This window comes from Amphibalanus amphitrite, unplaced genomic scaffold (assembly GCF_019059575.1).
Source record: "Amphibalanus amphitrite isolate SeventyFive unplaced genomic scaffold, NRLGWU_Aamphi_draft 000437F_arrow, whole genome shotgun sequence".
Classification (NCBI taxonomy): domain Eukaryota; kingdom Metazoa; phylum Arthropoda; class Thecostraca; order Balanomorpha; family Balanidae; genus Amphibalanus; species Amphibalanus amphitrite.
Genome location: NW_024881931.1, coordinates 86540 through 158628, shown reverse-complemented (window position 1 = coordinate 158628; position 72089 = coordinate 86540). Strand labels below are relative to the sequence as shown.

At 49.0% G+C, this 72089-nt stretch overlaps 1 protein-coding gene and 1 non-coding gene across 2 annotated transcripts; one reads left to right on the top strand and one right to left on the bottom strand.

The window, feature by feature from the left end:
- Positions 1–34645: 34645 nt before the first annotated feature.
- On the bottom strand, positions 34646–56174 carry LOC122391446 (discoidin domain-containing receptor tyrosine kinase B-like). Its single transcript, XM_043385360.1, has 11 exons — positions 55937–56174; positions 49232–49342; positions 47376–47870; positions 46217–46357; positions 39029–39156; positions 38457–38664; positions 37521–38054; positions 36824–37227; positions 36304–36599; positions 35699–35933; positions 34646–35518 (listed from the first exon to the last, which is right to left on the bottom strand). Exons 2-11 carry the CDS (start codon positions 49299–49301, stop codon positions 35210–35212), a joined length of 2820 nt encoding a protein of 939 aa, XP_043241295.1. The 5' UTR covers positions 49302–49342; positions 55937–56174; the 3' UTR covers positions 34646–35209.
- Positions 56175–62562: 6388 nt separating this feature from the next.
- On the top strand, positions 62563–62635 carry Trnak-uuu. Its single transcript has one exon. It is a non-coding gene; the product is annotated as a tRNA-Lys (tRNA).
- Positions 62636–72089: the final 9454 nt, after the last annotated feature.

Here is a 72089-nt window from a genome sequence, read left to right as displayed (position 1 = left end):
AGAACATCGCTTCTCCACGGAAGCTGCGTGCGAGGAAGACTAGCGGATCCAGATTTGCGTTTTTTTTTTGGGGGGGGGCAACTCATGCAGGAGCCAAACCTAGCGTGCCCCCAAATCCTATTTTCTCATCGGATTTAGGCCACTTATTTTTCGTCACAGCCCTGACACGATGAACATTTTTTAACTAAAAAAAAATATAGAAATGGTAACCCACCCGACCCATGCCTTTATATCACTTTGTAAACACTTCACATTGCTTTTATCGACCAGTTAACCCGCTCCGGGTCGGTGCTTGGCGCAACCTTTGAGGGCCGGGAGGTGGTAAAACACCCCCTGTTTAACTTGGCTGCTGGGTCACGCACTGATTGAACCATGTTTCATTATCGTTTGGGGGGGGGCAACCAGGCCACTTTAGGCCTTTGGGGGGGGGGGCATAGCCCTAAATGCCCCTTCCTGGATCCGCCAGTGTAAGAGACCATTGGAGCTGGAGGAAAGTCTGCTGGGTGGACATTCAGGACCGGGACCACGGTCTGGTTACGGGTACTTGGACCGGGCTTTGCCATGGCCTGAGAATGAATGAGGAACTTCACCACCAATGCATACATCGACAGTCGACACCATCACGAGAGTGCAATCAACACTGGCGGCCGCAGCCCCTCGAGGTGAAACTCAGCGCTCCTCCATGGGCGGCAGCGGCCGTCGTTCTCGTCCTCGGCAGGATCTGGACACGAGACGGCTCACAATTGTGGCTTGGGTACTATTATTATGGTTAGAGCAGACGAAAGTTATCACTGTGCTGCTGCCGCGGTTGGGCTCGAGGGGCTCGAGTGTCGACTACATAGGCGTCTGTGGCGCTAGCGTGTCTGGTCCGAGTTCCGACTGAGATTATGGGCTGGTGCCGGACGTGGTTTGTCCAGAGTTTAGCTGCGCTGAAGCGAAGATCGCATTACAGGCGTGACTTTAAAAAGTGTATCGACAACGTCTACACTAAATAAAGTCAATTAACTACCGACCTGAAACTACGCTTAAACTCTTCACCCACGAACTCTGCCTGAGACTTTCGTGAAAACCACCGTATTATTACTGCCACTAACACCAAGTAAAACCAATGGAGACTGCAACGCCCGAAAAGTGGGTGCAAGCTTTTGGAAATCGCGACTGCGCTTGTTGAAGACAATGGCTCATAATTTTTTAATTGCGATTTTCGAAACCACCAGACTCGATTGCAAATGTTTTGGACTATAGGCGTGTCAACTTTATTTTTCGAGACACCCTATTGGTCAGTACTATCTCAATACAGGGATGTCGGCAGTCTCTGGATAGTCTGGGTGGATATGTCGGCAGTTCAGATAAAGACCACGCCTGCAGTCTGCACCCTGACGGACCGGTATGCATGTGGGCGATGCCTGTCGCGGTGGGCGGGTCCGCGGAGCTCACAGCACGCCTCCGGTCGGCACTCATTAGTACAGGCTGATGAGCCGCGGAGCGCTGCGGGGGATTCTGCAGACGGACGGTGCAGGCCGTCACAAGTCGGACGGGGCAGCGGGAGAGGAGGTCCCGTCGGAGGGGTCAGCGGGAGAGGAGCTCCCGTCAGATGGGTCAGCGGGAGAGGAGGTCCCTTCGGAAAGGTCAGCGGGAGAGGAGGTTCCGTCGGAGGGGTCAGCGGGAGAGGAGCTCCTGTCAGATGGGTCAGCGGGAGAGGAGGTCCCTTCGGACGGGTCAGCGGGAGAGGAGGTCCCTTCGGAGAGGTCAGCGGGAGAGCAGGTCCCGTCGGAGGGGTCAGCGGGAGAGGAGGTCCCGTCGGAGGGGTCAGCGGGAGAGGAGGTCCCGTCGGACGGGAAACGAGCCGTCCGGCCAGTGCAGCGGTAGGCAGGCGTCAGGGAGGGGGAGGGATGTAAGGGAATCTACATGCCGAATCTACATACCGGGAGTGTAATACCAAACTTTGGAGTGTTAGCTTGCAGAAATTATTCTTGACAGCTAAAAATTGAAAAATAGCTGATAAATAGAATAAAACAGGATAAAACTGTAGGATCCTGGGGAAAACCTTGTCATTACCCATAGGAATTTATTACGTTGTCCAAACCAATTGTACAACAGCATAACATAAGTATGTTTTATGCCTTTCGGCAAATAGCAAAATGTTTCCCAAGCTGTGATACTTCCACAATTCAAACATCACCTTTTCATGGTATCAAGCCATCATTGCAATAGGAAAGCTCCCCCTAAACGTTGAGCACCATGCATCGCTATAATGGTCGCCCGTTTCTGCACGCCGACACCGCATTCTCGGTCTTTGTTATCCCTCCTAGTGGCGGCAAAAACTCCCATCTGTCGGCACATCCTCGAAAGTGTGTACACAGGCTCGTCAATGACATGGCCCGAAATTGATTCCAATCGGCACCGAGTGTTGTGCCACCAGAGTGCAAGTAACCGTTTTTCCCATTAGCAACTCATCTTCTTGCCATTGACAACAATGCCGCACTAACGAACGCTTGACCGGCCCCGGTGCATTTGCATATTTCCTTTCATGCATATGCGTGTAACATGCAGCTGGTGATCGCTGAAGAGGTGGCGCATTCTTCGATAATGAGAGTCGGAAATGCAATTGAAAGTTGCATCGTCCTTCAGTCGTCGGTGAGGCAGTTGCAGACATTTCTGAGTTTCGTCTCGGATGCAAATATTGCTGTATATGACAGATGCCGGACATATGGCCAGAACGAAAACCTGTGAATTGTTTCATCCAGTGCTGCATTGAGACTAAACATGACTTCCACATTGAACCGTGTGCTGACGCGCCGCAGTAAACTCTCCCACCCATTCAGCAGCCCACCCACACTCTCTGCCTCTCTGTGCACGCACAGGTCGGCACGAGTTTAATTAGTACCGAAATGACGCGAGGGGCGGCGCCGGGCGGCTATCCATTCAGTTCAGACGAGCCATCGGTCTTTTGACCGCTGCCACCGACACCCCTCATTAGTTGGCCCATTGCGCGCCGGGTACCGCCCAGAATTAGCAGCAGGGTCGGCACACCTGAAAAGACGGCTATGATTTACGCCTAGTGAAAACTGTGCGAAGAATGAAAAATGCTGGAAATGTGTAATTAATACTGCACTACATTGCCTGTGCTGCAATCTACAGTGCCCCTGCCATATATCGCCTGAAAATTATGATGCTGCATTCCTACCTTCTCAAGCTAGTTCATTTACATTTACCATGCCAGTAAAAAGGCTTTGAGGCTTGAGAAAGGCTGACAATAAGACGAACACCGTTCGGATAGGCGCGTTTGGATATGCACGCAGTCAGTAGCTGTAAGATAAAGTGTGTTCCAATATCTCATGGAAAGCGTAATGAACCAATACTCTGTTGGCAATCCCACTCGCAGCACCGTGCGCTCATCCAAAAATTCATTGAAACCCGAACCAGGAAATGACTGTGATCATTGTGCGCACTGGTGGCTGGGTCGTGGCCGTATAATTCTGTCACAGCTGCCATTGGGGCCGTTTTACGACGCCGGTCGGGCAGCAGCTGCCCGCGAGTACCGCCACCGCCGCCACCGCCGCCGTCGCCAACATCCGACTCTGACCTGTCCCGCTCGGTGGGACCCGTCCCTCCCCATACTGTGAGCTGCCCCGTCCGATTGTGACCTGTCCTGTCCAACTGTGACCAGTCCCTTCAGACTGTGACCTGTCCTATCGGACTGTGACTTGCTCGGTCCAGCTGTGACCTGTTCCGTCTTACTGCGACCTTGCCCTGTCCAACCGTGGCCTGCACCGTCCAGCTGTAAGCTGTCCCGTTCGGCAGCGATCAGTACAGTAGCGCCACCCATGTTGCCGCCCGACAACCCGCGGTGACCGCCGCCGTTTTATTGCCACCGTTTGTGGTGTGGTGACCGCCAACGATGCACCAACATGACGGGCTCCAAATGGGGCTCGGGCCACCCGGCTGCCCTCCGGATAATGAGTCCGATTAGGGACCCCCACGGCGAAGGCAGGCCGACCACCGCCGCCCCGTGGGCTGTGAGCGCAGGGGCGGAGGCCACCTGACATGCACACGCGCGTGACGTCCATCAATTCAGCAGCAACGAATATCAGCCTCACAGCAGCATATTTCGGGGTGTTTCGATTTGGCTGAAAATCGGGATACAGGGCCTCCTCGATGCGCTGATTCCAAAAATGTACCTCTTTGGGGTGGTATTTTGCACCGTTAACGAGTTAACGGCCAGTTAACATTTTAACGGGAAACAGCGGGGTATTTCGATTTGGCTGAAAATCGGTATACAGGGCCTCCTCGATGCGCTGATTCCGAAAATGTACCCCTTTGGGGTGGTATTTTGCACCGTTAACGAGTTACGGCCATTTAACATTTTAACGGGAAACGGCGGGGTCTTTCGATTTGGCTGAAAATCGGTATACAGGGCCTCCTCGATGCGCTGATTCCGAAAATGTACCTCTTTGGGGTGGTATTTTGCACCGTTAACGAGTTAACGACCAGTTAACATTTTAATGGGAAACAGCGGGGTCTTTCGATTTGGCTGAAAATCGGTGTACAGGGCCTTCTAGATGCGCTGATTCCGAAAATGTACCTCTTTTGGGTGGTATTTTGCACCTTTAACGAGTTAACGGTCAATAAACATTTTAACGGGAAACGGCGGGGTCTTTCGATTTGGCTGAAAATCAGTATACTGGGCCTCCTCGATGCGCTGATTACGAAAATGTACCTCTTTAGGGTGGTATTTTGCACCGTTAACGAGTTAACGACAAAATAACATTTGAACGGGAAACGGCGCGGTCTTTCGATTTCGCTGAAAATCGGTATACAGGGCCTCCTCGATGCGCTGATTTCGAAAATGTGCCTCTTTGGGGTGGTATTTTGCACCGTTAACGAGTTAACGAACCGTTAACATTTCAGCAGCATATATCGATTTCAGCAGCAAATTTTCGGGGTCTTTCGATTTGGCTGAAAATCGGTATACAGGGCCTCCTCGATGCGCTGATTCCGAAAATGTACCTCTTTGGGGTGGTACTTTGCACCATTAACGAGTTAACGAACCGTTAACATTTCAGCAGCATATATCGATTTCAGCAGCAAATTTTCGGGGTCTATCGATTTGGCTGAAAATCGGTATACAGTGCCTCCTCGATGCGCTGATGCCGAAAATTTACCTCCTTAGGGTGGTATTTTGCACCGTTAACGAGTTAAAGGCCAGTTAACATTTTAACGGGAAACAGCGGGGTCTTTCGATTTGGCTGAAAATCGGTGTCCACGGCCTTCTCGATGCGCTGATTCCGAAAATGTACCTTTTTAGGGTGGTATTTTGCACCGTTAACGAGTTAACGACCAATTAACATTTTAACGGGAAACGGCGGGGTCTTTCGAATTGGCTGAAAATCAGTATACAGGGCCTTCTCGATGCGCTGATTTCGAAAATGTGCCTCTTTGAGATGGTATTTTGCATCGTTAACGAGTTAACGATCCGTTAACATTTCAGCAGCATCGATTTCATTTCATCGATTTCAGCAGCAAATTTTCGGGGTCTTCCGATTTGGCTTAAAATCGGTGTACAGGGTCTCCTCGATGCTCTGATTCCGAAAATGTACCTCTTTGGGGTGGTATTTTGCACCGTTAACGAGTTAACGACCAATTAACATTTTAACGGGAAACAGTGGGGTCTTTCGATTTGGCTAAAAATTGGTAAAAAGGCCCCCTCGATGCGCTGATTCCGAAAATGTACCTCTTTGGAGTGGTATTTTGTATCGTTAACGAGTTAACGATCCGTTAACATTTCAGCAGCATATATCGATTTCAGCAGCAAATTTTCGGGGTCTTTCGATTTGGCTTAAAATCGGTGTACAGGGTCTCCTCGATGCGCTGATTCCGAAAATGTACCTCTTTGGGGTGGTATTTTGCACCGTTAACGAGTTAACGGCCAGTTAACATATTAACGGGAAACAGCGGGGTCTTTCGATTTGGCTGAAAATCGGTGTCCAGGGACTTCTCGATGCGCTGATTCCGAAAATGTACCTCTTTGGGGTGGTATTTTGCACCGTTAACGAGTTAACGACCAATTAACATTTTAACGGGAAACGGCGGGGTCTTTCGATTTGGCTGAAAATCAGTATACAGGGCCTTCTCGATTCGCTGATTTCGAAAATGTGCCTCTTTGGGGTGGTGATTTGCATCGTTAACGAGTTAACGATCCGTTAACATTTCAGCTATCGATTTCAGCAGCAACTTTTCGGGGTCTTTGGATTTGGCTTAAAATTGGTATACAGGGCCTCCTCGATGCGCTGATTCCGAAAATGTACCTTTTTGTGGTGGTATTTTGCACCGTTAACGAGCTAACGAACATTTAACATTTTAACGGGAAACGGCGGGTCTTTCGATTTGGCTGAAAATCAGTATACAGGGCCTCCTCGATGCGCTGATTCCGAAAATGTACCTCTTTGGGGTGGTATTTTGCATCGTTAACGAATTAACGACCAATTATCAGTAGACAGGGCCTTCTCGATGTGCTGATTTCGAAAATGTGCCTCTTTGAGGTGGTATTTTGCATCGTTAACTAGTAAACGATCCGTTAACATTTCAGCAGCATATATCGATTACAGCAGTAAATTTTCGGGGTCTTTCGATTTGGCTTAAAATCGGTGTACAGAGTCTCCTCGATGCGCTGATTCCGAAAGTGTACCTCTTTGGGGTGGTATTTTGCACCGTTAACGAGTTAACGACCACTAATTAACATTTTAACGGGAAACGGCGGGGTCTTTCGATTTGGCTAAAAATCGGTATACAGGGCCTCCTCGATGCGCTGATTCCGAAAATGTACCTCTTTGGGGTGGTATTTTGCATCGTTAACTAGTTAACGATCCGTTAACATTTCAGCAGCATATATCGATTACAGCAGCAAATTTTCGGGGTCTTTCGATTTGGCTTAAAATCGGTGTACAGGGTCTCCTCGATGCGCTGATTCCGAAAGTGTACCTCTTTGGGGTGGTATTTTGCACCGTTAACGAGTTAACGACCACTAATTAACATTTTAACGGGAAACGGCGGGGTCTTTCGATTTGGCTAAAAATCGGTATACATGGGGCCTCCTTGATGCGCTGATTGCAAAAATGTATCTCTTTGGGGTGGTATTTTGCACCGTTAACGAGTTAACGACCAATTAACATTTTAACGGGAAACAGCGGGGTCTTTCGATTTGGCTGAAAATCGGTATACAGGGCCTCCTCGATGCGCTGATTCCGAAAATGTGCCTCTTTGGGGTGGTATTTTGCACCGTTAACGAGTTAACGGCCAGTTAACATTTTAACGGGAAACAGCAAGGTCTTTCGATTTGGCTGAAAATCGGTGTCCAGGGCCTTCTCGATGCGCTGATTCCGAAAATGTACCTCTTTGTGGTGGTATTTTGCACCGTTAACGAGTTAACGGCCAGTTAACATTTTAACGGGAAACAGCAAGGTCTTTCGATTTGGCTGAAAATCGGTGTCTAGGGCCTTCTCGATGCGCTGATTCCGAAAATGTACCTCTTTGGGGTGGTATTTTGCACCGTTAACGAGTTAACGACCAATTAACATTTTACGGGAAACGGGCGGGTTAAATGTTATTTGGTCGTTAACTCGTTAACGGTGCAAAATACCACCCCAAAGAGGTAAATTTTCGGAATCAGCGCATCGAGGAGGCCCTGTATACCGATTTTCAGCCAAATCGAAAGACCCCGCCGTTTCCCGTTAAAATGTTAAATGGCCGTTAACTCGTTAAGGGTGCAAAATACCATCCCAAAGAGGTACATTTTCGGAATCAGCGCATCGCGGAGGCCCTGTATGTATACCGATTTTCAGCCAATTCGATAGACCCCGCCGTTTCCCGTCACAATATTAACTGGCCGTTAACTCGTTAACGGTGCAAAATACCACCCCAAAGAGGTACATTTTCGGAATCAGCGCATCGAGGAGGCACTGTATACCGATTTTCAGCCAAATCGAAAGACCCCGAAAATTTGCTGCTGAAATCGATATATGCTGCTGAAATGTTAACGGTTCGTTAACTCGTTAACGGTGCAAAATACCACCATAAAAAGGTGAATTTTCGGCATCAGCGCATCGAGGAGGCCCTGTATACCGATTTTCAGCCAAATTGATAGACCCCGCCGTTTCCCGTTAAAATGTTAACCCTCGCCGGCCGAGGGGGGGGGGGGGGCGGGTGCCGCCCCCCCCATAGGGTTTTTTCGCGATAGCTCCGAACACGCTGGCGATAGAGAGCTGAAACTTGGCATACCTGACCTTTGATCCAAGCCGCATCTTTTGACACCAACCGCATTTTTGGGTCAGGTCAGGTCACTGACCTATGACGTCATAAGTGAACCTCTGCACGGTCTTCAGATGTCGCAACTTCGCAACGCCCTCACTGCCAGAGGAGATGTCACAGGGAAATGAAACTTGCAGGATCTAGTATCCATTATGAGTCCCACAATTTGTATATCTCGGATTTTTCCTAAAGGTCATATGAGGTCAGGTCATTTTCGTGACCTCACCATTATAAGTCAATGGGGAAAAATGAAAACTGCTATTCTGGCGCCGGGAACGATCTCCAACTATTTCAAGCACACAGAATCGTGATTTTATGCACTCCTTGCAAGTTTAGATGCGTCACTTTTGCAATGTTGACCTTGCGTGACGTCATTTATGACGTCATCAAGGTCATATTAGTTTTTCGTCAATAACTCTTGATCAAATTGAGCTAGCGAGTCGGGAAAGCCACCAATGGACTCAGGAAGACCTGCCGAATCGAATGATATGCGACATGACCCCTTTCGACCAACTTCGTGACCTGGGGGTGCTGACCTGACCTTGACCTGAGGTCAACACCCCAAGTTGACCTGACCCGGACAAAAAGTATATCATTCGACGCACCTGAGCGAGACGAACACGATGCTGCCAAAATCGGCGCTCTGCGGCCGTTTTTTGCGAAGTTATTCACCAAAAACTGAACCGTACCTTGGGGCACTTGACCTGACCTCAGAGGTCACCGGTTGACCTAGGACCTTAAAATCGGGTACCAATCTCTGCGTCTCGTAACGGCGCACACGCTCGTTTTTTCCGCGACGCGCTAGCTCCACCAGGGGCGAAACGGCGAGGGGGGGGGTCGTACCCGCCCCCCCCCCTCGGCCGGCGCGTATGTAGAAAACCAATAGGTCCGGCGAGGGTTAAATGGCCGTTAACTCGTTAACGGTGCAAAATACCACCCCAAAGAGGTACATTTTCGGAATCAGCGCATCGAGGAGGCACTGTATACCGATTTTCAGCCAAATCGAAATACCCCAAAAATATGCTGCTGAAATCGATATTTGCTGCTGAAATGTTAACGGTTCCTTAAATCGTTAACGGTGCAAAATACCACCTCAAAAAGGCACATTTTCGAAATCAGCGCATCGAGGAGGCCCTGTATACCGATTTTCAGATAAATCGAAAGACCCCGCCGTTTCCCGTTTAAATGTTATTTGGTCGTTAACTTTTTTTTCCACAGTTTTATTTACATAGTTCACATAAAAACACCGGCAATAATAAGCATGAAACATTGTGCTCACCATCGGCGGCCCGCCTGGCCAGGCCGGGACGGTGCCGTCCACGGCCCTGGGGAGAGCTGGGGGATGCTTCCCCAGCCGGGGAGATCTGATGGCTACCTCCCCGGCGCTCCAGGCGGGCCGCCAGCCCCCGCCCGCACCGCCCGGCAAGCAACCCCGGGCGGGGCCCCCTAACCACCGACCGGGCGAGCGAAGCGTCGACCCGTCTAGGTCGGCGCTCCGGCTCCGCACGCCCGGCCGGCCGACCGGCCCCTCACAGGAGGGGCCAGTCCCGGGTTGGCCCGGATGGGTCATAGGGGCGGGGGCTTGTTTCGCGCACATCGTTTTCCACTAACCCTTTTTTCACTTTTTTATTGTCACTATATGTCACTCGGAAAATGTTCCCACTTTTTCTGGTACAGGTCCACTGTTCCGTTTATGTTTGCAATGTAATGTTCAGTTACGTTGTCTCTTTTAACCCTCGCCCGTAAACGGCGATCTGCCACCTTCGCCCATGCAGGGGGGGGGGGTTGGTGCGACCCCCCCCTTGGCGTTTGAAAACGGAGCGTCGTAGAGCTTAGCGGAAAAGACCAACGGATTGCTCTCGCCGAGATCTCGCGATTGGTGGTATATTTTTTGGTCCTAGGTCAACATTTGACCTACTTTTGACCGGTCAAAGGTCAAATTTTCGGAAAAATAGACTTTTTTCAACTTTCCGCGGCGATTGCGGCAAAACGGTGGGAGATATCGACTTGAAACCTTCACTATCGTGTTCCTTGATCAATTCTCTATCGTTTGGTATGTATTTCGTTTCCCTAGCTCTAAAAATGGCGCGTTGGGAGCGCCGGAAGTCGGCAAGGTCACAGTCGGCGGCAGAAATTCGAAAAATCAAAATTTAAATTTTTGAAATCTGATTGTATTTTTGGATTTGGAAGGTCCATTTGCTCCCTATAGAAGCTAATATTGCTGCATATTCCTATTGAGGTGACAAGAATTAGCAAAATAGTGGTTCGGGCGCTTTTCAAAAATAGTACCGGACGCTGTTCCTCTTGTGACGTCATAGCTCCGTGACCTGACCTGACCCGGTCAAGTTTCTTATACCATATGATAGCCAATACTTGCCCCAACATGCATGGGAAGTTTCATTACGATCCATCAACCGATGTCCGTACCACCGGCAGGAAACCTCGGGCATTGGCACTCAGTTTGTGAAAATCCGGCCGGAGGCTGTTCCCTTTGTGACGTCATAACTCCGTGACCTGACATGACCCGGTCAAATTTTTTTTATCAAAAGATGCGCAAGGCTTGCCCCATAAGGTACCCAAAATTTGGCGGCGCTGCGCGCCGCCGTTTTTGAACTATTTCCGAAAAACCTCAGGGGGGGGGTTGCACCAACCCCCCCCCTACATGGGCGAGGGTTAAGGCACTGAAGCAAATGTTGTAAGTGCAATCCCTTACCCCGTCTAATAATCTCCTTGGTACATATAATTACGTGATTGGTAAGGTTGTTATTTGCAGTCCCAAGAAGCACATTCAGTTCAGAAAGTTGATCTCCATTTGTAATGATATTGCTCTCGAGAAGCCATAATTTAATATCATCCCAAAAACTACGTACCATTGGACATTGCCAGTACTTATGTGCTAATGTATCTCGAGCATCATGGCAATTTACACATTCGTCGCTGTCTGCGATACCTATCCTATGAAGCAATGTATTTGTGGCATGGATGCGGGTAACAATTTTGTAATGCAATGCCCTATAAGAAGAAGATAAAGTTGCCTCAAAAATATTTCTATATACGTCATGCCAGCAAATATCTCCACCGTATCGCTCAGCCCATGAGTTTTCCCATTTATGTTTATGATCCTTTAGCTGGTCATTCACAATAACAGAATATAAGTATTTGGACCCTCTTTCACGCGACAAAATGAAAGCTACCGCTGGATGAATCACAGGCGCGGGAAGCTTAACCTTGTCCGCCTGCAACCACTGACTCGGCAAGCTGCGCTTCAGCCCAATATAGTCGAGTTGGATTCCTGTTAGACCAAATGTGTTCTTAAGTTGTTAATGTGTTCTTAATGTGTTCTTAAGGCCGTTAACTCGTTAACGGTGCAAAATACCACCCCAAAGGGGTACATTTTCGGAATCAGCGCATCGAGGAGGCACTGTATACCGATTTTCAGCCAAATCGAAAGACCCCGAAAATTTGCTGCTGAAATCGATATATGCTGCTGAAATGTTAACGGTTCGTTAACTCGTTAACGGTGCAAAATACCACCATAAAAAGGTGAATTTTCGGCATCAGCGCATCGAGGAGGCCCTGTATACCGATTTTCAGCCAAATTGATAGACCCCGCCGTTTCCCGTTAAAATGTTAAATGGCCGTTAACTCGTTAACGGTGCAAAATACCACCCCAAAGAGGTACATTTTCGGAATCAGCGCATCGAGGAGGCACTGTATACCGATTTTCAGCCAAATCGAAATACCCCAAAAATATGCTGCTGAAATCGATATTTGCTGCTGAAATGTTAACGGTTCCTTAAATCGTTAACGGTGCAAAATACCACCTCAAAAAGGCACATTTTCGAAATCAGCGCATCGAGGAGGCCCTGTATACCGATTTTCAGATAAATCGAAAGACCCCGCCGTTTCCCGTTTAAATGTTATTTGGTCGTTAACTTGTTAACGGTGCAAAATACCACCCTAAAGAGGTACATTTTCGGAATGAGCGCATCGAGGAGGCCCTGTATACCGATTTTCAGCCAAATCGAAAGACCCCGCCATTTCCCGTTAAAATGTTAAATGGCCGTTAACTCGTTAACGGTGCAAAATACCACCCCAAAGAGGTACATTTTCGGAATCAGCGCATCGAGGAGGCCCTGTGTACCGATTTTCAGCCAAATCGATAGACCCCGCCGTTTCCCGTTAAAATGTTAAATGGCCCTTAACTCGTTAACGGTGCAAAATACCACCCGAAAGAGGTGCATTTTCGGAATCAGCGCATCGAGGAGGCACTGTATACCGATTTTCAGCCAAATCGAAAGACCCCGAAAATTTGCTGCTGAAATCGATATATGCTGCTGAAATGTTAACGGTTCGTTAACTCGGTAACGGTGCAAAATACCACCCCAAAGAGGCACATTTTCGAAATCAGCGCATCGAGGAGGCCCTGTATACCGATTTTCAGCGAAATCGATAGACCCCGCCGTTTTCCGTTCAAATGTTATTTGGTCGTTAACTCGTTAACGGTGCAAAATACCACCCTAAAGAGGTACATTTTCGTTATCAGCGCATCGAGGAGGCCCAGTATACTGATTTTCAGCCAAATCGAAAGACCCCGCCGTTTCCCGTTAAAATTTTAACTGGCCGTTAACTCGTTAACGGTGCAAAATACCACCCCAAAGAGGTACATTTTCGGAATCAGCGCATTGAGGAGGCCCTGTATACCGATTTTCAGCCAAATCGAAAGACCCCGCCGTTTCCCGTTAAAATGTTAAATGGCCGTTAACTCGTTAACGGTGCAAAATACCACCCCAAAGAGGTACATTTTCGGAATCAGGGCATCGAGGAGGCCCTGTATACAGATTTTCAGCCAAATCGAAAGACCCCGCTGTTTCCCGTTAAAATGTTAACTGGCCGTTAACTCGTTAACGGTGCAAAATACCACCCCAAAGAGATACATTTTCGGAATCAGCGTATCGAGGAGGCCCTGTATACCGATTTTCAGACGAATCGAAAGACCCCGAAATATGCTGCTGTGAGGCTGATATTCGTTGCTGCTGATTTGATAGACGTACGCGCGTGCGGTGAGTGTTGCACGTGTGATAAGATCACGAACAAGCTCCTGCACGCCGCGCACTGTGCATTGTGCATGGTGAGCAGCATAGCTCGTTTGAGGAGTTAAACATGAAAACATCGTTGTTATATGGTGGTCCTTACACAGGTGATGTTAAGTTTAATTTGTGCTTGTATTTGATTCACTTGACAAACATTGCTTTATAAGGACGACATAATAATCTGTAATACTCCTTGTACGTCCAGGTCCATTCCAAACGATCATTGTGTACATCCAACCGCTACAAATTGACCCATGTGGATTATATCATGCCTCACATTTCCAATAAACAATAAGCTGCATTACCTTCTGATTCAATTCTACTTATCTGTTATTCATTCAGCAGCAAAGGATGAACCAGCTCTCCAGTGTATTCTGAGCTACCTCAGCAGGCGCAGTAAGCCGACCGGTCACCGCATGCATTTCCAAAGCGCGTGCACAAAAACCCCGCGCCGCCGATTTGTTAGCTCCGCCGGCACCGATGGGGTCATGTCTCGGCTAGCGTGCTCCCGTCGCGCTCCAGCCATTGTTTTCGCCGCCGGCCGATTAGCGCGGCGATAATGTATTCGAGGCGCGATAATGTCGCGATGCGTCGCGTCGGCGTATTTACAAATTGCAACCGAGCTCCGCCGTAGGGTATTTTATTTGCGCCGTAGTGTATTTCAGTTGGGGCATTTTCTACCATACAGCTGCCTGAGCTTGGGGTAATTACAATTTGTCGGCGACGTTAAAAAATGATGCACCTTTTTTTCGCAGTATAGGTTATCGCATGTGCGTATTTTTGCCTTTTTGGTTGCGCTTTTCCCTCGCCCGTATAGGGGGAGGCGTTGAGCGGACCCCATCGGTTTTTCGTGAGTAACTCGCGTAAAAACCGTCCGATCGCGACGAAACTTTCAATACCCCCGATTTTATCAATTTTACTCCTACCCTGAAAATTTCATGACCCTGACCCAAATGACCTTTGACCTGTGACCTGTTTCTCGAGACCATGTTTGGCCCGAATCGCGATTCGGCGATATGTCTGCTCGCATTAGCCGCGCGTTTGCAGTCTTTAAGTGGTTTCAAGCGTTGAAACATGTGATATGATGCTCGTCCCATGCATTAGGGTGGGTGTCACATGAAAGTCAGGTCAGCTCAATGACCTTTGATGACCCCGGTTCACTTTTTCGAGTTTAACATGTTTCTAGGCTAGTTTTTGTTTAGCTGATTTCGAATTTAGCAACCATTTGAACATTACAGGGGTGTAACGAAATTATCCGGACATCTTTCTTCCCGCTGTTATTAAAAAGCAACACATTCTGGTACTTTTTATTTTGACTGAGCATGTAGCCACCTTTCATAAAAACACAGTGGCGAATGTTTTGGAGCATTTCAGCCAATGGATTCTCCAGCAAACTGGCTTTGACGCGGACCAACGCCGTCTAAACCTGTGCCTGCGGTTGGGCGGTGCTTGTGGCGGGCGTCTCTTCAGTCACCTGCTGAACAAGAGCCCACAGGTTTTCAATTGAATTGGGATCGCGACTTTTTCCAAGTCATAAGCGTTAGCCCAGAATGATTGAAGGTTCTATCGGCATCACTTCCCGTTCTTTTAGGGACTTTTAAGTAGCGCGCCGCCCCGCATGAAGATAGCGTGGCTTGAATCAGGCATCAGTGCGCGTTCAGAAACCGAGCCCTCCTATACCGTCTGGTTGAGCGCCTCCGACTATTCATTAGCCAGTATGTTTCTCCGGGGTAATACTTGACGTTGATGGTGGTATTATGTGACACTATGTCCTATTGGAGGATCGCTAGGCAACTGAACATGCTCCAGTTCTGGATATTGTCCGGATGTTTGACGGCGGCGAAGGCCAGCAAGTTCGAGCGGCTGGCCGCCCATACATGGCCGATTTGACGGTTCAAAGGATAAAACAGCTCGAACGGCTACCCATCCAACCAGACCACCTCACCCTTATCATTCTTCATCCAGTGGACGCGATCCGGCGTGAGGCGAAAGGATGTGAACTGGTTGTTTTCCCGTCAGTTTCGTTGTCTTTTTCAGTTTGAAGGGCACTAGAACCAAGTTAAAGGGCGGGTAGCGGTAAACCATGATATGGGATCTCTTATTATCTGACTTGGTAAAAATTCGAGTCAATTTGCAGATTGATTGGTGCCGTTTCCTTGCCGCTATCCTGACAACTCTCCTCACCACTTGACAAAGGGCGGCTTTTGTGGTCGCGACCGGGCTGAGTCTGCCACCGAAGTCCCAGCTTATTACACCTCAGGCAGATGTGCAATTGGCTGCTGCTGATGTCTAGCTGCTGGCAGACCAGCTTCTGGCTCATGACGCCGTGGATGCCGCCATGCAATTTTACCACGAAAGGAGAGATTGTATCCCTTTCTCGCAACTGCCTTGGACGACAACTACCATGTGAACCCGTCTGTGAATCGACTCCTACTCAGAGCAACAGTCACATGACAAGGTCAGGTCACTGCTGAGTTGAAAACCGATAGCAGAGGCACGTATTCATCCAATATTCCCACTTCTAACATCAGAAAGTATGAGGAAACTGTGCAAACAGATATGGCAAAAAATAGATGTCCGGATAATTTCGTTACACCCTGTACTGAAGTAGTTTTAGTGCCTTCGTAACAAGTTACGAAGCTGTCAGAGAAAAAATAGCGTTCTGCCCCTCCAACTTTTGCTTATTTGTAGAACTTCGTTGCTTAGCAAACCACTATGTTGTTCGCATTGAGGAGCTTTGAAATGTCTGTGTAATTCAAAATATTAGTTCTGTAATTAAAAGAATTGATTCAGTGTTGCACATAATCTAACTTAACAACCGAGCATTGCAGGTTTGACAGCTTTTTGCCCAACCAGCACCACCTTCCCTGGAAAAGCTCCACCCTTGCCTATGGGGCAAAACATAAGGGACAAAAACACAAAACAAGACAGATAAAAAACAAAACAAAATGAACTCATTACCTAATGAAGTACAGTCTGGAGCAAAAACATAGGTAATAGGTATCTATGTCAAATTAGAATGAAAGATTAAAATCAACCTGACCAGGTCTTACAGTCTGACCTGATCCTAACCGCCTTACTTCACCTAACTTAACCCAATTCAACCTAACCTACCACAACACCTGCAGAAGTACCTTCCTGGAAAATGATGCCTAGGGAGGTGTCCAATTGATTGGAATATTACCATGATTGCTTGTCAAAATGTGTGTCATCATGCTCTTGTTTGACAAGTGATGTATAATAAATGTGACATTCAAAAATGGTCTCCTGACTTGAGTGACCAGAATATTCAAATGATCAGGGTACAATGCTGTGCATCATAGTGCACACTAATCATGCTGTTTTTGTGTAGGCCCTCTGTGCATTATTGTGTACACTGCCATGTGCACCTTAAGGAAAAAAAGTGACTGGTGGTACAAGAAAAGGGTTGCGCAACTGTGAAGTTCATGCCCTTGGTCTTGCTGGAGTCAAATGCCTATAGCTATAGCAGGATCAGTGAGGGCTGTAGACATGCTACATACACTGTGAATTGAAGATATTGGCACAAAGTTCATCCATAATTACTATGCTTAACACCAAATGTAAGAAGCAACATAAATGCCCAGATGATACAGCTCTCTGGTCAACATCACACAAATTTATTGACATACTTTGCAGGTACATATTTACATTAATAGCAAATACTTTCGATTTGATTCAATAACTAGGTGCTAGTAAGCTTGCATTTTTGTAGGTACAACAATGAACATATATTTAATCATAAAAAAACTTTATCGTCGCATTCATCACATACCTTTTTACTGAACAAGTACATATCTACCATGCAATGATTCTAAATTTTGTCCGCAATCCACATATATCTCAACTGACACATTGAAATTGAAATACCCTAGCAAAACCTAGAACTGTACAAAAGAAGAATGCAATGCTACAAGAACTATGAAGTTCTGAAGTTATTCTCACATGCTCGAATGTTGAAACTCTACTTTTGTCGTCCATTTCCACATTTGATTGAGCCATCATATAGAACTGTTTTCACTCTTCAGTCGTAAGCTTTTGCACAAATCTTGAATTTTTACACATCATCTTGAACCATGCTCCAGTCTTTCCAACAAGGTACTATGGAACATCAAAGCAATTTTGATTTGTTACAACAGCTTCAGATCATGATAGGCTTGAAGTTTGTTACACGATTTGCCAGACAAACCTCTACAAAATGTGTATCAATTCCCAAACTAAGCAATTGATTATATCAGTATTTGCAGTTTCCACACAATGTTTCATAATATTATTCGATTTTTATATCAAGAAACCCAAATAATCCACAAACTGTAATTGAAACACCCCCACTTCAAGAGTTCACAGCAATAACAATACAAGTTCAGAAGCAAATAAACATTGCGCCAGATTTCGTATGAAACGCGCCATCATCCTGAAGTTTCTACCACAGACGGTAGTTCAACCGCAGCCGTAGTGCGAAAACCCCTGCCCACCTTACCCCACGGCGGAGCTCGGTTGCAATTTGTAAATACGCGTCGCGTCGTGGCCCTAACAGAAAAACGTCGACTCCTGCGGCGACCGGGCGCGGCAAAAACGCAGCAATCGGCGCCGGTATCGCCTAAAGAGGACATGACCGGGGCGGGGGGCGCCGCGAGTCTGCGTGTTTCCGTAATTAATTGCCATCTGCACGGCCGATAAGGGCGAAATTAATAGCTGAAGCTCATGTGAAAGGTAGCGTGGAAGGTGCCGGCGGCATGTTTGCACGTAGCGGAGAGATATGTGGTTGTGATCGTTCCGAAGGGAAGGGGAGAGCGAATAAACTTCTACGTCGAGCGATGAGGGGGCGCGGTGAGCTGGATGAGTCTGGAGTGGCGACGGTTCTGGAGTAAATACCAAGTAACAGCGTGGTACAGGGGAGGCAACGGCATTTGGCAGGCACATATAAAGAAGTCGCACACGCACAAGAAGTCCGGATGGTGGCGCCAAATTTCCTGGGAAGGGCAGACGGTTCGCGGCGAGACGCTGTATAGCGGCAGTTTATGATGGCTATCTGAAGCTACCGTGACAGAGCAGCAGGAGATGGACCTGCTAAAACTGCGATGATCTTGATAGTGGCCACTTATCCAGAAACCCTATAGCTGTGCTTTTTAAAGCTGATGAGATCAACATCACTTGCATGCTAGCTAGAATGTAAAAAGTAATGTGGGTCTTGGGGTCTGTCCTTGAAGCGATGAATATCAATATGACCTTATCTGGTTCTGAAAGTGAGATAACTGATAACACAATTCATGTTTGATTACGTCAAACTCCTACCCCATAAACCCACGCGGGACATCGCGTGCCACGTTGGTGGATGCCGGTATGCTTGCTGTCTACATGGCGTGGGCATGCGTCCGATATGATCGGGCCTGCCGCCGCCTGTCCTGTCCCAGTTGATCAGCGATGGGCGGTGAAATTGGCAGCGGCTTGACTGGGAGCGACACTGACATGAGGTCGATGATGACGGCTGCACGCTACGTGAGCCGTCTCTGACAATATGGGAGGCCTCACAGTTGCTTTTCGTCACCCATAGGTCCCCGCATCCCAAATGATTCACCCAAATGGCTCGCATTCTGAGCTCGACAGAGAAGCTACTGAGAAGTGATTAATCATTTTTCTATCACATCTCACGAACGCGGTGCCAATCAACAAAGCACAACCTCTGCTCTCATACCAATCAGCTCACGATCGGCATCTGACACCACCCGGCCGAGCGTTTCCAGGCCTCCAGATACCTTCCCCTGCCGATCATGAGCGACCCTCCGCGGCGAGGGGATCAGAGGGGCCACTCGGCAGGGGGGGGGGTAGGGGGGACTCGACTCGTGCGACGGAAGCGGCGCATGTGACGCCGATCACCGGCGGCGCGTCACGGTGATTCCATTAGTGGCGAGGACCGTCTGTTATTGCACCTCCCCTCCACTCCCCTCTCAGAGAGGGGCCGGGAGGGTGCATCTGATTGGAGTCGGCTGATGGAGCGGCCGCCGGGGACGGAGGCGCGGGAACATGGGTGACTCGGCCCGTATGCCGCACGTCCAATCTGAAACGTCTCAGGGCGTAGGTAGCGGTGCCAGGTGTCCTGCATTACGTCTTTGCTCCACGGGAGTAAAACGAGTAGATTGGCCAAGATTCTGGTGTTATTCCATGATGCCCAAATGAGCCATCGGTTCCAGTGCTGTTTTTCGCTAAAATGTAATGTCTCTTAAACGGAATCAAGCTTGTGTAAAATGTGACATGCCGAGCACATCAAGAGCACGATCTAAAAGGCATCGTCTCTAAGTTTATTTCAACGAAAAAGGCACAGCACACGGTACCTGCCAATTCTTAAAAACAGGCAGATTAGCATAAAACAGCCCTTGACTCGACGGTAATATCTTATAGGCATTGCATATAGTAGGTATCATAGAAATACACCTACCTGACACCACGCGTCCTGCAGTCTATATGCTCGCCACCAACCAATTGCTAAAGCTTTTATCCAGTACAAAGCGTGCAGTGTGCACCCATTAACACAGCCTCCAGCACTCAGAATTCAGGCAACATTCAGGCACCCCAACCTTACCGGCTGCACCCACCTTCCACCGGCGCGGTGATCATTACCGGAGTCCGATTTCCGACCACACACAGACCGCTGTGTTTGTCTCCTTCCTCCCTCCCACACCCCAGTTCGTCAACACTCCCCCTCGGCGATCGACACGCTCCGCAAACACACCGTCGGCATCGACGCGTCGACGCCTCCCGGCGGGAAAGCCACGAGCTTGGGACAGGATTGTTTCGATACAGGAATGACAAACTTGTGACATTTGGTGTGGTTGAAAGGTGCATTGTTGCATGGATATTGGATAGGTGTTTGTGCTATATAGAGTATTCACAATACACAATATCTTTGGAATTCGACCAGAAATAGCGTCATCCATTCAGAGACGCATTTTATTGGACTGATTAGGTACTTTAAAGCTAGCAAGTCAAAACGTATTTCTGAAATGACCAAACCTGTATCAATATCCTTCCAGAATTCGTATATATCATCCAAACAATTCGAATCGGAAGTCTTCTGTAACTGTCTGTCTGTCTCTGTCTGTCTGTCTGTCTGTCTGTCTGTCTGTCTGTCTGTCTGTCTGTCTGTCATCTCTCTCTCTCTCTCTCTCTCTCTCTCTCTCTCTCTCTCTCTCTCTCTCTCTCTCTCTCTCTCTCTCTCTCTCTCTCTCTCTCTCTCTCTCTCTCTCTCTCTCCATGGTGAATGGATCGCTGGCGCCTATTCGGTCGGGTCAGAGTCATTACTATGATCCTCGCGCTACGAAAGACAAATGATGGACCAGCACCCAGTCGTGATTCGGGGCTTCGCCAGCTGATCCGTGCTATAAGGAGCCTTCCTGGAGCTGTCAGGGAATGTTGGAGAGGTATATTACCGAATGGTACGACCTGTGGGATCTCTAGACCCGAGGTGTGACAACGGCAACGCATTTGTATATTATGACACGGCGCAGCGCGCTAAGGCTGAGATCCTGAGTCGATGAGTTTGAGAAGCTCAGGGCTAGCGGCGCTGATTTTCGGGAGCTGAGCTGGAGGCACTGACTCTATAGAACTGGCTGGGCTGAGGACAGTGACCGATGCGAAGGGTGTGGGGGTGGGGAGATGTGTCGGCATCGGAGGTGTGTCTGCCGGTGTCTGCGCAGAGGTGTGTCGGCTGTCATGTCGGCCCGTCACGCGTGCCACCGGGACCGTGGGAGCGCGCTGCGGAGGCGGACTGCCGCCATGTGGGACCGGCAGTCTGTGCGAGCAGTTACAAGCTGAAGACCATGCGGCCTTTTCTTCGTTGGTGGTCGATGATACCGACGGATATTGCAGCACTGGTCATAGTGATGGTGTGTTGAACCATGGCATGCAATTGGTCGAGCTGAGTTTCAATGCCAAATTGAAATATATGTATTCTGAAAGCCAACAGTTATGTGAACCTGGTATGTCCTCCCACAGTAGCTTTGCTTCGCAGAGGCTGATATATTCCTTTTTGACGCACTTACATGCAGGAAGCTAATAGCGATAAATAATAATAGCGATTTTGTTGTATTTCAATTTTCAAATGGAATGAAAGAAACTGTTTTAACTAGCTGTAGGTAGCGTACAACTTTCAAACGTACTTCGAATTCCCAGGGCCAGAGTCAACGAAGTTTCGGCAGTGGCTATTGGAAGCGAACGGAATAATTACAAAGTGTCTATTTTTTACCAGTGCACCTTCCTCACCCTACCTCCTCACTTGACCTGTCTGGAACTTCAAACAGGCGTTTTTGCCGGCCTGGCTGCCCGGCATCTGTGCAGTGGGGTCCGGAGACTGCTGGGCAGTTGGCACTGACCACCGGCCGGCGGCTTCATGTTGGGCCAATGAGATGACACCTGTAATTACCGTACCCCGGGGAGGCGCGCTGGGGGGGGGGGGGGCACCGTTAGGGAGCCAGCGGGGGCCGGCGCAGGGCAGGGGCTCTCCCCTTGTTACCCCACCCCCGCTGAGAGCGGGGCGCAGGCGGTGTAATCAGAGACGCCGTTAATGGGCTTCTGCTTATTGGATGGGCTTCGGCACAGACAGGTATCCGCGCTGGCTACAAATGGCTCCCAGCCCGCCCGGCATAGACAGGGAGGCGACGACTAATGACACTGGGACAGGAGCGCCGAATGCATACAGCCTTCCGTGGGTATATCACAATAACGTATGCTGGTCTTGCTTTATCCTCTTTACAGAAGACCATGCGAATAAATAATTTCATGCAGAGGTTGTTTGTTATGCGCCTTTCAATGGGCATCGCGGTTCCATTTATTCAAAGTTGACCCAGTTCGTGTGCAGCATGTGATGTGAAGTGGTGTAAAAACCCAGCCGATCACCACGAGGACATTCTTGGCGTGATGCCGGTACCTTACACCACGGCGTCACCAGGCGCAGGAGCAGGCTTATGACCTCAGACGGAAAACTTCATAAAGTGCAGCTGTGTGTCGCACACAAAACACGGCATCCGTTCCTTCCGTGTCAGCTGAGGATGTCCTCAATCCGGTCTGCACTGCTTTTTTATCGATAAGTAGCTCTAATGTCAGGTTTGAACAGGCATTCCTGTCGGGTAACGTGTGCAATGTCAGCTACACCCAACCTAAAGCGTAATTCAGCGTGACATTTTGCAGTGTTCAGGTCCACACAGAAGCTTACGCGAGGCCGATGTAAGTTCAATGGCATTTACATATTACGTAAGGTGGTGACTGAACTCAACAAAGGTTTGACAGTGAGCCATGAACATTGCTGTCTGCTTCCTATTATATGCCCTACAGACCTTTCATAGTAAAGTTACGTGGACAGGCCACACATTGTGAAAGTGTCTTCTATTATTTGGTTTAGAGTAATTAATCCAATTTGCAACCATATAGTAATACCACCTACCGTGAGACCAGTTGTATGTACTTCCATAGGCGGCGGAACGGGGGGGGGGGGGGGTCGCACCAGGGCACCGTGCGCCCCTTGATTTGGCCATTTTAACATTAGCCCTATGGGCGTTGCATGGAAAGAATGGGATCAAAAGTCGGCAGTGCCCCCCTCCCCCTAATTGAAAGTATTCCGCCGCTACTGTGTACTTCAAACGTAGGACCTACCTGTCTATCTCTTTTATAGTAGTACAAATACCGTGTGGACTTCAACATTAAACGTACTGACTTTAGAACACTTTTTCAGGTTGTGGCTTGAGTGAGAAAGGTTAGTCGTCACACAGAATAATGTCTTCTCTCTGTAAAAAGGGACAGTGCATCATTATTTTATAGTTGCCGCGATTCTGATCAAAAGCTGTTGCTGCTTCCCATGAAACGCATACAAAGAGGAATTTTGTATTACAAAATGCATAATAGAGCCGTGTGTTTGGCAAGCTTGTCTCTCAATGATGAATGGCCTCCCTCAGCTACCCTCACGGTAACCATTCCATTTCATCGTTGATTACATCACTTCCTGAACAATCATACTCCTATGAATCTTCATGCGAGCAGTGCTCGATCTAATTTCCCTCAGTTGTTCCCGACAGCCCAGCACGTGCTCCCCGGTCCGCCTCCACTCTTACCGTCCGACGAGCGGCCCGCTGACCACTTAGGCGCCCTGCCGTCCCCTTCCATCAGAGGCGCGACCCTCTCTGCCCGGCCGGCGCCGCCGCTCCCTATCACGGCCTCAATGTATTCACATCGGCGTCCAATTCCCGTCCCGCAGTGTTCCGTAACACGGGCACACCGCTCGCGCGCTCTAACCGGGAAAATATTTATCAAAACAACACCATCGATTACGCCGCGGCCCGGCCGACGACGGCCGTCGAAGGGGACGATCTCGGCAGGGGAAGGTCTCACCGATGAGACATGAGATGGGGCGATGGTAAATCACGCTATCGGTGATGTGTCGAACCTTGCAGCAACATGAGCAAGGAGTAACAGTTTTTAGAGCATCATCCGCAAGTCTCTCAAATGTCTTTAAATCTAAGCAGTCTATTGCAAATACGCGGTAGCTTGACTTCACACCTGGATATGATTAATGAAGAGAGCACCAACCCGTATGTTCGCGCATGGATAGTTCTTGGTTCCTCCGAGCTGCTTGTGATAAAATAACCCAGTGCGGCTGTATTGAGATAAGCGGCGACATTTCAAGTTTGCTATATAGCTGAACGTGATTTGCGACAAAATCCAAGCCGCCACGTCTCTAATTCTATCGCTTTCGCTTCAAATTACATTGTTTAGAGCCGAACAAGTGATCGACAGATGCATGCAACATGAGCAACTCTTTCTATTGCTGTGTGCATGATGTGTCACTCATTGTGACCTGTCGAGTGTCGGACTACCCACAATCGTCACAATGCCCCTGCAACGCCCACGCCGTCTGACAATATCCGCAGTGCACCCCAATCTGCCCAATAATTCGTCCATTGGCTGCGCCCACACCCGCCCACGCGCACCGAGGTTACCGTCAGGCCGACAGTTGGCTGTCAGACATGCGTGACAGCGCTGCAGGCTGGTGACCGTTTGGGCTGCACTGATACCGTCAGCAGCGCCCCCTCAGCTGACCGGGCGGACCACGATACCAGCGCGGCTATCCTTCACGGCACCCACGCGTCCCGGCCCGGCCAGGAGCTGTCCGCTTAACTCTTTGAACCCTGCCCGGAGCGGCCGGACGGCGCCGCTCAATCGACAAACCGACCCGGCACTGAGAGCGCGTGGTTTGTCGCACTGCGCTATGTGCATGATATTACGCCATTCGTGACCAGTCACAGCCGACTGCGACGCGCATATCTGATCGCATATCAAATGGTCGCAGGCGGCACTGTTCTGTAATCATAAATGCGCATGCATTATGCGTTCTAGCTAGGACGTATTCTTTTTGTTCTAACAATGCTTAGAGCTCTGTATCTTGTCAGAGACATGTCCTCTCTAATTGCGCTCTTTTGATATCATATAGGTAATGTGTTGACGTAGAATTAAAAAGTGACCGCCTGATGTTAATTTTCCATTGTCACCATGGAATGTTTTTATTTTTATCATAATCACACGAATATTCAAATAATCGCTCGAAAATGTAAACTAAGAAAAGCCTCCACCTCCAGCTTACGGACGGACTAATTTTGAATTAAGCGACCAATGGACCTTGTTAGTTGTTACCCTTAGGACCAGAATTCACTGAAGTATATGTGTTATGTAACTCAACTTTAATTTCCCCATGGTCGTAGCAAGCAGCTTGCAGCAGGTCAGCCTGCAGTGCCAGACTTTGCAGTGAACTTTGAACAAGTGCACCTCTTCAGTGCTATTTCAGCAGCAGGGGAAGCTGACAGCCCCAGTTTCTCACGGAAGTTGCTCCTGGGCAGGGGTGCCAGCTCCCGTCAGTTTTGACATGACAGGTCGCCCACCGCGTGACAGGTGGATGTCGTATGAAATGCGGAACTTCTCCTGAGCGCCTTGGCCCGGTCGATCACAGACATAGTGCCGTAATATCGATAGGCGCTAGGTAACATTCTTGACACCCGACAGCTTGAACTTCGCTGCTGAGGAACAACGAAATCAAACATGCGTATTTCCATGAAAAATCACTGAAGCCACAACAATCCTGTTCAAATCAGTCCTATCAATTGGTGGATTTATATCTGGATTTCCTTCCTCGAACTCAGACGAGAATCGGCAGAGACCCATCTACGAGGAGCTCCCTGTAATTAACCCCAGTTTCCGACTGCCCGTCATCGGAAGACCCACCCACCGCATGGGGAGAGGTGGGAGGGTCGGCCCGGAACGGGACGGTCTGCGACACCGTCTGGAGACGTGCCACGTCTTCACACGGCTGTCCCAGCGCGACACCGAGCTGGCAACGACGGTGACATCGCAACTTCCGGGCACTGGGCGGGAATACGTAGGTCATCAGAAACTGAACAGGGGCGCCACAAGTCATGTGGATTGAACGGGGAGCATGCGACCTCTGTGAACTCTACTGTATCAGATGGAACATGACGAAATGGGATGGATATGGGTGGAATCACTAGAAATGGGGCGAAACTGAACCGAACGGAACGGAACGGAACGGAGCGAAATGGAGCTGAAAAGAAAACCCACGGAAAGGGACCATTGAGGACGGAAAGGAACGTGATAGGTTGCTGCGATATGCTCAGTGTTGAGCTAGACCGCAACAGTCGTCAAGAAGCGATGTAGCTTAGAGATATGAAATTAAGTAAATGGTCTTTAATTATCATTAATTCATCGATACATTTATGCATTGCAACTGTCGATAACGCACATTCCACTCATCCCTCTTGGTCATTAGGTACCATAACCGCTTGGTTCAACAGCTCCGTTTTCTATTCAGTAAGCTGTGGTCGTATCGACCTCTAATCGCGTTTCCATGACAGTTTGCGATACAGCACTGGTAGCACTTATTATACGGATCACGTGCCTGTCAGCACTCAGAGATGCTGTCGAGTGTCGCATTAGTGATCTGATAGCCGCACCTGCTGTGGTAAGCATTTATAATAGCGTCTCTACCGGCGTGCTCTGACGCCTTGGCAAACTGTATGTGTTAAGCATGCATCAATTTGTACTCTGTTGCAATTATATCTTCCCATACAGGGCGATCTCTGATTGTGACAATATATCGATAGAAATGGATTAGAAGCGGTCATGTTTTCGCACATCAGCTACAGTGTGCGATGTGGCTGATCCGCACATATTTTCGTCGTATTTCTGCGAAGAAAACGACATCGAACGACTTGCAATTTTAGCCATACCTAGTCGGCAACAATCCCGGGCCTTTTATGTTTTTTTTTATGAAAGAAAAAAAAACGCATGCTTTTGTTAATATTTCCTGCATTCAAGCATTCAAAGGCACAAGCTGGTGCCTACAAAGACAGACCATCTATAGTTTCTTGGATAATGCGCTCCAGTGTGCAATTACTAATTTCCGTACAAAAACGCTGTTGCAGTAAACCTTACTGGCGCACAATTCATTATTTGCCATCTACAACGCCTGTAATTCAAGCCATCCGTAAATATTCCTCCCGCGCTTAATAACAGGCCTCACGACTCCCGTAATCACATTGTGCCTCCCTCAGAAGACATATGCATCCCGCCCGCCTGGCGTGAGCTGCAGTTTGCACATAGTTCGTCCTATTGCATCCACGGGCTCACCGCATTCTACCTTTTTCATCTAACTTGGTATGTTCACAAGTGCCATTCTGGTTTTCACTACCCACCGTATCATAGGCCGTCCTATAACGAATATTTCCTCAGCGCATCCTCTGCCGACCGCCGCGATGATCTAGGGACTTTGGTCCCTCCTCCGTCATGAATAAAACTACAATATGTTGTCGGGGGGTCGCGGCAGCCTCAACCATTACCCGGCCGGCTCGCGAGGTAATATCGCGGCTGACTCATAGAACGCTTACCGCTAGATTACTGCATCCAGGAACGATAAATCTTGGACGGCGGTGCGCGCATCAGGTGGGGCACCGTTCTTTCCTTGTTACGCGCAGCCGTTTATCATGCCACATTACAGTGTCGCGAGCGGAGCCCTAAGTTATCCCCCTGTGTTCCCAGAGGGCTTCCCGCGCGGTACCTCTGGGCGCGCGCGACGCCCCCACCCCAACTCAGACTAAGCAGCAATCGCCCGTCTGTCTCAGAGAAGAGTGATGCGCAGCGTCGCCAAGTATTTCATTATTCGGCCGTCCCCCTGTGATATTTCACGCCGTCTGTGCCATTTTCGTCACAGTCGTCCAATTTTCGCCGCCGGCTTGGTGTGACGTCCGCTGGCAGTCTCTGGTTTGGTTTAGTCAGACCTTTATATGGTCCACGTCCGCTAGCCACGGCACACCACTCCCGCCAGTGACCTAAGACGGCACAGTTTGCATAAGTTTTTTTTTACAAAACTGAAATTGGCTAATTTAAAAAAAAATAAACCCGCAAGTAAAGTTACCGTGCAAATTTATTGGGACTATTTTTGCACAAATCGGGCCAAGGTGCATGCTTTGGTGCACACCAACTGAGCATGCCATGAATGTAATGAAGCTAATACCTTTTATGCGCTTGTTTATGTTGCGTGCACCTACTCTTGAGGGCCAACGAGCCTTGAAGAAACCTCGATTTTTTTGTGGATTCATTAAGGTGAAGTAGGTATTGACTTATAGCGGTTATATCCAACATCCATTCCAAATGCGAGCACTTATAACGTCATTTCTTCCTGTTTAAGCTTAGATGTGTACTAACTCCTGACATGTATGTACATACAATCATCGAAGCGCAATACCATTCACATAGCTCTCGATGCCCTAATGTGTTTGGCACGTGAATGCCTTACTCGGCATTTATGCGACCCGCGTCTGCCTTTTCCCTCCCAACCAGGTCCACAAAGGAGGGCATCGTCCACCTCAGACAAGGGGACCCGTTCAGACCCAGCTGCCCCCTCTAATTGATATATCGCTTCGGCGACCGCCGCCGCCTCTGAATGGTCACGTGAGCGCCATTAATCGCCGCAGTGCGTCATGGGTTGTCGACGCCATCGACACCGGGCGGCGCGGCCGTTCGGCTCCCGGCCCGGGCGTCTAAAAGGCCCGCACCCCGCCGGCGCCCTTTTAGGGGCGCAGTGTGGCGCCGACGGGACCCGCACTAGTGGCCCCTTTTTTCTGTGTAGTGCCAAATGCCTTAACCCGCGACCTGGTGGGGGGGGGCTATTTTTTGCCCCCCCTCCAGACTTTTCGATATATCTCCAGAACCACTGCGCCAATCGTCACCAAACTTTCAGCACCCTCCCGGACATCAATTTTACACATTGTGACCAAAAATTTTTCCAAAGGCTATGATAGGTTGGCCGGAAATGACGTCAGAGTGACGTCATGTTCTGCCGTTTTCGACCCAAAAAAGGGTTTCGCGGGAAGAGCTGTCAGGCCTATAGCTTTGCAAATACAGAAAAATGATACAGACATAAAAGCTGTAGAATGGACAGGGCTACAAAACTGCTATCTCGGATTTTTTAAAATTTTTGGATTTTGACCCCCAAAAATCTAAAAATTGATTTTTTGAATATAATAGCCGAAAACTCAAAAAAGTTTTTTGAATTTCAAAAAAAAAAACGGAATATATGTGATAGTCCCTACCGCCTTCTATCTACATACCAAATTTGAGATCGATACCTCTTTTTTTGGCCAAGTTATAGCGAAAAAACTGTTCAAAATTGATGACGTCAAATTTTCAAACTCAATTTTCAGCAATTCTAGACCTCGTAGCGCAAAACAAAGACCACCATTAGACTCCCCGTGACGAGCTGCATCGAATCAATACCCATTTTATGCAAAAATATCAATTTTCAAATTTGACCTTTTTTGACCTGACCTTGACCTGACCTCCACCAGAAAGTGACCTAAACCGTACCTGATGGTCTTATAACCAACATCATTGAGTTGGAAATGAAAAACTGGCCATAAAACATGCATCGCACAACCTTAGTAAAGTTGGGTTCATGTGGTGACCCTTGGTGACCTTTGGTGACCTGACCTGTGACCTGACCTGGTATGACCAGTGACCTCTAACAGCAACATATCTACTAGGCAACTGACGCCCTATCGCTGATTCTCGACAAAATGCGTTTTCCTCGGTGTTAAAGCGCATTCCCTAGAAGACCCGTGAACGGTGAAACATTTCATCTTTGACCTGACCTGTGACGTCATCGGTGACCCCGAGGTCAATAAAATTTGGTTTCCTTCGACAAATTTGACAGGCCTTTCGAACGCCGTTTGAATTTTGCGGATCCGTCCAGTAGTTTCGGAGATACGAGGGGGGGGGGGGCAAAAATAGCCCCCCCCCCCCACCAGGTCGCGTTATAAACAGACCCCACCAGGGCGCGGGTTAAAAGGTTAAATTTACCCCATGCAGATCTGTTATTGCCGCTATAATGATCTTTTCTGACAGCCATAGAGTTTCCTAAACGAATATCTAAACATTTTTGTACTACGCTAAATTATTAAAAAGTACATCGATTTAAAAACTTCAACAGTTTCAAGTTGTAAATTATGCAATTTCTATTTGCAGTCAACAAATGAACAACTGAAGTGCTGCAGGTACCTAAGGCCTATTTTTGTGCACATTTACTCAGGAGAAACTGTAATCTGTATTCTGTATGCAGTACAAAATGGAAAGTGTCATGTTATGACAATATCATCCTAGCATCAGCACGCATCAGCACTTTATGTCACACCACGTAACCATCCCACATCACCTCGCGTCATCCCACGTCACATCACATCACATCACCTCACTTCTCGTCATCCCACTCAATCGACCTCATCCCACAGTCCGCCCTCCCTGCCGACATTCCATTACCTCTGGGCACGCTATCGCGCCACGCTCCGCCGTCCTCTGGGTCCTCTCTCCTCCCCTCTCCTCCTCTCTCCGTCTCTCCCCTTCCTCTCCCTTCCGTGACCGAGCGGAGAGGGCCCGGGCGCGCGCCGTCCGCCGCGCTGCGCCGCACCTGTCTCCGGAGCGCCAAATCAATACCGAGTGCGCCGCGATCGTCGACACTCTCCATTACTCGCCACTCTCGCTGTGGCGCCAGTTTTCATTACCGTGTCGATGAAAAAGCCCGGCTCAGTCGCTCCAGCGCAATGGCCAGTGACCGCTGCGGAAAGGTTTGAAATGGACGGACGAAAAGGTGGACGATAGTTTGTAAAGCTGCTGCGCATGCCTGGCGGCTGGCTGGGCTTCAGCAAGTCTGGGAGCTGCTGTTGCACTGATCTGCAGTGAGTTTTCAAAGCTGCTGGTGAGCTGGGCTGTTGCCTGTTGTACTTACACTAAGCTTTCAGAGCTGCTACCAGTCTGAGCTTAGTTTGGAACGCCACTTTCGTGCTGATGTAATGAAGTTCTGAAACTGCGTGGCACCGTTCCCACGCCACTGAGCTTGCTTCAGGCAACGGCTAATATGCACCAAGCAGTTATGTTGTTTGGACCGCTGTGCTCGTACTTGTTGCGAAGTTGCTGCGCTGAACACTCAAAATGTCACAAATTAAAGTACAGTTCTGAAGTTTGAACGAGTTATTACGGTATTGCATAATGGGCTAGTGGGAAGAAAAAAAAATGCAGCGTATAATAACAATTTAAAATGCTCGTAAGCACAGAAACTGGAATATGACAAAGGCGTCAGATAAGCTTGAGGCACATATTTATTATTTATGATACGAATACGGTTCCAACCAAGAATCTCGGTTCTAGCATGTTAACCACAGGGCCGTCATATTGAAGGAAAATGTGATCTCTCCAATTACTAACAGGCCTCGGGTGCGGCAGCTGCAGTGTCTGGGTCCTCCCCGGCTCCCCCATCTCCCTCCCTACTAATCTCTCGCTCGGCTGCCTTCGCCTCAAATGTAGCATTAAATCCCTGGATTAATTTTAGTCGAGGCGAGATCCGAAACATTGGTCACACGCGCTATTTAGAAAATAAATGGTGGGATATAAAATATTTTAGCGTAATGCTAAAAACATTTTCATTTACAAGGAAAATATAAAACAAGAACAACAACAAACTTTTTTTCAAAACTAGATATATACTCTTGAAGTTAGCAGATATTTGGCTGATAATTGGACCACGACACGAATAAAGCAACAAATGTGTGGATAAGTTCAGAAGTGTGTATGGAATATGGATGTATGTTCTTTGGACGACACCTCCGCAGGTTCTGCGACACCTGAGCGAGCGTCATTTCAGCGAACGACATTTGAGCGAAACATTTTCAGCGATTATCAATTTAAGCGATTGACCTTTTCAGCGATTGTCAAGTCCGTGAATTCAATCACAGCGATTATCAACTTTGGCGAGGACCAGAATCAGCGAAACCAGATTGAGCGAGTACTTATGGTGGTCAATGGGAGACCAGTTGAGCGATGCAGTTACAGCGAAACCGAACGCGACAAAAGTCAATCATTTGCTACTTCTCGGAAATTCTTGCCCTTGGAATACCCGTTTGGTAGGTGTCATGCTTCAAGCTGCACGCGGCAAAATATAAATTTGCTTTTAAGTCCTTGGCTTTCCGGCATTTCTTCCTTCTCAGCTTGTGGTCAATCAAGGCGTGGTCAATTTGGTGGTCAATAGTTTTGAGCAGCTGGATGAACTTCGGGAACAAAGTAATTTGAAAATTATTGCACCACTTTACGCATCATTTGAAGACACATACATCGGACGACCAACAAGGGGTGGGAGGGGAAGGAGGCGGACAAAATTTGAATTAAAAATGTGGAATGTGAGAGATAGGACGACGGAAGGAATGCCAAGGACCAATAATAAACTCGAGAGATGGCACAGGGAAATCCAGTCTATGTTTCAGGCACCTCACCCAAATACCTGGAAATTTGTACGGTGCTTGGGGCAAGAACAAAATTTACAACATGGGAACTAATCCAAATTCAAGCGGGGGAATTTCGTGAAAAACAGCGCAAGCGATATGAATCTCTGAACAAATGTTTGGTCACCATGATTGGCAAAGAGCAGGGGAGTGAAATTGAACCGTTGAATTTTTTTTAGAAATGTAGCATTAAATTTGGAACTCAATGTCTGACTTAGAACGTGATATCCGCCACCCAGTTCCGGATAACCATGAGAAACTCCGAAAACATTCGTGCGCAAGGTTATTTTACTATTATACGTATGCGCTGGCAAAAGTAAAAAAAAAAAATGCTTGAAGCAAATTGATCATCGTTATATTTGATAATCGCTTAACTTGATAATCGCTGAATTGCCATTCGCTGAAAATGGTTCGCTCAAATGACGTTCGCTCGAATGACACTCGCTTAAGTCGCTCGCACCGCCTCCGCACGGTCGCACCAGTCAACGGTCGCACAGTATTCATTCACCAATAACTAGCGGACTGTTTTCCACAATGTAGCTTCATAACTAGACAATTGACATGCATGGGATAATATTTTCTTCGAGTCAGACTAGAGAAGGCCGGCTAGAGCCTGGACCAGGGACCAAGAGCGATGGTATGAGATCCGCGACTGAGACGGACGCAGAGACTCTATCGGTCAGCCCGCTGAGTCTCAGGGAGGCGGTAGCCATATGTAGGCAGAGACTCCACCGTCACGGGCGCAGAGACTCTACCGTCAGCCTGCTGAGTCTCGAGAGGTGGTAGCCATAGGCAGAGACTCCACCGTCACGGGCGCAGAGACTGCACCGTCACGGGCGCAGAGACTCCACCGCGTCACGGGCGCAGAGACTCCACCGTCAGCCCGCTGAGTCCCAGAGAGACGGTTGCCATAGGCAGAGACTCCACCGTCACGGGCGCAGAGACTCCACCGTCAGCTGGCTGAGTCTCAGAGAGGCGGTTGCCATAGGCAGAGACTGCACCGTCACGGGCGCAGAGACTTTACCGTCATCTGGCTGAGTCCCAGATACGCGGTAGCCATCGGACCGCCGACGGACGTTTTGTTCCAGTTGTAGCAAAAGCCCCAGCTGCGACCGACCAAGATGTTTTCGTCGGCATGGTCCTCTCCTCCCCCAGTCCCCCACGGTTTTGCTCGGTAAGGTCGGCATTCACCAAACAGCGCGTGCCTGAGGCGGGGACTCGGCCAAGCCATATTCCCTTTGTCAATGTCGGCTTTATTCATTTGATTTCGATAAAATGGATGCTTTCAATGCGCCTTTCCGTGCCCTATTCAGTCCATTTTCAATCAGAACTCAATGGGCGTAGCTCCGCAGGGTGAACTGCTCCCGGCGCGCCTAATCCGTTTACCGTTTCTTTAGATTCAGGTCCCGTTTTTGTGTGTCGGATTATCCGCTGTTTGTGCCCTAAAAGGAGGCGGTGAGACCGTGTCGGCGTGAAGACGGGACGTGACACGGGCCCGGCGCCGCTGCTCAGTGAGTCACGGCTCAGGCTGCGGACCGGTGAGTCAGGCCCGCTGGCTGCGGACTCCCATTTGGAGCAATAGATCAGAGGAGTAATCCGAACAGCCGGAAACGGTCACAGATCGAGGTACGCCGAATATACCGGGACCAAGACACCTCGGTGCGGGTAGGTAGCCGTCGAGGTGAGAAAAAGACATACATAGATGCTCTTCTCGTGAAATAGCTGACCGCCAGGAAAAACCCAACTTTAATTAATCGAAGATATTGCTTTGCCGTTGTTTTGAGCATTCTGGTTAACCGTTTTTATGCAATTCAGCATGTGCGATATTTTATTTTCCTATGCGATGTAGCTTGAAACAAAATCTATTTCCCTCTTGTTGAGATCTAAATGCGTTTTAAGTGAATACTAATGTGATTTTATGGGTAAAACGGTGCATTGATGCATTAAATAAAATCATCGGAAAAAGTTGCCATCACTAAAATGCCGTTACGGGGCGAAAATATGGATAAATCCAAATATGTTTACGATATAAACCGAGCATGGTTCACGAACCTAACTGTATGTACATACATACGTTCACATGTTCCATGCCTGTGGTCTGGATGTTCTGTGCTTACTGCTTTATGAAGCACCATTGAGTGTGGCTTGGTTCGCTATCGGAGACTGAGGGGTCGTATATCGTGCAAGACTGGCAGTATAGGTATACGAGCTATATCCATTAGCTACTGTTTAAGGTCCATTGGAGCAATTTTGAAACAATGTTCGCTGTGCCAGCGTACGGAGGCACATTTTGTGCGCAATGAAATTGGTAGCTCTATATCATCCAAACATAAATGAAATGCGCGTATGTATAGAGGAAGTATATTTCGAATATGCATTTACACCGCGTTTGTTCAGTCGTGTCATTTTCGTTAAGACTGGACTGCCTAGTTGGCAGTGGTATACAAGAAACATATAGCGACATCTTAAACATTATACAATGATCATGAAGGTACATTTACAATTTACACAATACGGTTGCAAGGACATACAGGTTCATGAGTTGGGTAAAGAATGGGAAGCAGGGTACCTAAAGCGGGTCTGCTGTAGTACATACGTCACACATGTATGTACAGATGCAAAATATGCAGCTAAATAGCTCACATCGACTTCACAACCATGGGTAAGGTGAAATGAGACACGCTTTTATGAGAGCTACATAAACATCAGTCGCACCACTTCAAATATTCGCTGCAGTGCACATGAGATATGTGAGTGTTGAAATATGTCCAGTGATATGACAGATGTTGGAAGACAAGGCTTTCTAGGAAAGGGACACATATCCAGCGAGATCCCTGCAAGCAGACCTCCTCCATCCAGCCGGGCTCCTCCGAGACGCCTTCATTGCTGCCTAACCCCTCCCGCCGCACGCAGTCACAGTTCTGCAGACTCGTTCATCTCCCAGCCCCCGCCCGTCTCGCGGAAGAGGGAGCCGACCTCTGCGAACGAGGGCCGCTGTGCCGGTTGCAGCCTCCAGCACTGCAACAGCAGCCGGTAGAGGAGCGCAGGACAGGCGTGCGGCTGCTGCAGGTGCGGCTCGCCGTAGCTGGAGCGGTAGCCGGCCAGTCGCTCGATGACCGCCGAGTCGGTGAGGTGGGCCAGCGGCTGGAGCCGGCACCAGGTCAGAACCTCCCACAGCGTCACCGCGAACGACCACACGTCCGAGGCCGAGCTCAGTTCATCCTGGAAACAGATGGAAGTGGAGTTAATCGCTATAAGAAGAAATAACTAGTAAGTCTGGTCCTTGGCTTACGACGAAAATGGAAAGAAGATCACCCTGATAGGGACTTTCGTTCGGCAAGGACGCTTCTCCAGAAGATCATTACAAGGAGGTGTCCTCCAAGAGAATCATCAGTTCCTCACCGTGAAGAGCGCCTCGGGCGGCCGCCAGCGCAGCGGCAGGACTCGGCCGTCCGGCAGGGAGAAGTAGTCGCTGTCGTACTGCTTTCGGCTCGGCCCCAGGTCACCGACTTTGACCTCCAGCTGGCGGCCGACCAGACAGTTCCGCGCCGCCAGGTCACCGTGAACGATGCCCAGAGATTCGAGATGTTCCATACCGGCGGCGATTTGAGAGGCGATGTAGACCAGCGAGTCCAGTCTGCGGAAGTCAAGACAAGGTTAGACATAATAAGTTCAAGCATATTTTAGGGCAAAATCGTTTATAAAGTCGTTGAGTTTATCATGAAATGCTTCATTGACGTATAACATAGAGGCGGACCAAATTTAGGTATGAAAAGGTATAACCGCAAACACGCAAATCAGCAATCTTATGTTAATTTTCACAGCAACACGGAACCTTACAGAGCAGCGAACAAATTAATTCATCATAGAACCGGTTACGACCAAATCATGCATGCGAGCTCTGCGTTTGAGCCCCACCCATCCCAAATCTCCGGCGCGGATCAGCGGCCAGAAGCGTGATCCTCAAATCGCTAACCCCATCGGTTCCTCGCGCCAGGCGCACTCACCCAAGCTGTCCCTCGCCCCTGGCGCCATCATGGTGCGCTCTACGCAGGAACTCATTGAGATCACCGTGCTCCAGGTGCTCCACCAGCAGCCCCGGAGCCTCGTCCAGGGTGCACAGACCCAGCAGACGGGTGACGTGACAATCGGTGACCCTGCACAGAGGCTCGGCCTCCTGACGGAGCCGGGCGGCGGCGTCCGCGGGCGCCCAGCGGCGCAGACTGCGGGCCGTCGCCAGCCGCCGAGAGCCCGGGTACAGGGCGTCCAGCGGGGAGCGGCACTGCAACTCGCACAGACGAATCTGGGGACGCAGGAAGAGGACTACATTCAGGACCCTGCGGAGGTATTCTTTTGTTTCGCTGTGCCCGGCACCAAAATTGCTGTTATTGTCACACATTTTCTCATTTTCTTTGCCTCAATTTAACTTCGCTACATTAGTTACTTGCTTCGCATTTGGTAATGTCAAATACCGCTCACACATGCACTGCTTTCTCGGTGATGAGCTCGCTCACCACGGCTACTCACCTGACCGTACTGTCCCTGACCGATCCTCTCTCCCAGCTGAATATCGTGTTCGTCCACCTCAGCCACCGCCAGCCGGGCCTGATGGTCCTCCCGCAGCCCCTCTCGGCTGGCGTCCCAGACACAGGTACCGGTCACACCCTGTACAGAGCCGGCGAGGAGGGCCGGTCGACGCTGCGCCGCCGACCGCCAGCCGGTCGACGCGGGCGGCTGAGGCGGCGGCGGCGGCAGCGGCGGCGGCGACGGCAGCAGCTCGCTGATGCTGCACACGGATGGCTGGCTGCTCGAGTGGGTGGTGTTGTGCGGCGACTGACGGTAGTTGGGGTTGTCCCAGGAGCGGCTGCCCTCCGAGCCGGCCGCCGGACCCGCTGGCGTGAGCACCGGCACTGCGTAGTCGTAGGTGGTCTCTGCAAGGGAAGGCGGCACGTCAGTGGGGGAGAAGAGAGGCACAGTGGCGTCGAAAGAAAACTGGCACAAGAATAGGATAACAAACATGACGTAAAACCTTTGAAATTGTCAAAAAAATGTTGTTCTTCCAAGAATGCATAACCTCAAAGACCACGTTACTGTGTCATAGAACGATATCGTTATGGAAAAACATCTGACAGACGAATATGCTTAATGCGTAAATCTTGAACGGGTATACTTGGCTAACGTTTGCATGGCGCTCAGCCACCGACTCTGCGGTTGCGTGCCGTACCTGCGGGTTCCTCGGTCCGTCCGTGTCCGGGCGTGTTGTACTCGGAGTTGAGCCGCACCACGCGGTACCGCTCGGCGGCCGCGGCCAGGTCCAGTTTGTCCTCCTCGCCAGAGTCGGGAGGTCGCGAGTAGCCGTGGCGAGGCGTCAGCTGCATACTCAGACGCAGCTCCTTGATGTTGCGCGCCAGGGGCAGTGGCAGCGGCCGGGCCGCGGCGGCCGCCCCGCCGGCCACCCGCCGCCGCCGGCCCAGCAGCAGGACGTAGCCGACCAGCGCCGAGGGCAGCAGCACCAGCAGGACTCCAAGAACCACCAGCAGCACAGTCAGCGACGACGGGCTGTCGACAGCGTCCTCCGCGCCGCCCGCAGACTCGCCGGCACCTTCTGAGGGCGCGCTGAAGCCCGGGTCAACAGCAGGCTGCTCGGCGGCGGAATCGGCAGAGTCGGCGGAGTCGGAGATAGAGTCGGAGTCGGAGTCGACTGGCGGGGCGGACTCGTCGACCGTCGTCAGCCCGGTCACATTGTGAGATGACGGAGCTGGAGGCGAAAACACACAGTGAACCCCGTCAAATGAAGGTCATCTTTTCATTGACTGCTTACTTCGGTTTTCAATGGAAAATTATTGATGTAGCCTTGACTAGCTCCAAGCGAATCACGAAACATTTGTCCTTTTGCAACATTGTTTGCTGGGATTCCGGCTTTTGCAGCTTTCACTTTTTTCAAGAGAAATAGCACACAACAGTCCAATTGCAGTGAATGCAACAGCCCTTACGAGTATGCATTATCAACAACGAATCGAAATTCACGAGTGGCCGCGCGTGCCGTCTACTGAACAGCGTCAAACTGCAAACTCATGAACTACCGATCAAACTCCCAAACTTACCAGTTTCGTTCTGCACTGACTAAAAACTCGTCAACTCCCTGCCCGCGCTGACTCACCGCTGTCGAAGCTGATCTCGGAGATGAGCAGCCAGCTGGCGGCGGTGGTCAGCTCCAGCCGTACCACGCGGCCGACCTGCCGGTACAGCCGCATCTCCAGGCGGCGCGCGTCCTCGAAAATGCGATCAGCTGGCGGGGTCAAGGTCACCGGAGCGCTGGTGAACTCTGAGCCGTCCACAGAGAAGAACAGCGCGGCGCTTTCGAACATCTGCGGACAGACGACAGAGATACGGTCAACAGATGCGTTCAATCGGTCTGTGTACTGTACCGGTGTTCGCGATGGTATCAACCAAGACATGTCATAGTCATGCACCAAGTCGTATTAGAGCTAGTCGTGCCAGTTAGCGTTGTTTGCCATCAGTGACTGATTGAAGTCGTGGCGCTTATTGATGAAACCAAATCGTGCTAGTGAAAAATTGTGACCGACTTTCAAGGTAATTGAATGATCTTATCAGGTTTCGTGTGGCTAAGCAGCCCATGTCATGACATATCGTCTCATCTTTGCATGCGTCTTCTGATGGAGGTTGGCAACTCCGACCTATGACTCATGACGATCTGACGCTCTGACGTACCCTGATTCCGCTGGTGAAGTGGTTACTGACGTGGAATGACGCCGACTCCATCTCTCGGACCGAGTCGAACTGGAACGTCAGTGTCACCTTTTCTCCGGGTCTCCTCTTCCAGCCGACCCATTCCGGTCCTGAAGAGGAAGGAAGGAAGGGGAGAGAGCAGGTGCTTTGTCAGCGGCTCTGCAGTCGGGAGGTACTGACCGACCCCCACCAAACACGATTTGGCAGCACTGTAATGACGCCTGCTGGGCGTGAAGTTTTCCCTTCACCATAGGTTTCACACACAAACTGGTCAAAGTTTGAGCCAGGATATACTAGTCTAAAAATGCAAAAAACGAACAAATTTTGGCATCAATAGATTCAACATTTCATCGTGTGCCTCAAACCGTCCATCATTTGGCCTCAAAGGAGGTAAAAATTGTTCAAAATCGAAGTTGAAAAGATGCTTTCTGAGCACATAATCTGGTAGCAATCACGTGACCTGCTATAAGCAGCTTATCGATAATTTACAAACATAATTATTAATATGCTGCTTTAAACAACATTTATCATACATTTTGAGCTTTCAGTACTTTAAATAAGGTCAAAACATTGCAAAACACAAAAGTTAATACAATAGTCACGTGGGTGTCAGGAAATGTCACAGGTGCGTCAAATTTGTGACTGGGGCTTTACTTTCAAACATCGGATCTACCTGTTTCTTATAGGTATCTTGGTACTGACTTTGGTTATGGGGAATTAAAGGAAACAGTCCACTTTCCTGAAATCAGTATTTTGCTATTGATTTATGATTTTTTATGCTCAAAATAATCATGAAATAAAATAAAACCTTTTTGTAAGAACAATTATTTTCTATATTTTAATATAGGACAAACTATATTCTATGTAAAATAATGTTTGACGCGGAAGCTTATTACGCATTGACCAATCATCTTGCGTAGCTCAAACCTACGCATACTGCATTGGCTGTAAGCAGCACGCTGATTGGCTGACGATGACGTGGCTGCATTCCTGTGCAGGGGCCCGGGAACGATTTTCAAGTTGGGGGGGGGGGGGCGAGCCTAAAATACCTGACATGATGCATATGAAACAGTGGCGTAGCTAGGGGTCTAAGGGGACACGTACCCCCCCCCCCCCCCATCGGGTTCAAAGGGACCCTCGGGTCCGAGGGGCCCAGCGGCGCCATTTGACCGCTGAACGTCAAACCGCTGGCCGCCCCATGGGGCTCGTTAGAGCACCTCATGGGCCCTAAATAGCCACACTAAGGTCTCCATAAGGGCCCCACGCCGGCTTCTGAGGGCCTCTTGCGCCTTTTCAGGGCACCTCGGTGGTCTCCAAATTGGCCCGTTACTGGCCTCTGAGAGTCCTTACCGGCCTATGAGGGGCCAGTTCTAGGGGCATTTCCCGCCTGTGATGGTCCCACACTTATTTTTCTGAGGGCCCCATAACGGCAACTATGGGGCCCTCATCGGCGCCTATGAGGGCCCACACCGGTGTCTCTGAGGGTTTCACACCCCCAACTCTGAGTGCCTACACCAGTGCCTATTAAAATTAAGCCCTGTATCGGCGGCTCTGAGGACCCAACCAACACCTGCGCATCTAAAAGCCGCCCACTGGTGACTTTTGAGGGTCCCACACCGGTGAGTCTGAGGGCCCCACCGGCGTCTGACAGTACCATGCCGGTCTCTAAGGACCCCACAGGACTTCTCCTGCCGGCCTAAGAAGGACCCCTTGCCGGTCACTGAGACCCCCTGCCGGCTTGTAGAGAGTTCGCGTCAGCAGCTCTAAAGCCCCCACACTTGTCTGTAACGGCTCCACACCAGCGTCTATGAGGGCCCACAGCAACGCCTGTAAGGACCCTCACCGGCGCCTCTGAGAGAATCACCCTAGCACCTCTGTGCGCCCACACCGTCACCTGCATGACGGCCCCAAACCGGTGCCTCTAAAGGCCCCTTACCGGCGGCTCTGAGGGCCCTATACGCCGGTGGTTCTGAGGGTGCTACCGATAACCGAAGGCGCCACATAAGCCCTTAGTGTCGCTGAGCTTTAATCCCATACCGGCCCTCTAATGTATCCCATGCATTCCATCCCATACCGAGGGCGCCACGTCAGTGCACTCATTGCCCCACACCCCTCCCTCACACCCGGAGCGGGTAAACTGTGTTATACCTATAGCAACGATTTTACCACCGTTGCACGTTATGCATTTCTCAGAGTTGACTCAAAATGGTCCAGTTTACAACTGGACTGCCAAGCTTATGGCCAAGGTCAGGCCCAAATCAAAGCGGGATGACAATAGCAGATGTTGTCAAATCGATACTGTATCAGCAGAAACCATTCAGATGGCAAGGAAAATGCCGTGTGTTGATGTTTAGATGTATAAGGGAAACAAGAAGGAAAGAAGTCCGGAAAAGGGAGGAAAGACCTTTTCTCGCTGCCTCAATGTTGAGGGGGCGCCGCCCCCTCGGCTCCCAAGTTGGGGGGGGGGGGCAAGCGCCCCCGCTGCCCCCCCCCCCCTGTTCCCGGGTCTATGTTCCTGTGCAAGGCACGCATTCCTCTACAAGGCACTCTTTTCGGAATGAGAAATGGAATATCTTCGTCTAGGGTGATCGTTGAGCCGTAAAAGCTCCTGATTTGTGCTAGTCTCAGCTCAAGCTACGAAACTGCTATTCCAGCTCAAAACCCCATGTTAAAAGTGAACTATTTCCTTTAACGAAGAGGGATGTAGCCGTGAATATATTATTGCTTACTCAAAGTTATATCGGATACCATGCACATCCTATGTTGAGCTGATGGAGTAGACTATCGTGGGACGAAAAATACTTCTCCTCTATTGATCTTCCTGTTTTCCAGCACGCACGTCTGTGAGCGTTATGTTACTTTGAAATGATTAACTCCAAGCGGTCTGTAATTCTTCGTTCCCCAATTATGTTTAGGTATCGCTCAGCCGTTTCGCCCTTTTGGAGAATCCGTGGCAATGCGCAACAATCAAACTCAGGTCTGCGATGTCCTGGTCATCCGCTACTGTTTACAAAGAAATATGTTTGTGTTTACAAAGCCACCGATGATATCGGCAATGTCAAACTAGTTTACTTTCTGGCAGTGCGGAACATTTCATATTACAGTAGGAGAAGGTATTATTAAAACACCTGTTGTGCTACAGAAAAAATGAAATACCTATAGGTGCATCATTTTTGGGATATTTTTCCATTTTGTCCTCAGAAAGCATGTTTCAAAACTTCTCAACCCTCGCCGGCCGAGGGGGTGGGGCGGTTGCCGCCCCCCCCCATAGGGTTTTTTTTCGCGATAGCTCCGAACACGCTGGCGATAGAGAGCTGAAACTTGGCATACCTGACCTTTGATCCAAGCCGCATCTTTTGACACCAACCGCATTTTTGGGTCAGGTCAGGTCACTGACCTATGACGTCATAAGTGAACCTCTGCACGGTCTTCAGATGTCGCAACTTCGCAACGCCCTCACTGCCAGAGGAGATGTCACAGGGAAATGAAACTTGCAGGATCTAGTATCCATTATGAGTCTCACAACTTGTATATCTCAGATTTTTCCTAAAGTTCATATGAGGTCAGGTCATTTTCGTGACCTCACCATTATAAGTCAATGGGGAAAAATGAAAACTGCTATTCTGGCGCCGGGAACGATCTCCAACTATCTCAAGCACACAGAATCGTGATTTGATGCACTCCTTGCAAGGTTAGATGCGTCACTTTTGCAATGTTGACCTTCCGTGACGACATTTATGACGTCATCAAGGTCATATTAGTTTTTCGTCAATAACTCCCGATCAAATTGAGCTAGCGAGTCGAGAAAGCCACCAATGGACTCAGGAAGACCTGCCAAATCGAATGATATGCGACATGACCTCTTTCGACCAACTTCGTGACCTGGGGGTGCTGTCCTGACCAGGGTTGTATACGACTCAATCAAAAGCAATCAATTCAATCACGACAAATTTGGGAAACCAATCAAATCAATCAAGTCAGAGCAGTTTTCGGGAATTGATTCAATCGACTCAAACGCGACAATGAAAGGAATCAATCAACTCAATCAAACGACTCAAACCAAGATATACATTAGGTTTTTTTGCCCCACCAACTTGGAAAAGTGTCCAAAGCAGTCTGGTGTACCTACCTACCTACCTACAGAAGAAACATAAAAATATTGTCATTTAAAATTATTAATTGCCATGCCATTCAAAGTTTCTATGTAATAAGGAAGGATACCTAGTGATGGACAGGTGGATCATGATATTGGGTTCAATGGGTAGAATTGAAGCAGAAGTTTCATTTAATGGGTGCAAAATAACCCAGTAGTTGACTTCAACAAACACCCCTTAACCCAAATCACCACCTTTCACCTAAAAGTTGTCAATTTAATTTTGGCCATATTCCAGCTAAGTCATCAGGCCATCTACCCCATGTAAAGCCCCCGTCTGTCTCTTATTTGAGTTATGCGGAGCTCTTCTGAATTGAACCCTGAACTTAATGAACCTAGCTAGGTTTCATGCCACACTGACACCATATGAAAGTGTTGAAAATGTGCTATAAATTTGACAACTTCATTAGGTATGCGCTATGAAGACAGCAGGATAGGTACCTACTTACCTGCCTAGATGTGTCACTGGCTACCAACAGTACCAACGAAGGTAGATAGGTTATATGTGAAAAATTCAAAACATTTTATTGCAATACAATTTGAAACTGTTAGGACTGGGGGATAGGGATGAGCATTAAAAATATATTTAAAAGGAAATGGAAAGGACAGGGACTCTGGAACCACAGGATAAGTTAAGGACAAAGGAAGTAGGAAAAGGAAAATTAAAAAGCGAAAACGGACGACGGTGAAAACAGGGCGCCTGGGGCAATTTGATCAAGGTTCGTGAAATTTACACGTGACGTTTGGGATGTAGGAGGCCCATGGAGGGGGAGCAGTTCCAAATATCACGTGACTGATATGCCCTGCGGCGCCCTGCTTTCACCGGCGTCCGCGAAAACGGCACGGTGCGACTGCGAAAAAACAAAGAAAACGTTTTGCCGATAAGTATGCTAAGCTTTTATAAATCCTTATTCTACGTCTTTTGATTTTTTGGGAAGATGACGTCATTGATTATCATGTAGTATGGTAGATCATCATAAAATAAATCGGTTGTACAGCACCAATTTCGTTTTAATTATTATTTCATTTGAAATAAAACCACTTAATATGTTATATTCGGTAAATTATTTTAAGGAAAATGAAATATATTAAGTATGTTATGCTTAGGCTCTCAGGAGAAAAGGATCAACAAACGTTCTGCCGCAAATTAAACAATGCAGCAAATTAGCTATTAATTTACGTAAACGTAATTAGCGAGACAAAAACGGCGCTTTTGTTTCAGTTATTTTTGTAGGGGTTTCAGATATTTATAGAGTTCAGTGGGTTGTTTCTGAGGAGATGTGGAGATGTGAATTATTAATTAATCACACTTGATTAGTATATAGGGCCTTGCACTTTATCATCTGGATTAAAAAAAAAAGTTTCCTGCTGAGTGCAGAAAGGTAGGTAGGTGCATCGCCAGGTTCTATCACAGGATTGGAGCAGTTATTGCAGTTGATAGTCAAAGTTGGCTGTTCATGTTTACTTTGGTTAGGCCTGTTCTTTATTTGGCCATCTACCCCATATTGCAGTTGTGATGACAAGCAGTTTTCAATGTAGTTTTGTGATCTTTGATGTCATCAATTGGTGTCATTATTTTTCGTCAACTAAAGCTTATCTGAACTTTCCATTCAATCGACTCAATCATACGAGTCACTCTAATTTTCAGGAATCAAATCAGTCAACCAGTCGCTAAAGTCAAACGAGTCAGTCAACCAGTCATCTCGAAAAGTCAATCGACTCAATCCAATCAACTCAAAATACGCGTTGAATCAAATCAATCAATTCAATCGACTTGATTGGTATACAACCCTGGTCCTGACCTTGACCTGAGGTCAACACCCTAAGTTGACCTGACCCGAACAAAAAGTATGTCATTCGACGCGCCCGAGCGAGGCGAACACGATGCTGCCAAAATCGCGGCTCTGTGGCCGTTTTTTGCGAAGTTATTCACCAAAAACTGAACCGTACCCTGGGGCACTTGACCTGACCTCAGAGGTCACCGGTTGACCTAGGACCTTAAAATCGGGTACCAATCTCTGCGTCTCGTAACGGCGCACACGCTCGTTTTTTCCGCGACGCGCTAGCTCCACCAGGGGCGAAACGGCGAGGGGGGTCGTACCCGCCCCCCCCCCTCTCGGCCGGCGCGTATGTAGAAAACCAATAGGTCCGGCGAGGGTTAAACATGTTTAGCAAAAAGCAAATATGAAAAACAAAAACGTTTATGCATAAAGTGTTGTGGAAATGACATTCTTCCTCCTATTGATTCTCCCGACGAACACGTCAACACTCAGACTAAAAATCAAATACGCGGAGCCGTCTTTCACTCCACTGCCTGTACAAACAAAACTCTGATTCCCAATTCCGATCATTGGGTTCGGCGCAGCCGATCATCTGCATTGGAGCATCACTTTAAATCCCTTTTCGATTTCACAGAAAAATGGGCTTCAGCGGGAGGTAAATGCACCGTAAGACGACAAAATTCCGAAGTTCGCCTAGGTAAAACAGCATATTGATTTGAATTGCAGCAAAACAGGTTTTGTTTATTTGTTATTCAAGCAGGGACCGTCAATTTTTCGCGAGTCATCTATTTTGCATCAAGTTACAATTTAGATCGCCATCAAAGGCAAACAGATTTGAAGTGACTATAACAAATGATTTCATCATCAATAATCGATAAAATACAATTTATTATCGTGCAGGCCCATGATAGTATGTAAGTTCCAAACCATCTCCAATCACCGCTCAAACAAAAATTACGGCAGCTGAACATGGATCACTTATGACATGTGAGATCATTTGGGATTGGTGGCAGTCAAACAGGCCAAGCAAACCTGAATTAAGATACAGTCTGACAAGTGGAACTTATTTTGAAACCGGTAACTTAGGTAGTAGGTACTCTTCAGACAAACACTTTGCATAATTTATGTGTAAGTTGCATTATATTAACTACGTAAGCCCACGCAAGCACTGCCCACGCCCAGCATACCATGCATCCTTGCATGCGCGCGCTGATGTATCGGCGGTGTTCTGCTCACGTGTTATATCGTTGCCTCCGTCGCGGCCGTCCGTCAGCTGACCGAGGCCGCCCTCCATGACCTCTGCTGACCCGGTGCCGTCATAGGTCAGGTCAGGTCGGCTCGGGTCCGGCGGCTCCATACTGTAGCTCACCAGGCCGTCTGCAAACGAGCGGCAATCACTTACTCCGAGGACGGTCGCCGCTCGTTTCGGCCCGTCTATACCGTAAACCACGGCGCTAATCGTCAGATAATGACGGTCATCACCGCCGACTTCAACGGCGGCGCCTGTCTGATGCGGCCGAACACCCATTGTGAACACCCCGCGCCCCGTACAGGGGGTGCCGTGTCTCATATGTGACCCGGTGCGTGTGGTCGGGTCACGGGCGCAGAGCGGGCCGCACCCACAGCGCCACCAGAGAGGGTATAATACCGGGTCTGGAGGGTTTCGGGGTAATGCATGGAAGAATGCTAATGGTGTAAGCATTGACTGCAGCACCCTGTATCCAGGATACTCCACCCAGCCGGGAGCTCCAAACATGTAGTGGTCACGTCACGTCTGCCCACTAGTCACGCGTCACGCCACGAGCAGCATCACGAGTCACGAGTTACGCCATATCACGAGTCACGACTGGCCCTCCTCAGCCACGGCACGACTAGTCGATGACTGAATGACCGATGTGACTGATGATAAACGACTGCTGATGACTGAGAAATGGCCCGCTGAGAGTTGCCACTAAATAACGACGGCGCTCGGAGACGGTAGTTGAGCAATAAGGAAAGACAAATGGCCTGCTGCAACCGAGAAGATACCGTTAAATTGAGCAACCGGTGCGATCAAAGTTAGTGAGAATGACAAACTATCCACAAGCGTAAACAGCCATTGAAAAGCAAACATGCACCGTATGGGCACAACTGCAGTTGGAAATGATTGTGCAAACTAACTCAATTTCGAACGAGACAAACACATCCTATCCAGGCCTCGGCCCTCGAGCAACTGACTCAGCCTCATAACACTCTTTAAACCTCTCAGTGACGTATTCAGTAGCTCTGCAGAGAGCTGAGCTACTGTGCACTTTATGAGGTATGCACCTTGGCTGACATGTACGTACACCCCTCCCGGCCTGTTCCAATCCTGTCCCGTATGCACCCGTACCCCACCGTACCCCGTACTCCGTACCTGTGTACCGACATCCGTACAGCTCGGCTCGCAGGCACACGGTCCTCGGGTGCGAGCTCCTCGGCACGAGCCGCACCTTGGCCGCCAGCAGGGGCGGGTCCAGCGGCGTCTTGGCCGCCATGTAGGAGTTGACGTTCCCATCCAGCCGCGTGTGTCCAGAGACGTTCCGGTAGGTCCTCCAGCCGGTCTCAGCGTCCCAGCCGGGCCGCCAGTACTCGAGCTCGTACCGCTCGGCCCACTCCATGCCGCGGCCGTTGCCGAAGCGTCCCTGGGTCTCTGCGGCGGTGATGACGGTGACCTGACCCAGGTCGATCTGCAGGTACTCGTGCACCTGATCGGTGATGGCCTGCAGAGGACACCAGGCGCCACCGCGGTGCTCGGTGCGGATGCGCGCGCTGTGAGCGCCCACAATGTGGTCGCTGAACGAGGAGCTGACTGTGAGCTGGCTGTCGGCAATCTCACCCGACTCCATCCCCAGCGCCTGGTCGCACTGGTCTGTGGGGAAACGGGGAGAGAGGGACACTGGTAAAAAGGCCGGCAGTCGGGCGAAACTATGAGTGAACATCCAGCTAGCTGAGTCTGCAGTAGGCATTTACTAGCGGCAATGCGCTGAACGAATTTTTTGTTTGATTTTGTCATTTACTAGCCCACGTTGAACATCCCTGATTTTGTACCAACTGAGCCAGGGCTGCGGAGTCGATGGATTTTCGGCGACTCCGACTCCGACTCCGACTCCGGCTTTCAAAAACCAGCTCCGACTCCGACTCCGACTCCGGGCAGAATTGTCGACTCCGACCGACTCCAACTCCCGACTCCGACTCCGCAGACCTAGCAGGGCTGCGGAGTCGACAGATTTTCGGTGACTCCGACTCCGACTCCGGCTCGGGTTTCTAAAATCGACTCCGACTCCGACTCCGACTCCGGTCACAACTGTCGACACCGACCGACTCCGACTCCGACTCCGACTCCGACTCCGACTCCGTAGCCCTGAACTGAGCAATGTTCTAGCAATTCATGAACATTGAACAACGAATAAAGCATTGCAACGCAGTGTGAATAATATACATGGTCATAGGGAAATTAGAAGAACCTGAAGCGATGTAATATATAAATCAAATCATGTTATATTTGCAATAAGAAATTGCAAATTAAATATATTATAGCCACTTTTAATTCTTATACGACGATAACAAGTTCGCCTTCAAATATATGACAATTATGATTATGATCGTTTGCCGCAAAGTGACCACAGCTTCTCATTAGCTACTTTTCTGAATGCTAAATAACGGCTTATTGATGTAAAATGCAATATTGCACAAGTCCATTCATTGCGTGTGCAAATAAACCCGGGAATGTGTCGATAACATCGTCAAAAAGCTCATAAACTGCCGGAAACGTCAACCGAAACAAATGCCGAAATACAGCGCAAATGGCTCGTATAACGTATTTTTCTTCCGTGCGCCGGATTGGCGGAGGTAGTTAGTCGCCCTGGCGTGGCCAGGCCCCATTCAACATTTGCAGAACAGCCCGTTCCAGTCCAGACAATAATGAATTGGGCAGCCGCATGGGCGGACGACTCAAATATCCCCGGTGCCCATTTTTGTAGATCAATATCGGATACCGGTTCCAAGGAGTCGTCGCTGTAGCCCGAACGCTTCGGAGACCCGAGAAGGCCATTGTAGGCTGAGCAGCATGGTTTTCTGCTGGATTTACACAGAGGTTTATTGAAGCTGTGGTGTCGAGAAGTTATCAAGCTCACCTCACAAGACAAGTGACGCAAATCGAATCTTCTATACGTCTTGAATATGCCATTGATAAGCATAAGTTGCAAGCGAAGCTACGATATTTGTACTTACCTAGTGATAGTGCCTGGCTGCGGGCCACCAACATCGAAAGTCCGAGAAGCAGCAGGCGTTTCATGTTCATGGAATAGATGAAACTCCTTTAGGAACTGATGTACCACCAGCCTGAAACAATCAAAGAAGTAATGTGAGCACAAGGAAGCTTTCCGCACATTAGAACAAAACTTTTCGCCATTGTTTTCCAATGAAATGTAAGCCACTCATTGAACGAAACAATGAAAAACAGCGTTTTCCTCTCTTTCGTACAGCAGAATCAGTCAGGACTAGGCTGATCACCTCATCAGCTTGCTGAACCTACACTTCAGCACTCTGCCTCCCTAGACATTCCAAACTCATTTCTAGGAGACTGCACCGCTCACCCGCTCCTCATCAAAGGGACATCGTATTTTCCCCATACTCCCTGACACCCCTCAGTCTTCACAAAACATCAGTGTACCACCCATCCCTGCCCTAGACCTCTGCCAAATGACCGGACGCAGGGATGGACCGAGCACCGCCGACCACCCAGGTTTGAGTACACCCCTCCCTGCTCCCCCCCCCCCCCTCCGCGGGACGGTGGGATCGAACCCTGTTTGTCGGCACGTCACTCAGGGCGGACGGTAAATTAGCAGACCGCCGCTTTGAAGTCGGCGGCACCGGCGGCGACACGCTGCCGAGTCATCGCCGGAAACCTCACGGACACGGACACGGGACGGACACAGTCGGACACTGAACGGACACCGCAGGACACCAAAGGACACCGAACGGACACCGCAGGCACAGCAGAGTCCGACGGACACAACTCAGACTGACATACAACGGAAAGCAATGCTCCAACTCCAACGGCGAGGCATTGTGTCAGATAAAGTCATATTTCCGGTGAAATAACAGCTTGGGTACTCCTAACGCATCACCGGCTCATCAATAAAGCAACTCATCTCTACCAATCCGGGGAGTTGAGAGTCCGAAGTGAGTTAGAGAGTTTGCGGCCGGGGATTTTCGCCGATTGAGTGGATGATGGTGGGGAGAAGGATTGTGTGGCGAGGTGTCAGTCACATTTGATACTGGATGAACGAAAAGTGCACATTTTTGTTAAAACGATATCTTGATCGAAGCTCAGGTATTGTGGTTGAGCTGGTAGTTCATCACAATGGTCATTAGTCATTACTTCGAAGTTTCAACACTATGTAAATCATAAGCGCAATGAAGGTGTGTAAATCAAATCCAGTTTCATTCATTCATGCGCTAGACATTAGAGAGTAATGAAACCGCACCACTTGTTCCATGCCCACTGGCCACTAGTGTTATTCTTTAGCCAAGCTGGTGAGAAAACTCACGACAAAACTACCCATTTTTAATTAAATCCCTCATTATCTACTTAGAAAAGGCACCTGTTTTAAGCTCAGTTCGATCGCATCACTCTTGTCCGCTGCCTTCCAACTCCGTGAGAAGAATTTACCATCAGCGTTCCGTCTACAGGGTGATTTTTTTTACTTGTTAAAAAGCAATGAGGTCTAGTGGGGTTAAAATACAAATATATCTTGCAAAATTATAGGTATACCAGGATGAAAAGCATGCTGGGACATTTTGATTTCATGCGGACACGATGCAAAGGAACGTCCATCGTGTATTTTACTTGTGCTTGAAGTTACCCCCTCTTTTGCCGACACGAATCAGCCCGCCTGGGCACGTGTTGAACAGCACCATGGACTCCCATACTCATTAGGCGGACTGAAAAGGCTCCTATCGCCCATTTTCAGCTCTGCCAGATATTTCCACTGTTTTCTTGTTATATCTGCCATAGCTGGGCCCAAAAACTAGAAGTTTAGGGAGGGCAGGTCAAGGATTTTGATACTGGCGGCCCTGATGGTGTCTGATTCGCTGTTTTTCTTTCTCCCTGGAGACTGATTCTTCAAAAGCTGCTCATACGCCAGATGGACTGTTTGAAGGTTATTTATGACTACAAGCTTGTTCATGCGTTTTTTAACGTCTTTCTGAGGTATCTCCTTGATCATCGTATGCTTCGAACTGCCTCAATGCTTCAAAATCATCGTTTTGTGTCGTTCCTTACTGAACGGCGGTGGACCATGCGTGCCCGATTGGTGGGACATTTTCAGGCTCCATTGGGGCCGAGGCCGTCGGTCAAAAGGGACAAATGATGACACCATACAAAATGTCCCAGATTTATCTATCACGTGCATTGCTTTTTTGCACGCGATTTTTCGATTTAGGGACCACCATTGACGTTTACTTTTTAACAGTTAAAAAAAATCACCCTGTATAAATGGATAATCCATCTACCGCTCACTGCGTGCGATGTAGCCTCATACCTGAACTGCTCCGACGCGTCGGGAGAAACCATCCATACCCAGCTAATGAAGCGCTCAATTGTTCCACTCGCCGTCAACAGAGGCGCCCACACATACCACCCTCTATTTCTGCCCCGGGGGAGGGTCCCTGCGACCGCAACCCTCGCCCCGCCGGCAGCCGTCGCCCGGTGACGGATCGACATTTCTCCCAGACAGCGACATCGACTGTCACGCCATGTCACGCAAATGTTTTCACGGATTCCGCCGGTCCCGACGTTGTAAGCAGCGCCAAACGGTCCGCTCACGTCGCATCCCAGCTCCCACCGGCAGACAGCCTCATTAGACACGACGTGGTCACGCCCTTTCCTGCTCGGTGAAGGAAAAACGAGCATGTTGTTTACACGGGCGACACTCTTTTGGCGTGTTCTTTCTGGCGTCGGTTACGGCCCGTCATGTCGCGGCGCGGGGAGAGACACGGATCGGGTGTGGCGGTGCGGTTCGCCTGATTGATACAGAGTGAGTCATCGACTGAGTTGCATATATCCCCACCTCAGCTGAAGACCCATTATCTGAACTGGTGGTGGGAGTAGAGGGCCTGTCAGCATGCCCGACACATGCTGACTGTGTGGTGGTGTTGTGTGTCTCGTTGATGGTGACTAAGAGGGTGCACCATCAGGCGGTACCGCCTGTGCCAGGTCATGAGCCCGACAGGTCACTGGCATGAGACACGTGATACCTGGCTGAAAACAGACAACAGCTGACACAGCAGGAGGCGGCGCAGCATGGGAGCAGTGCAGTTGATGTCTGTGGACATGATGGAGGTGGTGTTTCACGTCAGGGCAGAGCACTCTACGTCATGTCATGTGCCACGGCTTTCTTATACTGACGTCTGCCTCCAAACACTTCGCCCCCGTCAGCCAGGCTGCCAGCTCCAAGAAAAGCTATGAATCGGCGGGCCCCCGTGGATGGGCGCAGCGCATGCAAAGCTGCCAGCAAAACGGCCCAGCTGAGGCGTTAGTTCACGCGAACCATCACCTCTTTGAGGATCCATAGGTGAATTAAATTACGCATGCACATGCCGTGGACGAATAAACGTCACGACGCCTTTGTTACTCCACATACCTCAAAATCACAAACGGCACCGTGCAAAGCGGCGCCGGCCTACGCATTTTGTCGCATGCCAACGAACACGCCATGGGAGGTACGATATTCCGACAGCCGAGGGGCGGACCGACTTCTTCGCCTTCACGCAAAACGAAAATAAACACACCAGCCAACCCTTCCACAAGTGCTTGGTTTACGTTTCCAACGCAGGGTAAGAAAACATCCGATGAGGGTCAGATAGGTCTTCTTGTCGCCTTACGGCGCTCGGCTGAGAAAAGTCGCCAAGAACGCACCTGAAGGGCTGAGGGCTCGGAATGCCGACCCAGGATCCGGGCTGGGGTGTATCCGGTCCCCTCCTCGATGTCACGGCAGACAGTGGTGGGAGGGGCTCGGCTCAGACCGACTGATCTCACTCCGGTGATTCATCCTGAGCCGTCAAGCCTCTAAGATAACAAGCGCGCTTCCGCCGCTGGACGGGTTGTATGTTTTGGAGCTCGGGGATCGGGCGTGCGGGAGGGAGGGCTCGGGAAGTCCAATGCACTTTCATGGAAGAAAGTCAAGAGCCGCAGAGAAAATCCGAGCGCGTAATCAAGGGAAGTGCAAGGCAGTCTGTAAGACTTGGATTTGGTTGGTAGATGTTACCAATGCGGTGCTTGTGGCAAGATCTGACTAAAATGAAATGTAGGGCAATATGTTAAATCGTTTCACACTCACCGACAGCATTGCTTGGGGTAATACAATTTTGAGTATCCGATTACTTGATGTACCAGACAATGTATACTTACACACATATTGGTCGAAGACATATGCTAAACTGTCAGGGCTTAAAAAAAAAACATTCTGATGCTAGTCCCTCTTTCCCTGTTATTAGAAAGTCAAACTGATCGGACTGAAGCAATCGATCCCGCAAATTAAAGATGTTGTTTTCAGGAGTTGTTTGCCCTACTTTGGTGGCGGCGCCAAACTCAGTATCGGCGTAATTTGAAACTACCCTATTAATCAGATGCAGATATCGACGTGCTTTTATATACGAGCATCTAGGCTGAAAAACAAAAGCTTCAGAACAAAAAAAAAAAAAAAAAACGACGAAAATGAGATTATTGCTAAAGGTTTTGATGACCGGTATAACACATTTATGGCTGCGTAGCTTTATCAATGCGTTAAAAGCTCACAAAGCGTACCACTAAAATCAAGCGATTATCCAGTAAAACGTAATGTTCTGTGTGCTCGATTAATTTTTGTCATGATTATGCCCATGTTAGCAGTCAGCTCTCATCATAAAACCATCGTGATTTATTGCACTATGATAAGCCCATGCCTATTCACGTCGCATTATAAAACAGTGAAGTGCAGGGCAAGTGAGGTTAACACCACCCGTAGAAAGAAAAACATCACATCTCTGTCAGGTGCGGACAGGTTTCGGTTACATCTAGCTACTGTTCTCGTGTCCACGTCTCCACGGCGTTATTTATACGCCGAGGGGCGCACCCAATCCGGCCAGTTGCCTAACTGGACAACGGTCGTAAGTCTGAAATCAAACCCCTTTACATGTCGAGAACATCTTATTCATTTTTGTTTTGGCTGCTGACCGACCCACACATTTGTTTCAATTTGCCGTTAGCCATTGAAACTTGCAAGCTGAGGCGGCTGTGTCTTGTGCTTTATGGGAACAGAATAGAAACCTGCTGTTAAAGCGTGCGAAAGTGCTCAGAAATGTTTTGCATCGCCTTATCATGCTGCATTCATTCTAGATCATAGGCGGCGGAACGGGGAGGGCACCGGGGCACCGTGCCCCCTTTGATTTTGACATTTTAACATTAGCCCTATGGGCGTTGCATGGAAAGAATGGGACCAAAAGTCGGCAGTGCCCCCCCCCCCCTTAATTGAAGGTGTTCCGCCGCTACTGTTCTAGATAATGTTCTTTCCTGGGTCTAGTAGGCACTCAATCCGTGACTATCACATTGGTTATATATAATCATGATTATCAGCACTTATTTCTTTGCCAATAAGATCTCACAAAAAGTTCGTTTTACACAGTGTATCCAAGACATCAACCATGTAACACACAAAAAGGTTCACGCCAAACAGTAGATCAATCAACACGATGCGTCATGCTTGTTTTGAATTTGATAAATAATGAAAAAGCTGGCGTTCATTTACAAGCTGAAGCGCTGTTTATGGTAGCATCTCTGCAGATTTCCCTTGAGACCCAGCCCGTCATCAGGGGATAATGCTGACGTTTTCCCTTTCGAGCCGGCACCGCAGTGCAATTTGAGTCGGGCGGTGTTTGAGGCAGCGTCTGCCGTGTCTGGGGAAGGGTTGGCTCGTGGAAGGACAGGGGAGCGTGCCCATCTGGGCGCCGGACAGGGACCATTTGCAGTTTCAATTATCGCCCCTGCGAGTTGCCTCCCTCCCCATCGGCAGGTTTAAAGGGACGATGCGGGAAGGATGAGGAACGAGTGGTGGGCGGACCCTATGAATGCCACAGGTCAAAGCCTGGTGTATGTAGCGGACGTTACATGTGAGGCGTGACACAGAGCACGGCGTGCTTGCTTTGAACCTTGGTATTTAACGTCAAAAGGCATCGAGACGCTGTGATTGATAGCGTTGTGACGTGGGCACCTATTGCATCAGGACTGAATGGTCAGGAAATAAGCAGCCAGGGCGACTGAGTGTCGTTATTTGCTGTTTCATGTCAGTCGATGTATCATCGGAGACATAAGCAACAACATTTTGATACGGTTCGCATATACGGTTATATACGGTTATATACGGTTCGCATTAATGATGTCAATTACAGAAAATCGGAATACCGATACCAAACCAAATACCAAGAAAAGCCGTGAGGATATACCGAAACCAAACCAACTTTGGAGAATGAGGAAAATACCAACTTTTTACCAATTTGTCAGCCTCTTTTGCATTAGTGGTTTTTTAATACCAACAAAATACCAAACATATTAGGATTGAAATACCAAATGCCAAGTTGGTATTGGTTTGGTATCGGTATACCAAAAAGTTGGTATCCGATTGACATCTCTAGTTAGCATTAATGGACAAATAAAGGAAAAACTATATCTAAAACTAAAATTCGTTTCAGTAAAGCATACTATCATACTGAAAATAATGTTATTTCAGCTAATTACGGAAGCTAATATCATGCTTTTTTGATGTTGTTAGATTGCACGTATAGGTTATTATTGTCGATACCACAAAGTTGCATGCTTGAACACTGAACCCATGAAAATTCAGCAGCTCCAAGAAAACATTGTAAGCCTGAAATAATGACTTCGTAGGCAGCACTCACCTAATATCTGATCAAGATCACTCCCGGTCCTCAGAATTCTCTGATCTCCATGTCCTCCAAGACCACAGGTTTGCACTATCTCAACACTGAGTCCAGTCAGAGCGACATGCGCCCCAGTTCAGTTCCAGCCCAACCGCACCAAACCCAAGCTCGAGCCCAGTCCGAGCTCTGCCGCACACTACTGGCGTCTCACCGGCGGCGCGCCGTGGGCCTCCCCTTCCACTGCTCACCTCAAACTGACGCCAACGCCACCGCCACCGAGTCCGCCACCGCCGCCAACGACTCCAGCCCCAACGGCGGCTCATGATTGGTTCGTTTCGCAGCGCCTGGAGCGAAAGAGCGACCCCGAAGAACAGTGATGTCTGACAGGAACTGGAAACATTGCCCGACCTTACAGGATGGGTCTGCAGTTGCCTTATCATTAGGATTGCCTGAAATCACACTGCAGTGCATGCACCGTGCACACGTGAGTGCAAGATGATGAACTTGTGTAATGATTTGAGCCGGAAGTTTGATCATGGACGATGGGAATTGATATTCGTTATTGCTGGGCTTTGTAAACAGAAGACGATAATGCATGAATTCGCACAGCAAGTGTGGGAAAATTTATTTATTTATTTATTTATTTATTGCGGTTCTTGGCGATATCCACATCGTGGCTCTTAGAGCGCCGCGTCAGTACATGGGCGAGACTTATGACAGTTCATACAATAAAATACAAGAATAGTGATTAAAATGGTAAGTACACGCAAAAACACATTTGGTATGAACACATGGGTACGAGTGCAACCCACATGCAAAAGCGAAAAACGATAAAAATGATGTCATAGAGTCAGTGGTTAAGATCAGCTACACAATGAAAGACAGAACCTTTTTCTTAAAGTCATTGAGAGACTTGCACTGCCGAGTGGCAGGGGGAAGAGAGTTCCACTCTTTTACAGCCCGATAGGGAAACGCTTTTTTCACACACTCTAGACGGGGGTGTTTTTCTGCACTAGTCTGCAGCATGGTTTCGTCGCATGTGGCCCTGGTACGTTGCTGAGATATTTCAGACCGGCGTTTGATGAGACTCCGTATAGCTTGCGGTCCGTCGGGCACGTTAATGATGCGATGCACGCATGTGCAGTCCCGAAGGGTGACGGTTTCACCAAAGCTTAGCCAATTTAGCTGCCTTCGGGATGGAGTCACGTGATCACGCCTGCGAAGGCCGGTGACAACTCTAACTGCAAAGTTGATAACTTTTTCCAAGCGCTGACGTTGCGCTGCTGTGATCGGAGCCCAGGCTGGTAAACAGTATCTGATGTGCGGAAAAACAAGTGACTCGATTAGCGATTTTAAAGTCGCAGTGGGAAGCACATGTCTCAGTTTGTTGATTGCCAGGAGACAGCCAAAACTGCGTTGAACTACGTTAGATGTCTGTGGCTGCCAGGTGAGGTTTCTATCGATATGAACTCCGAGAATTTTGATGCTCTCTGCGGAGGATAACTGGGAAGCTCCAAAAGTGACGGTCAGTTCGGCAGCTTTACGAGTATTTGAGGGTGTGCCCATGAGAATGAACTCTGTTTTAGATGGATTAATTTTCATGCCGTTGTGACGAAACCATGCTGAGACTGTGGCCAGGTCAGTCTCGACACATGAGCGCAATCGTGCTAGATCACAGACCGATGGGAGCGATGTGTGGAGAAGTTGCATATCATCAGCATATGATTTTACACGCGGCAGATACGTAACACTGGATGTCATTCGTGAACAGGAGAAACATCAGAGGCCCCACGATGCTGCCCTGGACCACGCCGTACGCAACCTCGAGGCTCGGTGCGTTTCCGCCTTTAACGATCTGGTGGCGGTCAGTAAAGTAGTCGGCAAACCAGTGAGGGGAAATGCCGTAGCACTCGAGCTTCGATAAAAGAGCAGAACGATTAACGCAATCAAAAGCATTGGACAAATCAGTGGAGCTAATTGCAGTGACCATGCCGCTGTCGATGTTGCTATAAATATGACTGACTATGTCTATCACTGCGTGTTCGGTAGAATGATTGGGACGATATGCATATTGTGAGTCAGCTAAAATATGATGACTGGAAACATATTCTAAAAGTTGCGTGCTGACCACCTTCTCCACAAGTTTGCCAACGACGCTCAGAATACTAATAGGCCTATAGTTGGATGGCTCGGTCACCGAACCTCCCTTATGTAATGGCACCACTGTTGCTAACTTCCACATGAGAGGGACACGTCCGGTGGTGAGAGAATGATTAACAATATGCAATAGATGGGGACCTACAACCGCAAAACATCGTCTAATGACCGACAGACACACACCATCAGCTCCCACCGCCCTCGAGCTGCTCATGCGCTGCAACGCTAGGCTGAGGTCTGGCAGGGTGACAGGTCCGACACGGAAAGCACCGCTGACCACCCTCGGTAGCCGGAGCGGCAGGTCAGTGCCAGGCTCGTCGCTCACGGCTGCGGCCACACGCTGGCCCACAGCGGCAAAGTATTCGTTAAAGTGGTCTGCAGTGGTCGGGTCCATAACGTCAGCAGACTTGGAAGGTTTGTTGGCAATGGCGTACTTCTTCAGTCTGCTCCAGGTTTTCTTCGACGTCTCGGTGGGACTGGCCTTGAAGAAGTCGGCTTTGGCAGTTCTCAGCCGACCGGTGAACTCCCTCTTGAGGGCCCTGTATCGCTGCTTTGCATCGGCAGATCCCGTGACGTCACGCGCGCGCCGAGCGACGTCGCGCCTGGACTGCAGTTCGCGCAGCTCCTCACTCCCGCTGAGCCAGGGACACTCGGGGCGGCGGAACCTGACTGTCTTGACAGGGCAGTGTGTACTTAGGTATCTTTAAATGTACTTAGGTATCTTTTTACCTCGGCACATGCTATGCGAAAGGCACATGCCTTACACTGCGCATGTCGGAGCTCAGAGCTCATTATTTTAGTGACACCGAATAGTATGCAGCAGTACATCTGAAAATTCGCTATACAAGTATAATATCGTTCATCTTCATAACATTTCTCTTTTCTTCACTTCCCTGCCTCACATCTCCGGCACTCCCCGTCCATTGCAAACATCACAACTCACCCGTGGCAGACACTCTATCCTCTGCTGGGGCCGCGTCCGCATGTTTCTCAGCTAAATCAGCCCCGAGTCTGACGTCTGTGCGCCCCGTGGATGCATCCAGCCGTGCAGACCTCCGGTTAGCAGTCTGGGGAGTCTGTGCAGTCTGTGCTGGGGACTATTGAAAACACTGCATGGGGTGAGAGAGGTAAGAAGCCTCGGCAGATGTGGTAGATGGTGACGGTCATATTGTCATGTGGAAAAGTCGGTAAGATAAATGTTTGGCAGGGCATTCGAGCAACGGGAATAAGTCGACTGAGATAGATGTTGAGGTAGTGCTAGAGAAGACTACAGGCCTAAGCAGCTCAGCACTACTAGAATTGTCTTTGAACTTGCATTGAATTTTTGCCTCTATCCTTCACTTCTCTGATCTCTCACGAGTGGCATGCTTTATTAAACAAGGATGGGCCTCGACTTTCAACATCTACAAAACCTCTCTTTTAGTCGTGGCACAAATAAACAAAATGAACGAATGTTGACGTTAACTTCTATCACATTTCCTTACCATGAATTGGAATACAATACCCCAAAACGAACCATGAGTCTCTCTCATTGCGAGCATCGAGTTCGCGCCGTGTTTAGAGGACAGGAAGTATTGGATGACCTCTCCCCGGCTGGGTGTCAGTGGACCGAGCCCCGTTGAAACAGCTGGTGTCACTCCAGTCTCCCCTTCCCTCTAGCTGTCAGTCTCCCCCTGCAGTGACCACTCTGGCTCCCTGACTCCGACTGAGCTCCAACTCCGACATACATACTGAAATGTACGTCACACGAACCCGTGCACTCCGACGTGATGTGGCGGTGAGGAGGAGGTAGGGCGCGGTTGTCCTCGACATCTGCGTGGATTCATCTATAGACTAAGGGCGGAAGATGGCCATCTCTCTCTCTCTCTCTCTCTCTCTCTCTCTCTCTCTCTCTCTCTCTCTCTCTCTCTCTCTCTCTCTCTCTCTCTCTCTCTCTCTCTCTCTCTCTCTCTCTCTCTCTCTCTCTCTCTCTCTCTCTCTCTCTCTCTCTCTCTCTCTCTCTCTCTCTCTCTCTCTCTCTCTCTCTCTCTCTCTCTCATTTTCAGGGCAAGTATTCATTGCCCATACCAAGTCCCGGGTGTGCGTTGGGGAGGTGCGTGAGCGTCAATGACCGGGAAATTTACATATCTCGCATTCCTAATGACCCCGTATTACAATATCTGCACTGTGGAATGGCGATGGCGCACAGCCGACACTGCCTCTGATAACGATAACGCGAGTCGGGGACCTCGGCGACGGAGTCACTGTCGACTCTAATCCCTATTGAGGGAGTCGTCACTCGCCCCTAACGACGACACGGTACTCGGGTGGCCGCATCATGTATTGAAATGGAGAGGAGAGGCGACAAGGTTCCAATCAACCTCCATCAGGGCTGCGAGGCGGCTAACATACGACGACAGGGGTTTCAATTATCGAGGGGCGAGTGACACGCGTGCCGGTCACACTTGCGGCTAACCGGCCTTGGAGGTGTGCAAGGGGTGCTTAAAGGTGATGAAGTATGTAGAGGCAACATGTCCTGTCGCTCCTGATGTGCTACACTTTCTAGGGTCAGATTTGTTCGGCAGACAATTACATGAAGGTACACCATTTCATGACCATAGGGATAGGATGGATTTTTCTTTTGTTGGTTATTTTTTCGGTCTGACGAGACCAGTTCAAAGTCAGAACGATGACAGGAATTAGGGGAGGCATTGGTCTGAGCGGACACCCTAGAGATTCATCCGGGCTGACCCCATCCAATTGGACCCATTTGGACGCCCAGACCACTGATACTCTATGCACGCGGCTACGGGTGTGCTCCTATGTATGGGAACTTCCTGCATGGGATTAACCCTCGCATGTGTAGGGGGGGGGTCGGATGGACCCCCCCATGGTTTTTCGCGAATAACTCGCGTAAAAAGCGGCCGATCGCGACGAAACTTTCAGTACCCTCGTATTGATCAATTTTACACCTACCCTGAAAATTTCATGACCCTGACCCAAATGACCTTTGACCTGTGACCTCTTTTCCGAGACCATGTTTGGCCGGAATCGCGATTTCGCGTATGTCGGCTCGCACTAGCCGCGTGTTTGCAAGCTTTTCGTGGTTTCAAACGATCAAACATGTGATTTGATGTTACTCCCGTGTGTGTCAAGGTCACCTGAAGGTCAGGTCAGGTCATTGACCTTTGGTGACCTCGGGTGACCTCGGGTCACTTTTTCGAGTTTTACATGTTTCTAGGCTAGTTTTTGGAGCTGAATTCGAATTTAGCAACCATTTGAACATTTACGAAGTAGTTTTGGTGACTTCGTAACATGTTACGAAGCTGTCAGAGGCGGTTGACACGTACTACGAATACCCGTCACGACGTCTACTGGTTGACCTGACCTGACCTGACCCGACCTGGTCTAAATGCTTCAAGACATCATCTGTGATCAAAACTAACACGATATTCGTGATCAGCACCCCGAAAAACCCCTTAGCAGCCACACTTTACGACTTTCTAACAGGTCCCGATTTTCCCGACTTTGGGTCATTGACCTGACCTGGAAGGTCAACCAATGACCTAGGACCTTAAAATTGGGTATCATCGGCTTCCTCTCGTCACGGGCAACACGCTCGTTTTTTCCGCGAAGCTCTAGCTCGATCAGGGGCCAAACGGCAAGGGGGGGGGTTCAACCGACCCCCCCCCCCCCCCTACACATTAGAAGCTGGCAAACGCCGCACACATGCGAGGGTTAAGTTGCCCGTCCAGCCCGGAACAACGGTTTGAGGCGTGGGGGAGAGGGATTGGACTGTCCTGAGGATTGAAAATAAGGAACGGTTGGATGGAAGGACATCGAGCAGAGCAGCTGACTGATAGACGGCTTGTCCAGTCCCATCCATCAATGCATTGATGGCATTGCAGTGCCGTATTGCGGAAAGCTGGCTCAGTGACTCGACCGCACCAGCCCGCGACGCACCAGTAGTGGTCGTATATGCGCGGTGCTTCCCTTTACTGCTTTTTAACATAAACGTCTTTCAATAACATTTTTAAGCAACTACATCTTGTCAGACACCACGCACCGCGAATCGTACACCAGGCACCGGGTCCATCGGAATGCGAGAGGTGGCCTGGGAAGTAACTAATGGTTTTAGCATTTGCCGCCCGGTGGCGCTGACAGCCACTCTACAGATGTCGCTGTATTACTGACTCACCCCTTATTCGTTGACTGATGCAACGAGCTGTCGGGTGTCCATCAGCTTACAAAAAAAGAATGCAAATAGGTAAAGACGCTGTTAACAGTTAATGTTTTTGGGCTACAGACACATGCTTTTCAATGTGTTTGATTGGAATGTGGGGACTGGGGAGCTCTATTTGCATCTATCGCTCGAAATTCGAATTATTTGCAGCCTTATTGCAATGAGCTTTTGGGCATTTGTGAGCACCAACATTGACATTGACAAATGACATGCATGACAGACGTAAGGCACGACTGTATTTTGCTCTGGCGGAAAATGTACTAGAGCCCGGATAGCTCAGTTGGTAGAGCGTTAGGCTTTTAACCTAACGGTCCAGGGTTCGAGTCCCTGTTCGGGCGTACTATTTATGTCATTTTTAGCTCTTCAGTAGCATACCTATAAGAAGTGCCGCAATCACTTTGGATGTGTAACGTGCCCCTCCTTGGAAAGGATATTACGACGAGAACAACATACTTAGCCCCGTCTGACTCTACGTAGTTTCTGTAGCCTTGGTTGTGATACGGTTTATTGAATGATGCGATCAGTGACACTGAAGGTTAGCATGCCTACCGAACGCTTGCTTTGCATTGTGGTCGATTTCAGCTGCATGAAATGGTAAAAAGCATTTGTCATCATCTCCCTGTCTTCCAGCCTATATCCGGCGTACCGCAGCTCCCACCTGTTCTGCTCGCGGAAATGTGTGACGGCTTTGGCGAGGGACGGCTGGACTCGGTTGATGAATTGGTCGAGCGGATGGCGGCACACCTGTGAAACCCCACGGGAAATCAGGCTTGAGGGATAACCCCTCCCTCCCCTCTCCGGAGTCTGTCGGTGGGCAGGTGATACACTGTTGGTGTCCCACGCTGAAATGGGAACATGCGGACCTGCAGACCCAAACGGCATGAAGCGGGATAAGGCTGAGAGAGGGAGAGAGAAAACAAAATGAAATTTGATTGAAAAAAGACGGTAAATAGGAAGATGCCTGATAAAGAGTATAATGGACAGTCAATCATTCAATTTCCAGACATTGTTTAGTTGATTTTGTCGCAATAAAGTGCAAACCGAAGGATCAACTATTTCAATTCGACACCACCAACTCTTCCCAGCGGACTCCGGACGAAACTGCTCGCCCCATCCCCACCGTGTTTCGGGCATCACCCCTGTTAATTCCCTGGAGGGATCTTCTGGTACTGTTAATTATAAATATATAGTTTCTTTATATTTTCTTGTAGTCGGAGTCTTCTTGAGTCATAGAGAAAGAAAGGACATCTTCTACGGGGTTTATTGCTTGAGTGACACTCTCATAGGCGGTATCTTAACGCAAAACATTACCGTTTCAATGGTGGTCACCAGCAATTCCTTATCGTAATATGCACTGTCTACATTATATGAATATTTCTCTTAAATGTTTCACATTTGCTATTTCCTTAATATTTTCCCCGTTACGAAGTTTTTGTCCTCCTTACTAACTAACTAAAAACCTTGACCTTTCTTCAATCAAAATATTTACAACAATTAAAACACTTCGCTCGCGTGATCATTTCCGGGAGCGCTCTTGGTAGAATATTCAACACCCTCCCCTTGAAAGAACTCTTTCAACATTTACATTCGCAAGGTACCTACGACATGACATACACAGTAGTCATACACAGCACTTATTACATTTTCACAAGTTTGGTAATCGGACGCTGCACTGTAACACCTCTGATGTTCAGAGTCACCGATCTCACTAAGCCGTCTTTTGACATCTTGACTGACTCGACCCTACCGATGGGCCATTGGCCCCGTGGCACACTGTCGTCAACCATCAATACCAAATCGCCCACAGCCAGGTTTTGCCTGGCCGTAGTGGTGCTGGTGGACCGCTGCTGGAGCAGTGGAACGTACTCTCGACGCCAGCGCTTCCAGAACACGTCTGCCATATAGCTCGCCTGTTTCCACATTTTCCGTTTGTCATTGTCAGATGCAGAGAAGACATTCAAGGGTGTCGTTCCGGAACTGGCCCCGAGTAAGAGTATGTCGTTTGGAGTGAGGGGCGGAGCGTCGAGGGGGTCACTCGATGGCGAGACCAGAGGCCGGCTGTTCACTATCGCCTCGGCTTCACACAGGAACGTTTGCAGCGTCTCATTCTTCAATGTTTTCGCGTGGAGCATCGTGTCCAGAATCCGTCTAACTGTTCTAATCATTCGTTCCCAGGCTCCACCATGATGAGACGCTCCTGGAGTGTTGAACCTCCAGTCAATGTCGTTGGCTAGCATCTCCCTTGCCACCCACTCTTCCTTTTCCTCCAGCCGCTTCAGCTCTTCACGTAGTTCTCTGTGGGCTCCAACAAAGTTTGTTGCTCGATCTGATCTCAGGGTCTTGACGTTCCCTCTTCTAGCTACAAATCTTTTCAGCGCACAGATGAACGAGTCCGATGACAGATCCTCAGCCACTTCAATATGTATACAGCGCACTGATAGGCAGGTGAAAATAACACCATATCGCTTAACTTGTCCTCGACCTTGGCTGACGTAGAAGGGTCCAAAGTAGTCTACCCCAGTTCTTGTAAACGGTCGCTTCCCCGCTGTGATCCTGTCGCCTGGAAGATCTGCCATCTTTTGTTTTTCCGTTTTCGCACGTAGCCGCTTGCAGGTGAAGCACGATTTAAGCACTCTCTTGACAGCCGATGTGCTCTTCAAAATCCAGAACCTCTTCCTTAGTTCTGCCAAAACATGCTGTCGGCCAGCATGTCCTGTTCGTCTGTGGACGTCCTCGACAAGTAGCTTCACATAGGTCGCATGACTCGGGAGAATGACTGGATGCTTAGCATCATATTCAAGAGCTGAATGTTACAGTCTTCCGCCGACTCGGATGATGCCGTCTTCAAGGAAGGGGCTAAGTTTGCTGAGCTTGCTCGTTGCACGAATGTCTTTGCCTGAGTTCAAGGCCACCACCTCCTCTGGAAACGCAGCGGACTGTATGCTCATCATAATAGCTCTCTCTGCTTCTCGGATGTCTTGAACTTCCAGCAAAATCGTCTTCCTTTGCGTCGTGAGCGTGACTCCTTCCTCCTTACTTCGACGAATCAACTCCTGTTTCACCTTCAAGATCCACGCTACTGCTCGGAGAAGCCTGTGCCTGTCGCTGTAGTGTGCAGTGAGTTTCAGCAGTGGGTTTTGAAGATTATCTTCTTGAGTCGCATCATAAGCCTTCGCTGCACACACAGTCATCTTCTTGACCTCCAGGTCATCTGTCGTGTCTTGTAACGCTTGAGGCGTTTCTGGCCATTGAGTTTCGTTTTTCCAGAGGTATTCTGGCCCTGTCAGCCACCTGTCACTCTGAGTTCCTCTTGACACATCGTCCGCCGGATTTTGAGAGCTGGGCACATGCCTCCACTGAGCAGGGTGTGAGCCGTCATGTATGATTGCCAGCCTGTTCGCAACGAATGTGTGAAATCTTGTTTTGCGGTTGTTGATGTATCTCAACACCGTAGTGCTGTCTGTCCAGAAAAACTCTTCTACTTCAACCGACAAGCGCTCCAACTGGATCTTCAATGCACCCAGGATCAGTGCACTGAGTCTCACGCCTGTCACAGCGGCCATCAGTTCGAGTCGTGGGATTGTTACCATTTTCAGAGGAGCCAGATGTGCCTTCCCTTTCAGAAAGCTCACCTGAACGGCACAGGCAGCGTTCGCCAGCCTGATGTATGACACAGCGCCGTAAGCTGCCTCGCTCGCGTCGACGAACGTGTGTATCTGACAAGTGGTGATACTCCCAAAGTTCCTAGGCTTTATGCATCGCGGGATGCTCAGACTGTCCAAGCTTTCCAGAGTCGAAAGCCAGCCATTCCAAGCTAGTTTGTCCTCTTCTTCCAGTTCAGCGTCCCAGTCCATCTGCTTCCGGGTCAACTCTTGCAGGAGACGACGTCCCTGTATCACGGTCGGTTCAGCCATACCTAGCGGGTCATATACCGAGCTCACCACAGAAAGCAAACCGCGTCTTGAGCTGGTCTTCACCTTCGCGCTGTTTATTTGTGGAGACAGCTTCAGAAGATCATGTTCTGGGTGCCATATCACCCCGAGCACCCTCTCGGTCGGCAGCTCATCCCACCAGACCATTTCTTCATTTCAGTCGATCTGTCTTCGTTTTCGATGGCTTCTACCACGGCTGGGCTGTTCGATGCGAATTTAGTCAGATTGAACCCTCCCCGTTTGCACAGGTCCTTTAGCTCATTTGCTAGAGTGATGGCCTCTTCGTCTGTCGGAACTGATCGTAGCACGTCATCTACATAGAAGTTTTCATTGACAGTTGTCACGCACTCTTGCGAGAAGTCGTCACCTGCGTCGGCTGCAGTCTTTCTTAAAGCATAGCATGCTACGCTGGGTGAGCTTGTGGCCCCAAATAAGTGGACCGTCATTCGATAGTGACGAGCGCGACCACTGATGTCTCCGTTCTCAAACCAGAGGAATCTGATGAGATCTCGATCGGCTCCATCGACCTTCACTTGGTTAAACATTCCTTCAACGTCGGCTGTGACCGCCACCCGTTCTAGCCTGAATCGCAGCAGCACGTCCACCAATGAATTCGTCTGATCTGGACCAGTCAGGAGCATGTCGTTGAGTGATACGCCATTGTATTTTGCTGCGCAATCAAAGACAACGCGTATCTTGTCAGGTTTTGTCGGGTGATACACTGCGTGATGTGGCAGGCAGGGGGTGTCGAAGTCTAGTAGGAAAATCTGGCAAATTCCCTGCGTGACGTCACGTCGGGGATGACCGACGGCACCTTGCACTGAAAGATACGGCAGAACGGCTATTTTTGAAAAATGATTAAAAATACTTTTGTGCTGTTATGACGCATAAAACGCTTATCAGCATGTTCCTCATCATGTGATAAAGGCATATCCGTGGTCGAAAATAGCTGAGCCCCTCCCAATTTCCAACCACCGACCTCATAAGCAAAGGATGTAAGCGTAATCCTTAAGGGCGACTTTCCTATACATATCCGTACATATGCGTCCTTATGGAAATCGGTAGTGTGGCGATTGGCGACGCGCGCGACATCTGTGTGGCGACCAAGTGGCGACTGTGGCGACACCTGGTGGCTGCTTTTCTGCTGTATGTAGGCATTGGGGTTTTGCCAGATGTGGTTCCTACTGCTACACCACTATGTTGACCCAATACTAGAAAAGTTATTTTGCTAGTAAAGGGCAAGCAAATTGAAAGTTGATTTATAAAATTGCTTATAAATGATTACGAGATAATAATAAAGAAATTTTGATTGAATAATTATTTAAATAATCAACCGTGAAACTATATTCTGGTAGGTTTAGTAGAAATAAGTCCGTGCAACCTTGTATTTGGGGCCTTGGTGGCAGGTACCACACTCGTCCATCTGCTCTTCTCTGTTCTTCTTCCGGCACTTCTTCTGCATACCCCTTGTTTATCATTTCTTCCATAAATCCTTTATAGTCCTCTGCAAGTTTTGCATCCTTTCGCAGTCGTGATCGGAGATGCTCCAGTCGGTTTTCGGCCATCTTCACATTCGCTGGCATCTTCTCTTCTGGCGTTTTTGTTGGCAAAACAGCGCTGTAATGGCCTTCTTGCATCTCCATTGAGGATTCAATTTTTTGAACCCATTCTTTGTCTTCCACTGATAGACCTCTTCTTGTGCAGTGCAGTTTCTCCTCATATTCGCTGTCGTACATGTTACGCACCATTTCTTCGATGGACGCTCTCTCGTCTTTCACAGCCGCTCTACACACTGTGGTGTGCGACTTTCGTGATGGTGAATCAAGACCGCTGACCACCCAACCAAATCTAGTCAGCACCGCGTATGGGCTTCCGTCTACACTTGGAATCACTCTCACTGGTTCCATGGCTAGGAACGCATTTGCTCCCAAGAGCAATCCAACTTCACTTATCTCGGGCTCTGGTAGCTCTAAATATCTGAGGTGATCCCATCTTCTTACATCGTCTGTCTTGGGGTAGTCGCTTGGGTCGGCAGGTATATTCTCTATGCTGAAGAGCTTTGGTAAGTCCATTCTGTTATCTTCGCACAGGTCCGTGATGTGAAGTCCTTCCACTTCCCGTGTTGGAATGCTGATGTCCTCCTGAGCCACAGTCGTGATGGTCAGGTGCCTGCTGGGCTGCTGTTTAATGCCGAGTTGATCCATCAAGCTTTCAGTAGCGAACGAATGGGTAGACCCACTGTCGAGGAATGCGAATGTCTTAATCTTTATGTTGCCATTACAGACGATGACTGGGACCAGGGGTAGTGTGGGCCGATCTGAGTTTTCCGCTCCTGCAGTTCCGCACACTGTCGCACCAGTAGTACCGGTCCTCTCTTGTGGTGGCTGAACTGTCTCTCTCGGTGGTCCAGTTTCATGGCCACGACTTTGAATGGCGAGTTCATGACGTCCTTGGTCTCGGTTCTCTCTCTGTGGGCGTTCCAGATGCATCGCAGTCGGATGACGCCTTTTGCATATTCTGCACTCAGCTCGTCTTCGGCAATCGGCGCTCATGTGACCTTGTCTTAGGCAAGAGAAACACAGGGACCTGCTCATTGCGAACGCCTTTCTCTGCTCTGGTGAAGTAGCTCGAAGCTGCTCACAGTCGGCTGTGACGTGCCCTATAACGTCACAGAACACGCAGGCTGCCTGATTCTGGGTTTGGGCGGCTGCAACAACGGGCCTGGTGCGCCTCACACTGCTGCTGCCTGCTCTGCCTTGGGAGGGGAGCACTGCGCTGTTGTCGCGACTGTACATGAGACGACCGTAGGTGGGATTGGCTGCTATCCTAGCCTCATCTCCTACAAACTTTACGACGTCTTCAAACTTCACTTCACGTCCCTGCCTCTCTTCAATGTCATCAGCATGTCTCCTCCAACTGTTCAGCATCGTCTCCGGTAGCTTGCTGGTCAAGGATCGCATTGTTCTGGGATCTCCCATCATGTGCGAGGAAGAGCCGAGGGCATTTTTGCAGCTGAGCAGCAACAGCGCAAATCGGTCGAGCGCCTTGACATCATTCGCCTTAATCGTACTGAACGAGTTAATACGATCCATGAATGCTGATGCTATATGGCTAGGCTGGCCGTACCTCTTATTCAGCATTCTTATAGCCTCTTGGTATCCGTTCTCCAGATACATGCAACTTGTCACTATAGCGTGCGGTTTGCTGCCCGGTATCATGTGCTGTTCAAGATAATAGAGCTTCTCTTGTGCGCAATCCAGCTTTGAGGCTATCTTGAGCTGGAAACCCTTCATGAACTGAGCGAACTCGGTCACGTCTCCTTCGAATTTCTTCATCTCTATGATCGGTAAGCGCATCAGTGAGGCAGTTCGCTCGCGCTCTTGGGTCAGCTGTCTGTTGTCCGGCTCGGGGTTATCTGACGCGCCGTCGTCCCTGGCGAAGCTCACCCTGTTTGATGACGTGGCGGGCTGGTCATCGATGACAACCGCGCTCGTTGACTTGTCTCCACCGGCGGTCGGCACTGGACAACGGTGAGATCCTTGCGAGGTATTACATTCGTTGACTGCGGCACCTGCCATTTCTTGATCCTGGAAACATTTAATAGCCTGCTCTCTAGCGGACACTTCTGCTATCTTGGCTTCCAAATCTAGCAGTTCCTCTTTACGTTTAAGCTCGGCAACCTGTCTTTCTATTTCCTGTTTTTCCTTAACGGCCTTCAAACGTGCCAGCAGTCCAGCTCTGGCGGCAGCTTCATCTGCCTGTCGCAAAGTCAGAGACTCTGACGTCCTTACTCTTGTACCTGCTTGGGATACGCTGTCATTTGGCTCTACGTTGTCATGTTCTTCTAGAGCATCTGCCAATCTAAGCCTAAGCTTTTCCTTATTTCCCTGGCATGACAAACCTCGTGCCTTTAACTCGCGCTTCAAGTCCTTGACGTTCATATTTAGCAGCATCTTGCAGCTGGTCTTAAAGCATCATGACACGAAACGAATAGAAATAAAAGGACATGAATAAGATTCGTAAATTACCTTGTAGGAGCGCCGATCCATCCGCATCACATCAAAATTGAGTACCTTGTGATGCTTGAATAGGTAGCTTTTACGTGGTCATATCGCTCGTATTTCATATAATGAAACTATTCCTTTGTTATGAGCAAGAACAAACTTCGTAACTGTTAATTCCCTGGAGGGATCTTCTAGTACTGTTAATTATAAATATATAGTTTCTTTATATTTTCTTGTAGTCGGAGTCTTCTTGAGTCATAGAGAAAGAAAGGACATCTTCTACGGGGTTTATTGCTTGAGTGACACTCTCATAGGCGGTATCTTAACGCAAAACATTACCGTTTCAATGGTGGTCACCAGCAATTCCTTATCGTAATATGCACTGTCTACATTATATGAATATTTCTCTTAAATGTTTCACATTTGCTATTTCCTTAATATTTTCCCCGTTACGAAGTTTTTGTCCTCCTTACTAACTAACTAAAAACCTTGACCTTTCTTCAATCAAAATAGTTACAACAATTAAAACACTTCGCTCGCGTGATCATTTCCGGGAGCGCTCTTGGTAGAATATTCAACAACCCCCCTTCCTCCCCAACCCCCTCCCCCTGGAGGTGACGCCCGCGCCAATTACACCCTCCAGCCAGGCGTGAAGATCCTCCAGCCGGAGAAAGACAGCCGCCGACGGCAATTAACCTTCGCCCCAGTGGGGGGGGGCATATGTTACCACCCTGTCGCGTTTTTTGCGTGTGAATAAAAAACCGCGGCGCGTAGCGCCGCGCCGCTTGGGGTAGCTTTTGGTACATCAATTTTGGACAATGTGTGAAATTTTTGACCCCAGGTCATGTCAGGTCAGGTCACCAGGTCAAGTTAACTGACTAAGCCTAAAAAAAAGTTTGCAATCATGTCCAGCCTGCAGTGTTTGTCAGAAAGGTTTCAAACTTGGTGGATTGCATGCTTTTATGGGCGCCTACAATTTGTATATCTCGGATTTTTTATATCCGTGACCTAAGGTCAGGTCAGTGGCGAAACCTTTCCATTACAAGTCAATGGGGAAAAATGAAAATGCCTCTAGATCCGTGTGTACGCATCGGAACAGTCCAAATATTTCAGAATCACAATGATTTAGTCCACTCTTGATGATCAAGGTGTCATTTTTGCTGATAGCCTCTAGACAGGTCATCCGAGGTCACTTGAGGCTACAAAGAGTTTTTTGCCAATAACTCGCGATTGGAAAGAGATAGAACGCTGGGGATGGTCTCATTGTGTTTGCCTTGTTGAGACGCATCGACTGATATGCAACATGACCTTTTCCGGTAAGGTCATGACCTTGACCTGAGGTCAAATTTTAAACTTGACCTTTCAAGGTCAAATTATAGTTCATTCGACGCGTCTCGGCGAGAGGAACACGATTCTGGCAATAGAAATGTCGTGGCTTTTTGTAGTCGAAAGTTATTGTCGAAAAACACTTTTCGTAAAAACAGCTATTTTTGGACTTTTTGCCCTCTGGAAGCCAAACCGTTGACCTGAGGTCAATATTGATAATGACCTTTTCAAAAGAAGAGTTTAAAAGCTATCGATTGCTTTTCCCTGCGTTATTCTAGCTACCATAGTTCCTGAGATAGCGGTATGTTTTCTGAAAAATATATTTACAATTGGCAAATTTTGACCTTTGATGACCTCTGGTGACCCCAATATTGCTCTAAGGTGAAAAATGACCGAAATACTTTCAAACGTACGCATTGAGAGCTATCGACTGCTTTTTACCGCGTCTTGCTAGCCCTCTTAGTTTTTGAGTTAGAGGTGGGTGGTAACATATGCCCCCCCTCACTAGGGCGAAGTTGGCTGAGACCGCC

Excerpts from the sequence above, each read along its gene's own strand:
- LOC122391446 (XM_043385360.1), bottom strand. The coding sequence starts at position 49,301 with ATGAACATGAAACGCCTGCTGCTTCTCGGACTTTCGATGTTGGTGGCC. Across the intron at positions 38,665-39,028 it reads ACTTCACCAGCGGAATCAGG|ATGTTCGAAAGCGCCGCGCT; the intron begins GTACGTCAGAGC and ends GTCTGTCCGCAG. Across the intron at positions 38,055-38,456 it reads CGAGATCAGCTTCGACAGCG|CTCCGTCATCTCACAATGTG; the intron begins GTGAGTCAGCGC and ends TTTCGCCTCCAG.